At 42.2% G+C, this 64696-nt stretch overlaps 2 protein-coding genes and 1 long non-coding RNA gene across 5 annotated transcripts in view; 1 reads left to right on the top strand and 2 right to left on the bottom strand.

Moving 5' to 3' along the window:
• The window catches only part of LOC110524171 (N-acetyllactosaminide beta-1,3-N-acetylglucosaminyltransferase 3), a 5750-nt gene extending 2235 nt beyond the window's left edge, over positions 1 to 3515 (bottom strand). Inside the window, exons 1-2 of the mRNA XM_021603563.2 lie at positions 3453 to 3515; positions 1 to 371 (exon numbers count right to left, since the gene is read on the bottom strand). The exon at positions 1 to 371 is cut by the window's left edge and continues 2235 nt beyond it. Coding sequence (XP_021459238.1) covers positions 1 to 361 — 361 coding nt within the window. The 5' untranslated portion in view covers positions 362 to 371; positions 3453 to 3515. The remainder of the gene's footprint in view (positions 372 to 3452) is intronic.
• A 5752-nt stretch (positions 3516 to 9267) lies between these two features.
• LOC118964628 lies at positions 9268 to 28160 on the top strand. Its single transcript, XR_005051821.1, has 4 exons — positions 9268 to 9977; positions 10477 to 10584; positions 26925 to 27142; positions 27824 to 28160. It is a non-coding gene; the product is annotated as an uncharacterized LOC118964628 (long non-coding RNA).
• Positions 25259 to 57035, bottom strand: LOC110522980 (low-density lipoprotein receptor-related protein 8). 3 transcript variants are annotated; one of them, XM_036977973.1, is made up of 15 exons: positions 56796 to 57035; positions 55098 to 55229; positions 54547 to 54663; positions 53199 to 53570; positions 52266 to 52385; positions 51837 to 51962; positions 42966 to 43137; positions 42608 to 42823; positions 42050 to 42168; positions 34157 to 34296; positions 32783 to 32924; positions 32524 to 32652; positions 28192 to 28239; positions 26964 to 27121; positions 25259 to 26129 (listed from the first exon to the last, which is right to left on the bottom strand). In XM_036977973.1, exons 1-15 carry the CDS (start codon positions 56977 to 56979, stop codon positions 26094 to 26096), a joined length of 2211 nt encoding a protein of 736 aa, XP_036833868.1. In that variant the 5' UTR covers positions 56980 to 57035; the 3' UTR covers positions 25259 to 26093. The 3 variants fall into 3 exon arrangements, with proteins under 3 accessions (XP_036833868.1, XP_036833867.1, XP_036833869.1); XM_036977972.1 differs by having other exon boundaries at positions 28192 to 28266; positions 56796 to 57031; XM_036977974.1 differs by lacking the exon at positions 55098 to 55229 and having other exon boundaries at positions 28192 to 28266; positions 56796 to 57021.
• Positions 57036 to 64696: the final 7661 nt, after the last annotated feature.

The following is a 64696-nucleotide window of genomic DNA, read 5'->3' as shown; positions in this document are numbered from 1 at the left end:
GAAGGAAGACGTCAGCAGACTTGTGAGGGCCTCCACATTTATCAGGTACGTCCAGCAGCATTGGGAAGTGGCGGCAATGACGATAGAAGAGGAAGTTTTGGATGTGACCAGGCAGAGAGGAAAATCCTGACACATTTGCGGCAGACTCATTCCGTTGACAATGGCCCCAGTTGAAAACACCTGCGCTCTCACTGGTTGGTTTCTGAGGTCTGTTTTTGTAGGTTAATTCCTTTCTGTTTATCTGGACATGGTTAGAGGGTTCATCAGGGGGAATGTCCTCTTTAAAAAAAATGATGACCAGGCACAGAATGGCTATTACAAGTAAAGCTGTCACCTCAAGCAAACGAGAAGACCTTCTCATCCTTGTTGCTCTGTAATGAGAAAAAACAAGACTTGCTTTTAAAATGGGCCACAAATACATCTGTGTTTCTTGTCCCTGTACAAAGAACAACTATTTTAGATGACACAGTCTTAAGCTCTAATTGGTTGACATACTATAAATTGAGAAATTTGGTGACTGAATTGAACAAAAATAAGAAATTATATTATGAAACCAAGTTAAATGACATTGTAAAACTGCTTTGGAGTACCACAAACGATATCATGGGCAGAAAACACAAATCATCTCCATCATTCATTGACGTTTAATCATTTCAATTACTACTTCACTAGTAAAATGAAAAAACTTTGTTGCAGTTCTATGCCCAAAATATGTCTGCAGAATATTTTTTAACCAAATGCTTCCTACAGTATGACAAACATAAGATGACTGAGACAGTCATTACTGAGGAAAATAGTATTCAATTTGAAATAAAGAAATTGTCACACGAATGCATAAAAAAGTATATTCTATAAACATGCAGTCAGCATTAGATTCACAGAAAGACACAGGTGTTCATCCTCTGATTATGAATTTAAAAAGAGAACATTTTCAAGAAAACATTTCCAAAGAACAAACAGAATGCCTAAAGACAAAGAATGCCCTGTCTAACCGTATTTTGTGCAGTGAACCACAACAGTTTCCTATCTGAGCTTAGCGGGTGGTGGCGTGTTCCTGAGGCACTGTGGTTTACACTAGAGTGTTCAGATAAAAAGGTCAAACACAGCAGACAAGGAGTGTAAAGAATGAGAGAATCAACGGCTAAACAAAATGGACATTCATTTCCCCTTTAAAGTATAATAAATAAAAGTGATGCATAGTGACAGGTATACACGTCTACTCATTTTTTTTGGGGGGGGGGGATTATAAATCAATAATCAACTATCTATCTCTATGATGTAGAAGAGTACTATTGATTCAAATCCTTTCAACCTTTGGACAATGACGTCCTTCAGGGGTTAGGCAGGGGTGTGACAATAATGAAATACCAACTCAAATGAGATCAAGTGTAAAATCAGTATTAGGTAGTTCTTGGCATATGCATTCAATTTTCTCAATTGCATCATAGGACTGCAGTAATGGAAATGCAAGGCAATAGGGTGGCAACTGATCCAATGTTGTCATGTCTGGTGAAAATAAGTGGAACAAGCCGACAGTTCTGGACGTTCATCAAGACATGTTATGCAAAGTGGATGAGCAATTTCTCAAACAACTGGGGGAAAAAAAACAGCAAGAAAAATAGATAGCACTGTTAAGTAAAGGTTAATGCCATACAACAATTTCAGAAATGTGCTTATAGTTGGGTGTTTACTTGCGTATCAAGGCTTTCTTCCCGTTTGAGGCTAGAAAGCAGCTTTTTCAAAACACTTTTCTTTCTGTAATTGATTGTGGCGACTTATTGGATCTGCATGCAGCCTCTTCTGTGTTAAAGAGACTGTTTATCATGCATCTCCGCGTTTTTTAAATAAATTCTCACCCACCTTTGCGCCTTGTATCAAATGGTGGTTCATCCAATATAGATCAATAGAGGACTCATCTTTATGTCTGTGCTATTATAGTGTCTGTGACAGCATGGGTAGCGCCATTGAGGCTACAACCTATAAGAATCCCCACCCAGTTGACTAAATTGACTACTTTAAAATGGCGGAAGCATGGTTTGAAGCCCTCAATGGCGCTGCTCATGCTAAAATTGCCTTTTTGCCATTAGAGGTCCCTATCATTCTCAATGGTTCATCTACAAAGCCCTTCTGGGTAACGTAAACTCCCCCTCTACCTTGGTAGCCTGCTCTCCTTCACCACTAGCAGTTACTAGATGCAGTCTACTAGGTTGTTGCTACATAAAGTCCCCAGGGCCGTTACCAAGTGAGGAAAGATTGCCTTTTCCTATTGTTAACCAGAAATAGCCGACACTCGAACAGCTGATGTTTTGGTGGTGTCGGAGGTGTGTGTGTGTAATCTAACTGCGTTGGAGCTGTCAAATCGATGAGCAGCTGCTCTTTATCATGGCCACAAAAAGCCACACCCATCCCACTCACGTTAGAAGTTTAGAAAAAGAAAGTGGAGGCTATAAATAATGACGGTCAAATTGAAAATCATTCAACTAAATCATTTGGATTTCTATCAGCCTAATCAAGGTGTAGATTACATTATATCTCACATTCAAGTGTTCAAACTTGTAAACAAGGTTGAATGGGATTTCTCTTCATTTGGCAGCATGCAGCCAATGGCAATGTCCGCTTTAGGTATAGACCTAATGCCAGGAGCCGCTTGTGGATTTGACAGCTCTAACGCAGTTCAACCTTAGGCACTGTCAAAACAACCGAGACTCCCTAAAAACATGCCACTTCAATACAGCTACAACTTTTTTTCTGGTTAATAATGGGGGCCTCAAGGGAAGATATGGGCCGGTGTGTAAGAAATGCCAGAGCTGATTTCTGGTCCCAGTCCACCCCTGTTGACAACCCTATGCCCACACACACACTGTTCAAGTGCTTGTATAATTAAAATTAGAAATACATATTAAGCTACTAACCAATGTGATTGTGACAGTGTTGTAGTGTAGGTGAATTTCTTTAATTCATTGACAATAAGAGGAAAGTGGTGTCCCCCAGTCAATCGTGTGCAATCTGAAACCGTCTGCCCGTTTTAAAACTTTTTTTTAATCCAACTGTGAATTTACAGGCGAACAATTTCTTATAATAACCACATGTGCCTCTGTCACAGTAATTAAGCAAATATCCTCTATACTAGTAGGTATTTCGCTGTAATGCTTAGCCTACAATTGATAGTGGCTCATGCCTATAGTTCCTAAACTTCTCTCTGGGTAGCTTAGCCTACGGATCTGCACGACTTTATTCTAATTGTATTGGAACGTCCAAAAGCAGTTTATTTGTTTGTTCGTATCAATAAAATTGATCTGTCATTACTTTTTAGTGATTATATTCGTATAAGTTACGCCAACAAACAAACCAATATAGTAGCCTATATGTATTTGTAGTATGGTGAACTTATACAACTAATTCATTGCCATAGAAAAGCATATCTGCATATTTACAATGCACTTGTTTCTTACCTTTTCCCCCTTCCGACAGAACGTCTGGTGTTGACTTGGCTCACTCTGAAAATTATAAATACACTTACCTCTTAGCGCTGGGCGTTATTCACCAGGGGCACCGTTCAGTACGAACACATTCTAGAACGTTGCAGATAGAAATACCACAAACAGAGCCGATGTGATTACTTATTCTGCATGTCAGTGATGCATGCTTGTTTTATATAGCGTTCCAAAACGTTGTATCCTTCTGAACACTTACCTATTACATTTAATGTCCCTGAATATGCGCCTTGCGTCACCTCAACCCTTCCACGAATCACAGGCTAAGATAAATGTAATGTATTCATTAAAGGGGCAATATGCATTGGTACATCTTTTTCTTTTTTAAACTTTTAAATGAATTATACTGTATCACAAGAGGTTGGTGGCACCTTAATTGGGGAGGTTGGGCTCGTGGTAATGGCTGGAGTGGAATAGTGGAATGGTAGCAAATACATCAAACAAACACATGGTTTCCAAGTGTTTGATGCCATTCCATTTGCTCTGTTCCACCCATTATTAAGAGCCGTCTTCCACTCATCAGCCGCCACTGTACTGTATAGACTCATTGATTGGTTGCAACCTGGTCTCAGAGCATTTAGTAATATTATTTTCGGAAATCCGAGACACACCATTTAGTATGATATGTCATGTTATGTTAGGCTACAGTACATTAGGCTTCCAATTTAATAGTGGTCGTACAATATAGTACGAATTGTGGGACATGTAGTATCCTACGTCTTGATTGCACATTTGCCCCAGTATGCTTTGACCTGTTTGGTATGATAAATGACCTTACCTTAGGTTACATTACATAGGCTACCAATGGAATAGCGGTCCTAAACTCAGCAAAAAAAGAAACATCCCTTTTTCAGGACCCTGTCTTTCAAAGATAATTTGTAAAAATCCAAATAACTTCACAGATCTTCACTGTAAAGGGTTTAAACACTGTTTCCCATGCTTGTTCAATGAACCATAAACAATGTGGAACGGTCGTTAAGACACTAACAGCTTACAGACGGTAGGCAATTAAGGTCCCAGTTATAGAAACTTAGGACACTAAAAAGGCCTTTCTACTGACTCTGAAAAACACCAAAAGAAAGATGCCCAGGGTCCCTGCTCATCTGCGTGTAACAACACCTGCACAGGATCGGTACATCCGATCCTCAAACCTGCGGGACAGGTACAGGATGGCAACAACATCTACCCGAATTACACCAGGAATACACAATCCCTCCATCAGTGCTCAGACTGTCCGCAATAGGCTGAGAGAGGCTGGACTGAGGCCTTGTAGGCCTGTTGTAATGCAGCCTGTTGTCTTTGCAGGCAATCTCAACGCTATGCGTTACAGGGAAGACATCCTCCTCCCTCATGTGGTACCCTTCCTGCAGGCTCATCTTGACATGACCCTCCAGCATGACAATGCCACCAGCCATACTGCTTGTTCTGTGCATGATATACTGCAGGACAGGAATGTCAGTGTTCTGCCATGGCCAGCGAAGAGCCCGGATCTCAATCCCATTGAGCACGTCTGCGACCTGTTGGATCGGAGGGTGAGGGCTAGGGACATTCCCCCCAGAAATGTCCGGGAACGTGCAGGTGCCTTGGTGGAAGAGTGGGGTAACATCTCACAGCAGGAACTGGCAAATATGGTGCAGTCCATGAGGAAGAGATCCACTGCAGTGCTTAATGCAGATGATGGCCACACCAGATACTGACTGTTACTTTTGATTTTGATCCCCCCTTTGTTCAGGGACACATTATTCCATTTTTGTTAGTCACATGTCTGTGGAACTTGTTCAGTTTATGTCTCAGTTGTTGAATCTTGTTATGTTCATACAAATATTTACACATGTTAAGTTTACTGAAAATAAACGCAGATGACAGTGGAGGACGTTTCTTGTTTTGCTGAGTTTACATATACAGTATCAGTCAAAAGTTTGGACACACCTACTACTTCAAGGGTTTTTCTTTATTTTTACTATTTTCTACATTGTAGAATAATAGTGAAGACATCAAAACTATGAAATAACATATGTAGTAGTAACCAAAAAAGTGTTAAACAAATCAAAATATATTTTAGATTTGAGATTCTTCAAAGTAGCCACCCTTTGCCTTGATGACATCTTTGCACACTCTTGGCATTCTCTCAACCAGCTTCACCTGGAATGCTTTTCCAACAGTCTTGAAGGAGTTCCAACATATGCTGAGCACTTGTTGGCTGCTTTTCCTTCACTCTGCGGTCAAACTCATCCCAAACCATCTCAATTGGGTTGAGGTCGAGTGATTGTGGAGGCCAGGTCATCTGATGCAGCACTCTCCTTTGTCAAATATCCATACACAGCTTGGAGGTGTGTTTTGGGTCATTGTCCTGTTGAAAAACAAATGATAGTCCCACTAAGTGCAAACCAGATGGAATCACTGCAGAATGCTGTGGTAGCCATGCTGGTTATGCGTGCCTTGAATTCTAAATAAATCACAGACAGTGTCACCATCAAAGCACCTCCAAAACTCCTCCATGCTTCACGGTGGGAACCACATATGTGAAGATCATCCGTTCCACTACTCTGCATCTCACAAAGACACAGCGATTGGAACCAAAAATCGCAAATTTGGACTCATCAGACCAAAGGACAGATTTCCACCGATCTATTGTCCATTGCTCATGTTTCTTGGCGCAAGCAAGTCTCTTCTTCTTATTGGTGTCCTTTAGTAGTGGTTTCTTTGCATCAATTTGACCACAGATGCCTGATTCATGCAGTCTCCTCTGAACAGTTGATGTTGAGATGTGTCTGTTACCTGAACTCTGTAAAGCATTTATTTTGGCTTCAATCTAAGGCTGGTAACTCTAATTAACTTATCCTCTGTAGGAGAGGTAATTCTGGGTCTTCCTTTCCTGTGGCGGTCCTCATGAGAGCCAATTTCATCATAGCGCTTGATGGTTTTTGCGACTGCACTTGAAGAAACTTTAAAAGTTCTTAAAATGTTACGCATTGACTGACCTTCATGTCTTAAAGTAATGATGGACTGTCTTTTCTCTTTGCATATTTGAGATGTTCTTGCCATAATATGGACTTGGTCTTTTACCAAATAGGGCTATATTCTGTATACCATCCCTACCTTGTCACAACACAACTGATTGGCTCAAATGCATTAAGAAGGAACAAATTCCACAAATGAACTTTTAACAAGGCACACCTGTTAATTTAAATGCATTCCAGGTGACGACCTCATGAAGCTGGTTGAGAGAATGCCAAGAGTGTGCAAAGCTGTCATCAAGGCAACGGGTTGCTACTTTGAAGAATCAAAAATTATTGAAAACAAAAATGTGCTTTTTGGTCTTAATTTAAGATCAATAGGCAGTGTGGTTAAGGTCAGGGTTAAGAAGAGAAATTGTATAAATGGGCAGGGTTTAGCCATGATTACATTTCCCACTGTAATTCTGGGTCAATATGTAAAATATGTCATTTTTTATTCTGTTTTATTTGCATGTAACATTTTAATTGATTAATAAATACTACACCTTCTCTGAAATATCCTGTTGTTGAAGCATTAGTCTATTTTTTAATCTAAGTTATTTTCCTAATTCTATGTTAATAACAATTGCATTTCAACAACACAAATGACAACAACAACAGTGACAACAACAACAACAATGCAATGACAGAAATAAACATCATAATGTTAGGTAGTAACATGAAGGACAGCTTATAAAAGTGTCTTAAAAATGTTGTGCCTAATTATTGATATAGACTGCAAGTTATAAATTGCTACAGTAGACAACATTACTTGTCCATAAATTCACTGTGTTTTTCATTGTTTCTTTGCAGACTACTGTATCTGTGGATTGCTACCTTCTTTCATTCTTCATTTACTCATTCACTTTCCTTGTTCTCTACAACCAAAACAAAAAACAAAGGCTCTTTTAAGAACTATTCCTTCTTTCTCTCGCTCTCTCTCCTCTTACCCACTCTCTCTCTCCTCTTACTCACACTCTCTCTCTCTAGCTTCTCTTACTCTCTCTCTCCTCTTATCCACGCTCTCTCTCTAGCTTCTCTTACTCTCTCTCTCCTCTTACCCACTCTCTCTCTCCTCTTACTCACACTCTCTCTCTCTAGCTTCTCTTACTCTCTCTCTCCTCTTATCCACGCTCTCTCTCTAGCTTCTCTTACTCTCTCTCTCCTCTTACCCACTCTCTCTCTCCTCTTACTCACACTCTCTCTCTCTAGCTTATCTTACTCTCTCTCTCCTCTTATCCACTCTCTCTCTCTAGCTTCTCTTACTCTCTCTCTCCTCTTATCCACGCTCTCTCTCTAGCTTCTCTTACTCTCTCTCTCCTCTTACTCACACTCTCTCTCTCTAGCTTCTCTTACTCTCTCTCTCCTCTTATCCACTCTCTCTCTCTAGCTTCTCTTACTCTCTCTCTCCTCTTATCCACGCTCTCTCTCTAGCTTCTCTTACTCTCTCTCTCCTCTTACCCACTCTCTCTCTCTAGCTTCTCTTACTCTCTCTCCTCTTACCCACTCTCTCTCTCTAGCTTCTCTTACTCTCTCTCTCTCCTCTTACCCACTCTCTCTCTCTAGCTTCTCTTACTCTCTCTCTCCTCTTACCCACTCTCCCTCTCGCTCCTCTTACCCACTCTCTCTCTTCTCTTACTCCCTCTATATTCTTACCCACGCTCTCTCTCTCTCTCTCTCTCGCCTCTTACCCACTCTCTATCTTCTCTTACTCTCTCTCTCTCTCTCCTTTTCCCCACTCTCTCTATCTTCTCTTACTCTCTCTCTGTATCTCACTGGTTTTCTACACCCAACTCAAAGGCTCTTTTACAAGATGTTCTCTCTCTCTGTCTCTCTCTGTCTCTCTCCGTCTGTCTGCCTGCCTGTCTCTGTATGCACCTGTCTGTCTGCCTTAGTTGCAAGTGTGTGTGCCTGCCTGTTTTGTCTGTGTTTGCCATACTTATCTGTCAATATGTCTGTCTACTTGCCTGTCTACCTCTATCACAACAGCCACATAGAATGGCTTCATCTTTAGAGGAAGACTACGAGGATCAACTGGAAGAGCTTCTGAGACAAGGGCAAGCCCAGAACCAGTAATGTGATTAAAAGAAAAAATGAAGTTTGATGTGTAGACTTTGTCCCCTTTTGAGAAACCTTTGTCCTTTATTGTGAAATACTTGAATTAATCAGTTAACAAAAAAAGTATTTAAGGGCCCTTTTTTGTGTGTCACCCTTTGAAGAGTAGCTGCCGCATAAGCAACAGCAAATTACAATCCAAATGAATGAATGAAACTTTTTTTAGGCCAAGAAACAGAAAACAAAAAAGCAACTGTTTCCAGGGTCCCTTGGAGAGAGATGGACAGCAGAGGCACAGTAGTCACACAAACGTTCCATGCATCATCTTCTACCGGTAAGAGATTAATAGGTGTAATGTTGGCAATAGATTTTTCAAGAATTACATTATTCAATACAAAGGACTGGCCTCAGTGGGCCCCATGTGCCAGATGTGGCCCACAACATGACTTGCTTTCACTTGCTCTCGAATGTATTTATTTGGCCCACCAAGGCCAAAAGAATGAACACCCCTGCTCTAGCATGTCATACCTTTAATATCTCTGTGTATTGTTTTCTCAGCTCCAACAGCCAGCTTAGCAAGGGATAAAACACTGATGACTTATAACAGTGTTGAAGACATGGACCATGCAGAGTCATGTCTAGGTGTGTGTGTGTGTGTGTGTGTGTTCCAACGTTCCTGGAAATGGTGTCTGTGGTGGAGCCGAATTTGCGGCAGCAAACGAGGCCTCCAGGTAATCGAGCTCAAAACTTGCGGACTTCCCCCCCAACACGTTCAAGAGGGAAATACATGTGTATACCCTGTAGCTGTAGAGGGAAGTGGGCAACATATTTACAAAAGGACTGCAGAGCCTGCCGTGAGCTGGAGAACTTGCTAGAGATAAAGCCCTTCCTCTATGTGGTTCATGCCAAAGCTCGTGGAGTGTGAGGTATTATACAAGTCTTTTCAATCCCACTAGTTAGTAGTGAATTATTGTGTCATAAGTACATTGTAATCAGTGTCATAAGTACATTGTTTCTTCGTAAGAAGATCACGTTCATTCTCACCCAATACATATATCAAATGGGGAGGGGCCAACCAGGAGAGTGCAGCCTGTACACTTGGGGAGGAAGTTGAACAGGCAAACGCCTTCATCTTGAAGATATACTGTATTTGGTGCAAATAGCTGTCGCAATACATGGAACTGGTTTGCCTGGGTGTAGCTTTGTGTATGTGGCTGTCAGTGAGGTTAAAGGATACATTTTAAAGTTGAAAAAACCCTGTCCTAGCACTTGTGTCAGCTACGTAGTCTAGATTTCAATGACTGGTTTGCGTTCTGCTTTAAATGAAAACTGCACTCGTCTCTGTAAATGTGACTTCTTCAACAGAGCACTGAACCAGCGCAGTTGGCGTTTCACCCATATGAGTGCTACCCTGAGCAAATCATTCCGTGAGGTAACCTTGAAAGATAGTTTAAGCAAACAGTCGTGAATTTGCAACAAAATGTTTAACCTTTATTTAACCAGGAAAAGCCCATTGAGACCCAGAGTCTCTTTTTCAAGGAAGAACTGGCCAAGAAGGCAACAACAATCAATACATTACAGAATTAAAACATACAACAATACAACAACACGATCCAGCCTAAAAAAAAGCATTTACACTCCTCTGTAACAGAGTCTCCCATCAACATTTTAAATCCATTCAGTGGCACTAACATATCTAGATGAAGCATGGATTGTAGACTATTCCATGTCACTGGTGCACAAGACGAGAAGGCAGTCTTGCCTAATACTGTAAATGTCCTGGGGACTACTGCTTTCTAATTAGTGACATTAATGTTTCGTTAGCTTTGCAATGAGTTTAATGGTCATTTGTAAGATACTGTCTGCTAACAAGATTTACACATCATGCCACATTTCTCAGATTCTTCTTCTTAATTTGTTTGTCCTCATAGACCAAGCAAAAACTTCTGAATGAAAAGGAGAGTCTTGAAGTTCTGAAGAACCTAATGTCTGTGAATGATGGCCCGGTAAGGCAGTGAGTCACTGATGTCCAGGAGTGGGTAAGTAGTTGTGTTTTTTTACAACTCCATACAAATGTTAAATGGTGTTGCTCTCCAGAAGTATGACAATTTACTTTCATCGCTCGGCATTACTGACAGACCTTATATGGGATCAAATGGAACGTGCATGATGATTAAGCCTAGTTCTGTAGAACCTCTGTAGATTTGCCAAATGTGAGGACTTCACCTCTAATTCTGTAACGTAATTCTTCGTCCTCCTCTGACGAGGAGTATGAAATGTCGGACCAATGCGCAGCGTGGTGTGTGTTCATGATGATTTATTATACTGAACACTGAAAATACAAAATAACAACGTGAAAATAAACGAAAACCGAAACAGTCCTGTAAGGTGCGTAAAACACTAAAACAGAAAATAATCCCCCACAAAGCAAAGGTGGGAAAAGGCTCCCTAAGTATGATTCTCAATCAGAGACAACGAACGACACCTGCCTCTCTGAGAGCCATAGACTACCCACCCCAACTGATAGACTACCCACCCCAACTCATAGACTACCCACCCCAACTCACGCCCTGACCATACTAAAACAAAGACATAAAAGAACTAAGGTCAGAACGTGACAAATGCTGTCAATTTGGTCCTTTCCTTATCAGAACCAATGGAAGACAGTGAGATGAAATTACTGAAACACCAAATGGAGGAACTGTCCGAGAGGCGTAAAACAGTAAACACATCGCCTGTACAGACCAACTGGTATGATGCATTTAAAAATGATGAAATCAGACACGTAATAATTTTTTTTTTTTAAAACGGAACTATTTCTTTCAACACATCCGCATATACGCGTTTTTCTTCCTGTTCAGGTGTGGTTCAAATGACCTTCCGTGACATCTTGTTAATCATCACATTGACCACAGCAGCTGTTTAACTCCAGATCTTCCAATCGTATACAGGGATATACTTATGCCAGTTTTGCATTGCGCTTCAGTGTAACGGGCGGTCTTGGAGATTAACCGCCTTCATGGGGATCCATTTGTCACCCCCACAAGCAGGCATACGGTACAACCCACTTACACACTCCTCTGTGCTGCTCAAGACGTTGTGGGCTCTACAATTACAGTACTGCCAATGGAAAGGGCCATTTTCTCTTCAGCCTACCCCATGTTCAACCTACACCAGACACAGGTTGAGAACGACAGTGGCAACTTTCACAACTTTTTCTTGCCAACGGGCAACATTTGCCAGTATGCTTAGAAGTGTATCTGATTCATCAGAAAGGCCATTGTCTGGTTGTGATATTGTTTCCAATATCCCTCTGTACTTTCCAGTTGATGGAGGACACGTTTCATTACATCTGTTGCAATGATCACGTCGTCAGTTTGTCCTGGCACAACTAAGACTGGCACCAGCTTTCATACAGTTCATTAATTCGATATGGAGCTCATATTCACATTTGAGATCAACCTGTTGTCCTCCACATCCAATGAGGTACCACAGGCGTGGACATTTTTTGGCTTTCAGTTCAGATGTCTTTGAAGCAATGTCTGATCGGAGTCCTTTTAGTTCTACTGAGCCCTGCACGGTCACTGGTGCATAGAACAAACAATCCTTACTAGTCTCTGAGTACGTTTGATATATCACATGTGTCGCCTTGGTGTTTCTCTTTGTACGAAGACGGTTCTGTTTCAGGACTCTGTTTTTATCTGCACCTTCCCCCTCAAGGTGCAGAACTATTCATTTAAAGCTGGACCTTGATTTTGTGGCCGCTGATCGACTGGCGCCTCTCTTCAAACTTCCTGCTTTTGTGGGCCGTCTACAGTTTGACGGCCAAGACTGACATTTGAAGCACAGGCGGTCATTAATACAGTGGAGTGAGCCACATCTTTACATATGGCATATGGGAAGGGAGACAGGAGTGCAGTCCTGCGAGACCCTGTTGTGGCAGGGGGAGCAGAGTTTTGGTTTTTGAGAAACTGTTCTAGCAGTGTTGCGAGTTTTGTCATTGTCACCTGATCATTGCCACTCTGAACTCCTTGAACCACTGAGATAGGAACGGGGCACTGAGCGCTCTTCTGGTTTCCTATAATGTCAATATGTTTTGTTTCCACCTGCCACTTTGATGGCAGTCTATCAATTCCTGGACTTCATCCACTGTCCATTTCTTCCTAGGCTTGCATCCGAATGCTGTGTACAGTTCATGTTTGGGGCGACCGCAAAACCCACGTCATCCATCTGTCTGCCCTGGCTTTGTAGACATTCATTAGCTAGATCTGCTACTCGGTTAATGCACACCCAGTAGTCTAAGCTACACGCCCCCCCCCCCCCCGACAAGGTTTTGTCTCTTAAAAATCTTGAAGAGGCGTAGTGGAGGAGATGGCCTCACCAAAGTGCTGTTTCAAAATGCTGAAAATAACCTCAGGTTCTCTGCTGATGTTTACAAGGGTTGCTGCAGATTCCTATCTTGACTATGTCCTTGGCCCTCCCCATTAATCTTTCTATGATTTCATTACCTTGCTTTGGCATTTTGAAACCTTTCTTTACCAAGTAAATCTTCATAATTACCTGCCACTCCTACACAGTACATGTATCTGTGCTATCACGTCTGAAAGTGGGAGGCATGCACACTGGGACAGTGTTGGCGGCTACCTTGGATGGACTAACATTTGCTGATAGACTTGAATCAATACTCTTTCCAGTCTTTTGACACGTCTGTTTGACTAAATCAAGCATGATGCTCGGCTGAGTGTGGTATTCATCATCATTGGAGTGATTATCATCTCCATCACGCTGACCTGTTGTTTTGATCAATAGCATTCTCTTGCTCCTTTACTGCCGTTACAACAGCAGTCCTGAGCAAGCTCTGCTCTACCATTCTAATTATCTGAGCACCTCTCTGAAGAGCAGGCAGACCAACTTTCCAAATAGAGGAAGCGCACACGATACACACTAGTTGTTATTTCAAGGAAAATAATACAAAAAAGGTAAGTCTGAAGTTGGAAAACAAATTGAATTGAGAGAGGAACTGTTGGCATTCACAATGGATGTATTGCCACACCTTTTAGAATGACAGTAAATACTTGTATGTATTCGACAACACATAATGAAAGGAAACCCTATTAATCATTACACAGAAAGTCAACAGTCTGTTTTTTTTTTACATCCATTGTGAATGCCAACAGTTCCTTTCTCAATTCAAATGTTTTTCCAATACTCCCCCTCGATAACCACCAAGCCTCGATGTGAAATAGATCCCGTACTCTGATCCCATATCTCCACATAGTTTTGTCAGATAACACTGTGAAACTAATAATTATTTTTTAATTTGACCTTTATTTAACCAGGCAGGCCAGTTGAGAACAAGTTCTCATTTACAACTGCGACCTGGCCAAGATAAAGCAAAGCAGTACAACAACAAAACAACAACACAGAGTTACACATGGAATAAACAAAAGTACAGTCAATAACACAATAGAAAAATCTATATACAGAGTGTGCAAATGGAGTAAGGAGGTAAGGCAATTACAATTTAGCAAATTAACACTGAAGTGATAGATGATGATGTGCAAGTAGTAATGCTGGTTCTGCAAAAGAGCAAAAAAGTAAATAAAAACAATATGGGGTAGGTAGTTGGATGGGCTATTTACAGATATGGGCTGTGTACAGCTGCAGCGATCGGTAAGCTGCTCAGATAGCTGATGCTTAAAGTTAGTCTCCAACTTCAGCGATTTTTGCAATTCATTCCAGTCATTGGCAGCAGAGAACTGGAAGGAAAGGTGGCCAAATAAAGTGTTGGCTTTGGGGATGACCAGTGAGATATACCTGTTGGAGCGCGTGCTACGGGTGGGTGTTGTTATGGTGACCGGTGAGCTGAGATAAGGCAGAGTTTTACCTAGCAAAGACTTATAGATGACCTGGAGCCAGTGGGTCTGGTGATGAATATGTAGAGAGGCCAAGCCGACGAGAGCATACGGGTCGCAGTGGTGGGTGGTATATGGGTGTCGCGGTCGTTGTAACAAGGAGACTAAGGCGCAGTGTGAGATGAATACATTCTTCTTTCATTAAAACGAAGAACACTTAAACAAACTAACAAAATAACAAAACGAACGTGAAGCTATAAACACGAGTGCTGACATGCAACTACACATAGACAATAACCCACGAAATACCCAAGGAATATGGCTACCTAAATATGGTTCCCAATCAGAGACAACGATGAACAGCTGCCTCTGATTGAGAACCAATCTAGGCAACCATAGACATAAAAACATTTTCCACCATAATTTGCAAATAAATTCATTAAAAATCCTACAATGTGATTTTTCTGGATTTTTTTTTTCTCATTTTGTCTGTCATAGTTGAAGTGTACCTATGATGAAAATTACAGGCCTCTCTCATCTTTTTAAGTGGGAGAACCTGCACAATTGGTGGCTGACTAAATACTTTTTTTCCCCACTGTATATCACCCTCATCACACCCTGACCTAACCAAAATAATAAAGAAAACAAAGAATACTAAGGTCAGGGCGTGACAGTACCCCCCCCCCCCCCCCAAGGTGCGGTCTCCCAGCCGCAAACCTAAACATATATGGGAAGGCCTGGGTGGGCATCTAACCTTGGTGGCGGCTTAGGTTCTGGACGCCGCCCCCCTTCTTTACACTGAGGGCTGGGGACCCTCGATGGGGACCCCGGGCTGGGGACCGTCGCTGGAGACCACGGACTGTGGCCTATCACGGGAGGTTGCGACTGTGTTCCGTCGTGGGAGGTTCCGGTCTGTGGCCCGTCGTGGGAGGTTCCGGTCTGTGGCCCGTCGTGGGAGGTTCCGGTTTGTGGCCCGTCGTTGGAGGTTCCAGTCTGTGGCTTGTCGTTGGAGGTTCCGGTCTATGAACTGTCGCAGGACGCTCCGGTCTGTGAACTGTCGCAGGACGCTCCGGTCTGTGAACTGTCGCCGGACGCTCCGGTCTGTGAACTGTCGCCGGACGCTCCGGTCTGTGAACTGTCGCCAGACGCGCTGGACTGGGTACGGTCGCCGGACGCGCTGGAGGCGCACAAGAGGCCTGGTGCGTGGTGCCGGAACTGTTGGTACCAGGCTGGGGACACGCACCTCAGGGCGAGTGCGGGGAAGAGGAACAGGGTGTACTGGACTCTGGAGGCGCACGGGAAGCCTGGTGCATGGTGTTGGCACTGGTGGTACTGGGCTGGAATATGGCTACCTAAATATGGTCCCCAATCAGAGACAACGATAAACAGCTGCCTCTGATTGAGAACCAATCTAGGCAACCATAGACATAAAAACACAACCCCATGAACACACAATAACCCTAGACAGGACAAAACACATACACTGGGGAGAACAAGTATTTGATAGACTGCCGATTTTGCAGGTTTTCTTACTTACAAAGCATGTAGAGGTCTGTAATTTTTATCATAGGTACACTTCAACTGTGAGAGACGGAATCTAAAACAAAAATCCAGAAAATCACATTGTATGATTTTTAAGGAGGGAGCTGAAAAATCAGGTTCAGGTCTGGAGACTGGCTAGGCCACTCCAGGCACTTGAGATGCTTCTTACGGAGCCACTCCTTAGTTGCCCATGCTGTGTGTTTCGGGTCGTTGTCATGCCACGACCCATCTTCAATGCTCTTACTGAGGGAAGGAGGTTGTTGGCCAAGATCTCACGATACATGGCCCCATCCATCCTCCCCTCAATACGGTGCAGTCGTCCTGTCCCCTTTGCAGAAAAGCATCCCCAAAGAATGATGTTTCCACCTCCTTGCTTCACGGTTGGGATGGTATTCTTGGGGTTGTACTCATCCTTCTTCTTCCTCCAAACACGGCGAGTGGAGTTTAGACCAAAAAGCTATATTTTTGTTTCATCAGACCATATGACCTTCTCCCATTCCTCCTCTGGATCATCCAGATGGTCATTGGCAAACTTCAGACGGGCCTGGACATGCGCTGGCTTGAGCATGAGGACCTTGCGTGCTCTGCAGGATTTTAATCCATGACGGCGTAGTGTGTTACTAATGGTTTTCTTTGAGACTGTGGTCCCAGCTCTCTTCAGGTCATTGACCAGGTCCTGCCGTGTAGTTCTGGGCTGATCCTTCACCTTCCTCATGATCATTGATGCCCCACGAGGTGAGATCTTGCATGGAGCCCCAGACCAAGGGTGATTGACCGTCATCTTGAACTTCTTCCATTTTCTAATAATTGCGCCAACAGTTGTTGCCTTCTCACCAAACTGCTTGTCTATTGTCCTGTAGCCCACCCCAGCCTTGTGCAGGTCAACAATTTTAACCCTGATGTCCTTACACAGCTCTCTAGTCTTGGCCATTGTGGAGAGGTTAGAGTCTGTGATTGAGTGTGTGGACAGGTGTATTTTATACAGGTAACGAGTTCAAACAGGTGCAGTTAAGACAGGTAATGAGTGGAGAACAGGAGGGATTCTTAAAGAAAGTAAGTAGGAAAACCTGCCAAATCGGCAGTGTATCAAATACTTGTTCTCCCCACTGTATATCACCCTCGTCACACCCTGACCTAACCAAAAAAAATAAAGAAAACAAAGAATACTAAGGTCAGGGCGTGACAATGGGGCTTTGGTGACAAAACAGATGGCACTGTGATAGACTGCATCCAGTTTGCTGAGTAGAGTGTTGGAGGCTATTTTGTAAAGGACATTGCCGAAGTCAAGGATCGGTAGGATAGTCAGTTTTACAAGGGTATGTTTGGCAGCGTGAGTGAAGGAGGCTTTTTTTGCTAAATAGGAAGCCGATTCTAGATTTAATTTTGGATTAGAGATGCTTAATATGAGTCTGGAAGGAGAGTTTACAGTCTAGCCAGACACGTAGGTATTTCAAATCAAATCAAATTTTATTTGTCACATACACATGGTTAGCAGATGTTAATGCGAGTGTAGCGAAATGCTTGTGCTTCTAGTTCCGACAATGCAGTAATAACAAGTAATCTAACTAACAATTCCAAAACTACTGTCTTGTACACAGTGTAAGGGGATAAAGAATATGTACATAAGGATATATGAATGAGTGATGGTACAGAGCAGCATAGGCAAGATACAGTAGATGGTATCGAGTACAGTATGTACAAATGAGATGAGTATGTAAACAAAGTGGCATAGTTTAAAGTGGCTAGTGATACATGTATTACATAAGGATACAGTCGATGATATAGAGTACAGTATATACGTATGCATATGAGATGAATAATGTAGGGTAAGTAACATTATATAAGGTAGCATTGTTTAAAGTGCTAGTGATATATTTACATAATTTCCCATCAATTCCCATTATTAAAGTGGCTGGAGTTGAGTCAGTGTCAGTGTGTTGGCAGCAGCCACTCAGTGTTAGTGGTGGCTGTTTAACAGTCTGATGGCCTTGAGATAGAAGCTGTTTTTCAGTCTCTCGGTCCCAGCTTTGATGCACCTGTACTGACCTCGCCTTCTGGATGATAGCGGGGTGAACAGGCAGTGGCTCGGGTGGTTGATGTCCTTGATGATCTTTATGGCCTTCCTGTGACATCGGGTGGTGTAGGTGTCCTGGAGGGCAGGTAGTTTGCCCCCGGTGATGCGTTGTGCAGACCTCACTACCCTCTGGAGAGCCTTACGGTTGAGGGCGGTGCAGTTGCCATACCAGGCGGTGATACAGCCCGCCAGGATGCTCTCGATTGTGCATCTGTAGAAGTTTGTGAGTGCTTTTGGTGACAAGCCGAATTTCTTCAGCCTCCTGAGGTTGAAGAGGTGCTGCTGCGCCTTCTTCACGATGCTGTCTGTGTGAGTGGACCAATTCAGTTTGTCTGTGATGTGTATGCCGAGGAACTTAAAACTTGCTACCCTCTCCACTACTGTTCCATCGATGTGGATAGGGGGGTGTTCCCTCTGCTGTTTCCTGAAGTCCACAATCATCTCCTTAGTTTTGTTGACGTTGAGTGTGAGGTTATTTTCCTGACACCACACTCCGAGGGCCCTCACCTCCTCCCTGTAGGCCGTCTCGTCGTTGTTGGTAATCAAGTTGTTGGTAATTTGTAGTTGTCCACATATTCTAAGCCAGAACCGCCCAGAGTAGTGATGCTAGTAGGGCGGGCGGGTGAGGGCAGCGATTGGTTGAAGAGCATGCATTTAGTTTTACTAGCGTTTAAGAGCAATTGGAGGCCACAGAAGGAGTGTTGTATGGCATTGAAGCTCATTTGGAGGTTTGTTAACACAGTGTCCAAAGAAGGGCCAGATGTATACAGAATGGTGTCGTCTGTGTAGAGGTGGATCAAGGAATCACCCGCAGCAAGAGTGACATCATTGATGTATGCAGAGAAAAGAGTCGGCCCAAGAATTGTACCCTGTGGTACCTCCATAGAGACAGCTGTAGCTAGAAATCTAGAGGAAACTCGGGCTGAATTACTTAAAAATTAAAAATTATACTCTCCAAATGGACATTAGCTGTGTGGGCCAAAATGGCTACTGGTACTATTCACTAGACAAATTGTTCTGACCCACAATTCCCGAGCATTAAACGGCACAGGGGATGTTCAGTGTGCTGCTTGGCTATATTGACGAAAAATAGATTGATGGGCTTTTGCACAGATGGTGCTCCATTTATCACGGGACGGCGGGCAGTCCTCTGCATTCTAGTTATGAAATTGTCTCCCTCTGACATATGGATGCATTGTAGGATACACCCACTGAGCTATAATGGATACACAGAGACCAACTTGCAGCAAAAGAGCTGAAAAGGAACTGAATGCATGCAGGGGAAATACCCCCCAAAAATCGACAGATGAGTGAATTTGACTGATCAGTTGGTATGCCAGTAAGTGAAATCGGACAGCTGATCGAGCTGCCATGTGACCGAATGCTGCAGAGAATGCATTCATAGGTCACTATGGAGGAGTGTTTGTTCCAGACTCAAAGGGAATAATGTGCTGTCTCCCTCGGAGCATTACAACACATGGTGCACTGATTCAGTGCTCTCTGCATTAAAAACAAATCGATCCAGGTTGGATGTAACACAAGAGATGAGATAAGCAAACAGCTGGAGGCAGGGCTTTCTCCTATAGAGCTCCATTTTTATGGAACGGTCTGCCAGCCCATGTCAGAGACGCAAACTCGGTCTCAACCTTTAAGTCTTAACTGAAGACTCATCTCTTCAGTGGGTCATATGATTGAGTGTAGTCTGGCCCAGGAGTGGGAAGGTGAACGGAAAGGCTCTGGAGCAACGAACCGCCCTTGCTGTCTCTGCCTGGCCGGTTCCCCTCTTTCCATTGGGATTCTCGGCCTCTAACCCTATTACAGGGGCTGTGTCACTGGCTTACTGGGGCTCTCTCATGCCGTCCCTGGAGGGGGTGCGTCACCTGAGTGGGTTGATTCACTGATTACTTACTCCAACTGAGAAAAATCGGTTTGGTCATCCAACTTGGAATTACAAGTCAGAAACTTTGGCAGTTGCCAATGCACCAAAAGTAGTACGTTTCGGGCCTTGGCATACTGCATACGTTTAGCTAAACAGTTAAGTGCTAAATAGTACATAGTACAATTAGTACACAGTATGCCGTTGAAGTAAGTAGTAAGCAAGCCAGATTTCGGACACGGCCAGTGCCTAGTATTGGGACTAGGGTTTGTGTCTGAGCAGGGCCACAGTCAGATCCCATATCTCTCACTCACTGCATTGTTGTTTCATCTCGTGACAACTTTCCACATCCTGAACCAGTTAACTTTCATCTTCCTCAGTCAATGGCAGAGATTTTTTTTATTCAGACTTGAATTATGGAAATGGTACAGTTGTATAATAAACCTCTTCAAATTCAATTTTAACTGGGAACACTGTAGTTGAGTTTCAGTTTGTGGCAAGAGAGGGGCAGAATGCAGCCATAGACAGTTAAGAGTCATTGGTGCCACTGACAATCTTTCAGTAACTGAATCATTCAGTAATCCCTACCACCTTAAACCACTCTACTGGACCTGATTTTGCGTCATCAGCAACCTACTTAATGGGTAGGTAACATAAACGTTACCACATGTAACATATGGATTTGCAGTAGTATAGGTGAACACATCAAAAGTCCTGATACAAAGTTACACCTCACTTTTATTACATTCTTTATTTATTAAAACCAGTTTATTCCAACCGTTTTGTTACGAACAGAACCACTATTTTCATTTGTGTCGTTCCACTGTTACATCAGAAAAATAAAGTTCGAACCCCAAAAAACGACGGGTTAATATCATTCCTTTCTGTTCCCTTTTTAACCCGTGAAATCAAACTTGTTTTACATTTAGCTCATTAAATGACTTCACCAATCAGTGAGGATAGAGCAGGCATGCTAGTAGTTTACATGCGTGTTGGACAGACAAGTGCAGCCTATGGCGCAAGATGTGACTGCACTTTTACGGCTGGGGAGAGAGCTACGTTTGAGGAGGAGACTTTGTGCCCTGGGCATCTTGTCATGACAGACATCTTCTAAATAATGCTTGCCTAGACACGTACAAGCAAATATTTGAAGCTTGCAGTCAGACTGGAATATGTTTCTGAGTGACAGAGGGGGGGCTTTGTATAGGCACTTTGTTGCATTTTGTTGTGGGACTAGAAACAATGCCTGGAATGTAAAATAACTATTAACCAGTTTCCTTGCTTTTGAAATAATTTTCTTTCCAGGTTCCATTTATGTTCCTTGAAAAATGTCAAAAGTCATGCCTGGAAAAACATTTTTTTTTGCAGGGTTTGACATCATATGGAGCACCTGGCAAGCCAGCATATTCCCTATAATGTAAACGCCAACAGAAATCACTTTAAATGTAGAACTTCAAATGAAACCAAATCGTTTGCACTCTTAACTACTGGTTTCAATGACATTTTCTGTCAATTTACAAGCAAATACTTTATGAATGTATTATTACACATCAGCATGCAAGGTTTCTAGACAACTAGCCCGCTTATATTAGCCCTACTAAACTGCTAAGGTTAGCCCTACCAACAGATGCATATTTATATTTGCAATTGGCTCATTCATCCCCCTCCTCTCCCCTGTAACTATTCCCCAGGTCGTTGCTGTAAATGAGAACGTGTTCTCAGTCAACATACCTGGTAAAATAATGGATACATTTAAAATAAAAAAATATACCCAGTCATGTGAAATCCATAGATCAGGGCCTAATGAATTTCTTTCAATTGACTGATTTCCTTATAGGAACTGTAACTCAGTAAAATCCTCTAAAATATTGCATGTTGCGTTTATATTTTTCATTGATCTACAAGTCATTTTGAATGCTGAACAACCCTAGGGAATATCAGTAGTTTGATGGACATTTTCTTGTCGGTTGACTGCACAAAGAATTCAACCACACTATGACTTATAAGTAATTTGGCAGTACGCCCAGAACATTGCTCTGGGAACTAGAAGGAGTGATACAATATCTCAGTTTCAAGGTAAGAAGCCTTGTGTGGTATAAATCAGTCACATACAGGAACCAACCATGTTTCTATGACTTGTTTGTGTAGTCGTATAAAAGGACTGAAAGGGAACCTCCCTTTTTGAGTATCATCAGGCTTGTATTGAGTTTGAACCTCTACGCGCGTTAATAAAAATTGCATCATTTACTTTAACTTTGAGTCGTCCACGACAGTAGCAGCCCTAGGGAATATCACTAGTCAAACTGCACACTGTGCCCAGCTTCGTAGGCGGTTTGTTCCTGATCTTGCACATCTGAGTGGCACCTTAAGCATAAGACACATTGACATTGTAATTTATTGTGTTCAGTTCATTTATAAGGATTTACCACAATAAAGTGCAATTATCTCCAATAAGCAGTGAAATAAGATATACTTGCAATCATGTAGTTAGCATTTATTGAGAACATTCTTCCTTCAAATAGTATCAAGTGAGGCATAATGCTTCAACTGTTTGCACTAACAGCACAGATAACATTGAGACAACTTGCCCCATACTGTGTGACAACATACCTTGCTACTGGGCCAGCTGTCATAACTGCCCAGTGTATTCTATCAGTAATAAATTAATTTAGCAAAAAGGAAAAGTGTATTTTTTTTAATCTATTAATTGAATCTATTCATCAATATTTAAAATAGGTCTTAATAGATATATCAATGCTGAAAAATCTACATGTAAGTGAAAGTGTGACATAAGGGAAGTTCAGAATAGGGGGAACAAAGAATGTGTGCATAATGGCAACTATTAACGAGTTTATCCATGATGCTTTATTTACTCCTTTTTCTCCCCAATTGGTAGTTACAGTCTTGTCCCATCGCTGCAACTCCAGTACGGACTTCGGAGAGGCGAAGGTTCGAGAGCCATGCGCCCTCCGAAGCACGACCCTACCAAGCCGGAACTGCTTCTTGATACACTGCCTACTTCACCAATGTCCTCCATTCAGCGTGTATGCGCCCGGCCCGCCACAAGGAGGCGCTAGAGCGCGATGGGATAAGGACATCCCGGCCAAACCCTCCCCTTACGACGCTGGGCCAATTGTGCGCCGCCTCATGGGTCTCCCGGTTACGGCCAAATGCGACACAGCCTGGAATCGAACCCGGGTCTGTAGTGACGCTTCTAGCACTGCGATGCAGTGCCTTTGACCGCTGCCCCACTCAGGAAGCCATGGTGCTTTATTAAGAGTAGCATTTTCCCCTCATGGCAACGATACTTCCAACGACTATAGGCTAGTAGCCTACTTGAGCGTCCAATGAAACAAATTATCTTGGGATCCTGGAGACCGGGGGCTATGCGTGTGTACAGTATGTGTCCCATGTCCAGCTGCTCTCCAAATTCGCTGCAACACCGATATTTTGAAGGCCATTATAAACCTATAGCGGACCACTAGATAGAGTACCCTAACCTGTAGGCTAATAGTACATTACAGTGGGCAAGTTAAAGTATAGGCCTATCCAACAACGGCTGCGGGCGGAATGAAACAGGTATTTTATGCAAACGTGTCTATGTTAGGAGAGGCAAAGCAAGGACCCCTCCTGCATGTGCAAAGCAGCTCGTCTTAAAAAGCACTGTGTGAATATATTCATGGATGGATTCTCCCTTTTTTTTTTTGTGAAATAATAATTGATCTAAATATAGGCCTATAAGATCAATGATCATAGGAAATAATAAAGAAATAACCACTGATCTGACATGGTTGGTAGCGTAGCGTAAAATCTCATTTCACTATCGGTCATGTCTTCAAGGATGGGAGGAATGAAGGAAGCAAGAGTTATCCCAAAACTATTTTACCCAACTACACCGCTAACGTAAGCTACCACTTGCTCACCTTAGAGGCTACTAGTAGTGGCTGGAGCTGTTAAGTCATAATAATGGACCGTAGAATTGCTGTAAACCAACCCACCCACTATAGCCATTAGAATGGTATTGCTTTGGGGATACCGCGTGTGTGTGTGTGTGTGTGTGTGCGCGCGCGCGAGCGAGCGAGCGTGTGCAGCTTTATCGAAATATTGCCACTTTATTCACGAAATGTAATTTAGTCTTTATTCTCAACAATCCATTCAGACTTTACTCTAAGTGTTTCAAGAGAAGGTACTCTGCGTACATTAAAACAATTCTAATTACCACCATCACCGTTTTATGATTTTTTCTCTTCACTTGGACCTAATACTCTTCCGTAGTTTTAAGGTTCCACGGATTTAAAACTATATTTATAGAATTTAAATCAGCAAAATAGATTTCAGACATACTGTGCTTTTTATTGTGGCAATGACATGTTTTGCCTGACACCTCAAATAACAAAAAGCCTAATAATAAACTATTTGAAAGGACAGCAAATAATTTACAATAATCAAACAAAAAGGCATAACATTGTCAAGGAAGACATAGCAACTGACCTAAACCAGGCAGATCAGCGTGAATGACTCGATTACAGCATTGAGTGAGTGCTGTACTTCAACCTTAGACCCTTAGGCCACGTTACAGTAAAACACATCTCAACTACAGTTGATTCCAGAACACCAGATAAGAGTAGAGAGTGCATGTAACTAGGAGCAGAACGTAAAACCCATGTCTCTTGAAATCTCCTCATTATGTGATGAATCAATGACAAGACATTCTACACGCCACAAACTGTTAGCCTGGTTCATAGTTTTGCATAATACTGTAACAAATGGAGAGTGATTAATCGTGTGTGTGAATCAATTATGTACAGTGCATTCAGAAAGTATTCAGACCCCTTGACTTTTTCCACATTTTGTTAAGTTACAGCCTTATTCTAAAATTGATTAAAGAAAAGAAAATCCACATCAATCTACACACAATATCCCAGGTTTAAAAAAGTTTTTGCAAATGTATTACAAAATAAAAAAAAACTGAAGTACCTGATTTACATAAGCATTCAGACCCTTTGCTATGAGACTCGAGCTCAAGTGCATCCTGTTTCCATTGAACATCTTTGAGATATTACTGAGTAAACAGTCTGAATACTTATATAAATGTGATTTCAGATTTTTTATATATACATTTGCAAAAATATCTAAAAACCTGTTTTTGCTTTGTCATTATGTGGTATTGTGTGTAGATTGATGTAAAAAAAAACAACAATTTAATCAATTTTAGAATAAGGCTGTAACGTAACAAAATGTGGAGAATACTTTCTGAATGCACTGCATATAAACATATACACTGAGTGTACAAAACATTGGGAGCACCTGCTCTTTCCATGCCATAGACTGATCCCATATTGATGTCACTTGTTAAATCTACTTCCATCTGTGTAGATGAATGAGAGGAGACAGGTTAAAGAATCATTTTCAAGTCTTGAGACATGGATTGTGTTTGTGTGCCCTTCAGAGGATGAAAGGGCAAGACAAAATACTTAAGTCCCTTTGAACGGGATATGGTAGTAGGTGCAAGGCGCGCCGATTTGAGTGTCAAGAAATGCAACGCTGCTGGGTTTTTCACACAACAGTTTCCAGTGTGTATCAAGAATTGTCCATCACCCAAATTATATCCAGCCAACTTGCAACAACTGTGGGAAGCATTGGTGTCAACATGGGCCAGCATCACCGTGAAATGCTGATGACACCTTGTAGAGTCCATGCCCTGACGAAATATGGGGATTAGTTTGAACATATAGACTAGCCAACCGATTGCAAAAAAACATTCAGATGTTGTCACAATTCAAGTGTATGCATGAGAGGTACAGTATCTCATAGGCTGGACATCTGTAGCTAATCACTGACATGCTCCAGGACCCCCAAGGCTGGGGTCAATTCCAATAAAACTCCAGTCAAGTTAGAAAACGCAAAGTTGCTCAAGTAATTTTCAAGTCAATTGTTTAAGTACATTTTTAGCCTTCACTGAAACCGAGGTGTACTTGATCCAGGCTTTAAATGAGCCACAACTCAAATGAAATCAACATTGAGGTTGAATGAGGCCCTGGGAGGACCACTGGTCATCAAGGGGAAGTGCTGTAAGATGCCTCCTCTCTTCTTCTCACTCCCTTTGGCCAGATAACCTGATGAGACTCCAGGGACTGCTGGCACTGGGAGGGGTGGGAGCACAGCTGGACACCGGTGACTCTTACACGTGACTTAAGACACTCAGTAATGGTCCAAGTCCAGCTTAAGCAAAGTGTCCTGAGGAGAAGATGGCAGCTTAATAAGCATAGTGATCACATTCACCAAATCAAAGTTTATTTGTCACGTGCGCCGAATACAACCTTACAGTGAAATTTGTGCCACTTAAGCATTTTAACAGAGGGCAGTTTGTCAGGTGAGGCACGGTATAAGACACCAGGGTCCTTGGAGTCAATTATTGTGAATAGTCCGATTCATATAATAGTTTGATTTAAACGTTTAAATGCTTTGCAAGAAGAACGATTTCCCTCATAATCCTGTTTACATGGACAAGTCTGAAATCAGGCTACCTGATGGGACTTTGATAAATGCAGAAAATGGCCAATCAAAATAAGCGTTCCGCCACACAGACCATGTTATTTTTGTGAGGCATATTTGATTCTTAGTTTGGACATATAACGTTTGTATGTGAAAACTCTAAGATGCATACTTTCAGTTTTTCTGAACTCACTCGCGCAAAAGAAGGAAGCTCACGCTGCTCGTTCTTGCACATGTGCAGATCAAATACACCGCAATAACTCTGATTAAGGTTTTTACATGTCCTAATAATTAGAAAGATTGCTCAGAAAACCAGGTGTTTTAATCGCCGTATGCTTACACCGATTAAGATGAAAGTGTTTACATGACTAATGCCATAACCGGCATAATCAGTTAATATCAAATGATTTGTTTCCATGTAAACACACTCAATTACATTAAAGGAATTCATCCTTTACTTATTAAAGGAAATCCAACTTTATAAAGGAATTCATTTATCTTTCATTCTTATTGAGATCTATTATCTGTTTTACCTAGGAATCCCACGGACTCGTCTTGTTCATTGGCAGGGCTTACCTTGACAGGACAAACCTCCATGCCTCTGGCTGGTGCCTGGATGAGGGGGTCCTGGGACTCCTTCAGGGAGAAGTCTTGGAGGTCGAGTGTCCTGGAGGGCCTGCACTCCTCCCTCCACCACCACAACACCACCCCTGCCAATAGCACACTCAGGACAACTGGGCAGAAAATATAGACTGGTTAGTTTAGCATTTTTATTTTAAAAAGGTACACATACTTTATAGTTTCTAAGCATGTGTATAAGTAAGGTAATAAGTCATATCTATGTCTTATTAGCCATATATTAGGCGTAATTAAGTGTATTCTTATTCAAAGTCGTGTTAAAAGGCCAGTCCTTAATAACCTAATTGTTAGTCATAATAAAATACACTATTTAAAGGCCCAGTGCAGTCAAAAACGTGATTTTCCTGTGTTTTACATACATCTCCACATGGAGTTTGGAATAATACTGTCAAATTGTGAATTTATGATAATGCCCTTTTAGTGTAAGAGCTGTTTGAAAAGATGGCCTGAAATTTTTGCCTGTTTTGGTGGGATGGGCCAGTTGTTAGCATCCTCGTTGGTCTCTCGGTCGCGGCCGGCTGCGATCGAACCTAGGTCTGTAGTGACGCCTCAAGCACCGCCATGCATTGCTTTAGACCGCTGTGCCCCTCAGGAGGCCCCTTTTTGACCATTTTAACTTAAATCAATCACAGTAAGGTACTTCATTGTTACCCAGAAATAATTTGATATTGAGATAAAAATGGCTGCACTGGACCTTTAAGAGCAAGTTAAACAAAAAACAGACTCTTAGTATGCTGAGGCATAGTGCTTTAAGATGTGTTCCCTATACTAAAATGTTGCCTTATTCTTACTTGCAGAAATATTGTCCAGAAAGGACCACATTGGACAGAAAGGGGCACACCTTATTGGACTAATAAGACATAATAAAGGCCTTAATGGCTACTTATATAGACACGTATAAACTACAAATGAGTGGTTATTATGTATACCTGAAAATAAAGTGTTACCGCTTTTTTTTTGCATATAAACCATAAGCTGCTATTTCTATAAACTCTAAGTACTGACACTTATACCCATATTTACATAAAATTGTCATTATTTGAATCTTTCTTTACACCTGAGCAATATCATCTCTCCAGTACAGTTCCATAGATGGCATGATATAAACAGACCGTAAGGGATCTAAATGTAATGGATTCATTGCTAAATATACTACAAAACCTACCTATGAGCGAAAGGATTCCAGCAGAGGTTGTATCAGACAGCGCTGGGCCTGGAAGAGTGTGAGAAACGACTGTATCTAAAAAAGGAAAATAATAATTCCGCAATCAAGTAATCACAAAGAATAACAAATGGAAAATGTTTCACCAACTTTAATTTTCAAAAGGTTATGGGACATCAGTTTTCAAGGATGAGAATAGCTTTTGTATTGTTAATGTTTTTGCTATTGTTGCTAACCTTGCGTACGAGAGCCAATCGCAATACAGGAAGTTGTGCACACAACAACTGGCCGCACCAGTTGTGCTAAAAAGCTACTTTGCATTTTTCCCCCCTTATTTTCTAATCTTTCGGACAGCTTAGTCTCCCATTCAGAGGACCCACACTTTTGTTAGTGTCTTATTGGTCAAGGTTACGCCAAATACTTACCACCACATCTCGTTCAGCCTATCAGTGACCTTGATTCCCGGGACGTTAGTTGCAGTTAGTCTATGACCCCAGCATGCTGTGTGGTCAGAAACGTGCTTTCCCCATCCTGATGAGCACTTCCAGTTTTCCCTCCTGCTGAACTTTTCCTACTGTGGACTGAATCCCTGTATGTCTGATGTTTAATTGTGCGTGCATCTAAACGACCACATAGTTAATGTCAGTTATTACTGGACAAGATTCTCAGTTATCTGAACCATCAGTGGTCAGGTGTGTGTGTGTGTGTGTGTGTGTGTGTGTGTGTGTGTGTGTGTGTGTGTGTGTGTGAGATGTGTGCATCTTCTTCCATTAAACTCCCCTTAACCTGGACATGCGCCTCCTTGTTCTGACCGGACATTCTGTAGTGGTTGCTACCGGCCTTAAGCCAGCTCCTAAGGTTTCTTATTATATTCATGGTCCTTTGATTCTCTAAAACCCTACCCCTATTTTTTAATAGGGATTTAACACCAGTAGACCAGGAGCTTAAGATCTCCTGATGAAACTCCTTCCTTATTCCTCCCAAAAAAGACAGTATCTAGGGAACAATAATGTACAATTTTTTATGAAAAAATACATTTAAACTATCTGACTTCACTTTCACATTAGAACAGCGATTACAACAATACCAGCCCACCTATTTATGCTACTAAACAGAACGTCAAGTTCCCATTAGAAAACGTCACTTTCATGGCGTATAACTTGCATTGTTGACTATCTTTTAACCTCGTCCCCTGGCTATTGCACACAGCGCATATACGCCTGGGATTTCAAACACTCAAAGTTGGCCTTAGGTGGTCTGGCCATAGAATTCTATGGGAGTGACCAACTGAGTAAAGTATTTGTCATCATTACATTTTTGTGAATCACACGACTGTGAGGCTCTGTGCTTGTGGTGCAAGGGTTCTCAAACTTTTTAGGGCCGAGGACCCTTTTTGTGATAGCAAATTCATCAGGGAACCCCCATAATCAGAACACAACTTCAGTGAGATAACAACAAAAAAATAGCATATAAAGGAGTTTTACTATGACTTCGGCAGTGCATGGCCGGACAAACCAAGTCTTGGGCCCTGGGAAATAACATTTTAAAGGCCCATCTATTGCCATCAAAGAAAAGATTTTGCAGTATGCAAGCTAATTTCCTGCAATTCGTTTTGTCATGGGGCAGAGAAATGTTTTCATTGTTGCAGCTTTAAAGCCAATATCCTGCAATTATACACATTTTGCCATGAGGCGGAGAGAAATCTTTGCACATTTAAAGCTTAAATTACAGTGCATTTGAAATAATATACAGTGCATTTGGAAAGTATTCAGACCCCTTGATTTTTTTCCATTTTGTTACGTTACAGCCTTATTCTAAAACGGATTAAATAAAACATTTTTCTCAATCTACACACAATACCCCACAATGACAAAGCGAAAACAGGGTTTTAGGAAAACAGATACCTTATTTACATAAGTATTCAAACCATTTGCTATGAGACACAAAATTGAGTTCAGGTGCATCCTGTTTCAATTGATATTCCTTGAGATGTTTCTACAACTTGATTGGAGTCTATCTGTGGTAAATTCAATAGATTGGACATTATTTTTAAAAGGCACACACATCTGTCTATAAGGTCCCAGAGTTGAGAAAAAAAAAACAAGCCATGAGGTCGAAGGAATTTTCCCTAGAGCTCTGACACAGGATTGTGTTGAGGCACAGATTTGAGGAAGGATACCAAAACATTTCTGCAGCAAGAACATTCCCCAAGAACAAAGTGGCCTCCATCATTCTTAAATGGAAGAAGTTTGGAACCACCAAGATTCTTCCTAGAGCTGGCCGCCCGGCAAAACTGAGCAATCAAGGGAGAAGATGAACCTTCCAGAAGGACAACCATCTCAGCAGCACTCCACCAATCAGGCCTTCATGGTAGAGTGGCCAGATGGAAGCCCTGCTTTGAGTTTGCCAAAAGGCACCTAAAGACTCTCAAGACCATGAGAAACAAGATTCTCTGGTCTGATGAAACCAAGATTGTCACGGCTGGAGGAAACCTGGCACCATCCCTATGGTGAAGCATGGTGGTGGCAGCATCATGCTGTGAGGATGTTTTTCACTGGGAGATTAGTCAGGATCGAAGGAAAAACTAACAGAGCAAAGTGCAGAGAGATCCTTGATGAAAACCAGCTCCAGAGCACTCAAGAACTCAGACTGGGGTGAAGGCTCACCATCCAACACTACAACAACCCTAAGCACACAGCCAAGAGAAGGCAGGCGTGGCTTCGGGACAAGTCTTTAAATGTCTGAGTACCCAGCTAGAGTCCGGATTTGAACCCGATCAAACACCTCTGGAGAGACCTGAAAATAGCTGAGCAGCAACGCTCCCCATCCAACCTGACAGAGCTTGAGAGGATCTGCAGAGAAGAATGGGAAACTCCCCAAATACAGGTGTGCCAAGCTTGTAGAGTCATACCCAAGAAGAATCGAGGATGTAATCGCTGCCAAGGGTGCTTCAACAAAGTACTGAGTAAAGGGTCTGAATACTTATGTAAATGCGATATTATGTTTAGAATTTTTTATACATTTGCAAACATTTCTAAAAACCTGTTTTTGCTTTGTCATTATGGAGTATTGTGTGTAGATTTATGAGGGAAAAACACCCATTTAATCCATTTTAGAATAAGGCTGTAACGTAACAAAATGTGGAAACATTCAAGGGGTCTGAATACCTTCCGAATGCACTGTACATATCAGTGGAGTCTGCTGAGGGGAAGGCGGTTCATAATAATGGCTGGAACGGAGAAAATTGAATGGTGTTTGATACCATTCCGCTCCAGCCATTACCACAAAGTGCTTCCAACCTCCTGTGATATATATATTTTTTAGGAATAAAATAAGTATTGGAGTCAAAAAATGTATAGTTAGTGAAGTACTGTGGATACCAATATCCCTGTGAGCCTCCCAGGCCCATTTTTCCCAGGGTTAACAACATAAATTGTAGATGGAAAATATGACATTGTGTTGTATTACACACTTTAAAGTTATTCCACAGATCCCTTGGCCAAAATGTTTGACTCACAGGGAATTGATCAACAACGGCACTATCCATGGTGCTGAATCTCATGGTGCTATAGCCCATATTTGCTTATAGGTTTGTTTAGCGCAGCATCGGATACAGTATGTACCCTCTGGAAAAATCACCACAATAACTGGGTTATCATAAAGTAAAAATCAGCCACAACCTTCCCAAATTCAACTGATAGCCAGGTGCAATGGAAGAGCAAAGGGCCCTCCCGCTGGCTGACATCAGTCAATAGTAGGCTAAATACAATTTCATTTCCAGGCTGTAATTCTGTAATGTAATATATATATATATATATATATATATATAAATAAATGTATTTAACTAGGCAAGTCAGTTAAGAACAAATTCTTATTTACAATGACGGCCTACACCGGCCAAACCGGACGACGCTGGGCCAATTGTGCGCCACTCTGTGGGACTCCTAATCACGGCCGGTTGTGATACAGCCTGGAATCAAACCAGGGTGTCTGTAGTGATGCCTCAACCACTAAGATGCAGTGCCTTAGACCGCTGCGCCACTCGGGAGCCCTTAAAACTAGGCTACATCAATGAAATAGCGTGGTGACTTTGCAACAAAAAAACACTTAGATTCCTCTGTATATTTCTCAACTTACAGTGGTATAATTATGTCCGATTTTTTTCACTGGTATTATATGCTTTTAAATAGCATCTCCAGTTTGAAAGGGAATCTCGGGATGCCTGGGAAGGGCTTGCAATTTTCCCAGGAAGAAATATTTGTAGGTTTTCCAGAAAATATGAATCCCTACTGTGTAATAACCACTCACCAACTCATTTCACTTTCACATACTCACCATCAACATCATCACCGCTACTCCCTTTTGGAGGAATGCAGGTGAAGCTGGGAGAGCTTGTTCCAGAGAAAAGGTCTGGCTCACACTCATATAGACAAACTCCGCCGTTATTTCCACACACAGCAGGGCCTGGGAACATCAGTAAGATAACATCAGTCAGATAACATTAGACTAATTGACACAAACTAAGGTTGAATCCAAACCTTTGTGTCTTGAGCACAGTTATCAACGTTTACTCGATGGGCTGACAGATGCATACCTTTTGGTTGAAGAACCGGGTGAATGAGAACCAAGCCGCCTGGGGAAGCGATATTGGGCAGGATGACTCTAAAGAGGCTGCCATTGTGCTTGTCAGCACTACATATGGAGTGGGTGTCCTGTTCACTCCAGTATACATGTCCCTGAGAGACATAAGAGAGTAGTGAACATATGGCGACATCCAGAATACCACACTTTAGAGTGTATGAAACAATGGAATAATTCATGAGGGCTGGAATCCAAACCAGAAACAGTCTGCCCTGGATACCATTTTATAATAATGGCGAGTATGTAAGGTGTACCATTTCCCCCCACTTCAGTCTTCTGTGAAGACTTTGTGAACTTGTTCCAGAGAATAGAATCAACAATGCAATATTAGTTCAATGACACAAAATAGGATTTGAATACCAACCATTGTATATTTAAAAAAATGTGTTTTTCAATATAGCTTATTTAACCTTTATTTAACTAGGCAAGTCAGTCACCAATTCTTATTTACAATGACGGCCTACCCCGTCCAAACTCGGACGACGCTGGGCCAATTGTGCGGCACCCTATGGGACTCGCAATCATGGCCAGATGTGATACAGCCTGGATTTGAACTAGGGACTGTAGTGATGCCTCTAACACTGGGGCGGCAGGGTAGCCTAGTGGTTAGAGCGTTGAACGAGTAACCGGAAGGTTGCAAGTTCAAACCCCCGAGCTGACAAGGTACAAATCTGTCGTTCTGCCCCTGAACAGGCAGTTAACTGTTCCTAGGCCGTCATTGTAAATAAGAATTTGTTCTTAACTGACTTGCCTAGTTAAATAAAGGTAAAAAAAAAAATGCAGCACCTTATACCACTGTGCCACCTGGGAGCATATACTGGGTGAACCTTGGTGAACCTGTTCCAGACAATAGGCTCAACAATGCAATATCAGTCAGGTCACAATGATTAAATTACACTAGGATTTGGATTTGCATCCCAAACATTGTACTTTGGGCACCAAGCCGAGCCGATATTGGGCAGAATGACTAAAGAGGCTGCCACTGTGCTTCTCAGCAATATACACGTGTCCTGTTAGCTGTAGTAAACACATAGAGAGAAGAGAGAAGTGAGAGAACAGGGCGCAGCAGAGTGTATGCTTCTATACATAGAGAGAAGAGAGGGAACAGGGCGTAGCAGAGTGTATGCTTCTATCAAACTTTTGTGTTTGTAACTTTACAGGGCTGGATTCTAAACCAGAATCATGCTCTATTGCAGTAAGCAATGTGTACTATTTCCCCCCACTTCAGTCTTTCCAGATCTGTGATCATGAGTTTTCAAAGACTAAAGGAAGGGAAACAGGGGAAGGTCTACAGAATAAGACCTTAGTGTCATTTGGATGTCCATACCTCAAACACTGCCAATCCGAAGGGCCTGTCCAGGTATCCATTGGACTCCACCACGGTCTTGCGATGCTGCCCGTCGAACCCGACCCTCGAGATGGTGCGCATCCCTGAGTCAACCCAGTACAGGAGTCGTCGAGGCATGTCTGTAGGAAAAACACACGCTATTCAACTCTGACTTTTTAGTGGTACTATCAATTACATCAGTGTTTTGTCAATCAAAAACAGTTCAATTACTTTCTTTCAATTACTCGTTTCGATATCTCACAGCAGGATTCACCAGAATCTCTAGAAGCTCAAAGAACCAATCAGACGTCTGTCGGAAGACAGAAAGGTCGAGCCTCTACCCTCATTATAAGGACACAAGGTCTCCACAGCAAGACATGATTCCTGTTTCCTGCTTAAGGGTTCACAGGTTTGCCACTTAGGTTACGCGGCCGAGAGCAGGATTTAGAGTTCTCCTCCTCTGTGTTTCGGGTAATATACTGAAAGGAACGTTTTTCACACTTTTTCTACCCTTTGTCTTCTGTTATGGCTAGTGTCACACGGCTAGCTACTGAGACTTGGCTAGCTTCCACTGGCTAGCATTGTGCTACCTAGCTAAGCTCCTAGCCCACGAGCAATGCTCCCTCAAAACATTTTCAGGACTGAGAACATTTCTGGTCTTCAGAGTGCAAACTTGAATGTTGTGAAAATTCTGTGCAAAACTGAGGCTGTACCCACTTTGAGTTACAGTTTTAAACTTTCGCTACTGTGGCTATTTGATCCTAATGTAGACCTACCAGAGTGGCCTACCATCAAAAACAATGGAGAAAATGCATTCCATAACATTTTAACATGGAAATAGCTGTTCTATCATTCAGCCTACAGTAGCAGCCAGTGTGTGGTGTTCAATGTAGGCCTACATTCCATGAGACTTTTGAAAAGAAAACATGCAGGGCTTGACATTGAAAATGTTGTTGTGTTGTTTGATGCAAGAAACCACTTTACAATATAAAAATGCATTATTATTCCCATACCATTATTACAGAGAATCAATCAAATTATGCTACCCTCTGCCCATTGGCTACATAGCTTATTCAAGCCGGTCTCAGAGTGCTGGGTTCAGTAGTATCCCTTAACCTACTGAGAATGAGAGACCTCCAACGTTGGGTGTCTGCCCAAAGACTTTGTATACGACCTCACCTCAATCGAAAGATAAGGGTGACCTCAACATTTCTCTCGGCTCTGCGTCACTGGAAGAACCCCTTGATCTTCGTTTATGGCACTCCCCTAAGGGTGGTGTGAACGAGGAAGGTGGTGACTGACCCTCCTGAATTGCCCAGACGAACAATACGACTGTGATAGCATACATCAAGCCCAAGGGTGGCCCTTGCTCTTTGCGCTTACACAGCGTTATTCTGTGAAGAACACACCTACTCTCACTACACACGGCTCATCCCTACATCTTGGTAGCCCCTCGATGGCCATGGAAGCTCCGGTTTGCGGAGATCACACCCCTGCTTTACGGCGAGCTTTGGCAATTGCTGTTACGCAGAGATCGTTAAATCTGGATCCAACAGGCCTGCCTCTCAGAGTCAGAGACTATCCAGAGTGCCAGGGCCCCTTCTACATGCTCACTGTATGGAAACAAGTGTTCGTATAATTTAATTATGCCAATGTGCTTTCTTCAATTGAAAGCCCTTAAATCTATTTTATGAGAATTTGTAAGATTCCTTGTTTGCATAAAATAGAAGCAGACCAGTCTTTCAATAATAGGTAATAGAATTTATTCTCGGAGCGCGCTCTCACTCAAACACATGCATCAGTTTATATACAGATCATGATGTCATTACACTGCCTTAACCGAATCCCCTCCTCTCGACCGGGACAAAGTAAGGTGAAAAGTTCATTGTAACTTACTAACACACTCCCAGATAACTTTTGACCCCTCTACATTATCGATCACCACTGAACTGACAGTTTTAATTAACAGAAACCCTAGGAATGCACTCACTGCCTAATCTTAAAACCTAAGAGCTAAGTTTCAGTTGGGTCAACCATAGGCTAACGACCTTATGTGTTTACACAGTCCACAACCCATTTGTTCCTGCCCAGTTGGAATGGTGTTCTTTAACCTTTTATTACTCCTTTCTCCTGTCACACAATTTCTTCTTATGAACTCATATTGTCTATTAACCATACAGAGTATAAGTTTACCTAGATACAATTCTATTTAAAATGGGGATATTGTTTATTCATTTATCCATAATAAATCCAAAATAAATTCAACAACAAGTGGTGTGACAAAAAACAGATAATTCCTTACCAATGCTCTGTATTCAAGGTTTTATGGTTTTTGCTGGACCTTTTTGGACAGAGGAAAGGATTTCTCCACTGTTAAGGTCTATCTAGCCGCTATCTAGCTCTGTCATATAGGCTTCGACAATAAGACAGTGGGGAAAAACTCCTTGTGTCGTTTCATGAAGGGAGCGTGTCGCTTACGTCAAGTTTCCAAGCCTTTAGCCCCGTCTTGGGATCTGTCTATTGTGCTTGAGGCTATTTCACAGCAGCCTTTCGAGCCCCTGGAAAGCGTGGAGATGAAGGATCTCTCCTTAAAGAAGCTTTACTGGTCGCCTGAGCTCCACGCACTGTCAATTCACCATTCGAGCCTACAGTTTGCCCCGGGTTTTTCCAAGGTTTCCTTGGTCCCTCCACCTTCATGCCTAAGGTCAGCGACAATTACAATTGTCTCGCCTTGAAGCTTGTGGCTTTCCACCCAGCGCCCTTCACGTCTACGGAGGAAGAGCATATCCACCGTCTATGTCCAGTACACTCGTTGCACATCTACTTGAATAGAACGAGAGCTTTGTGCAAGTGCGACCAACACTGTCATTGGCAGGATTGAAGGATTTTTATCAATAATGACTAAATAATGCATACATTTGGCATAGAATTATAACTAACAGAAGTTATATGCTGTCTGATAAAGAATGGTTCTACATAGGCAAAGAGGAAGTGTTAATAGCTTATTTTCCATCCAATTTTTTTTCAGCACTTAGTTCCATGTCTGATCAAACTCGTTTTCTCATGGCTCTCTTGTCCCTCTGTAGCAGACATATAGTGAGAAATATGTTTGGACAATGGAATCGCAATAAAATAACAGTATAGAATCGCAATCCATATAGAATTGTGAGAATCGCAATACACATCATAACGGCACTTAAGTATCATAATAATATCGTATCGTGAGGTCCCTGGAAATTCACAGCCCTAGTGAAAAGGGGACTAAATTGAGCTTAACGAAGCTACTGATATGTAGACTCTCACCGAGTCACCTAACGCGTAACTAAGTACCTATGGAACAGTCTTAAATTAACATGGACTGTCAATGGCAACAAGTTGTTTTCTTACGAGTTCACATGTCAAACGACATGTTCGTTCACACGTATGTTGACGTTCAGATGCGTTTCTTTACGCGTGAACTTTTACATACGTGTAAATGCGGGAATAAATAACAACATATTTCTGCTAGAATTGCCCCTGCCTTGTGTTTTTCACGTCCCAGTTATCAGGGGTTGATCATAGACAAATTAAAATCAAATCAAAAGAAAGTTTATTAGTCACGTACACATATTTGCAGATATTATCACAGGTGAAGTAAAATGCTGGTGTTTCTAGCTCCAACAGTGCTGTAATAATACCTAGTAATACAAAACAATACGCACATAATCTAGAAAGTTTAAAGAAATTAAGAAAATGCAGATGTCCAGATCAGAATCCGGAATATATACCCTACCAGTCAAAAGTTTGGACACATCTACTCATTCAATGGTTTTTATTTATTTGTACTATTTTGGAATCATGTAGTAACCAAAAAAGTGTTAAACAAATCAAAAATATATTTTAGATTCTTCAAAGTTGCCACCCTTTGCCTTGATGACAGCTTTGCACACTCTTGGCATATTCTCTCAACCAGCTTCACGAGGAATGAGGAAATCAAGCTTTGATTATTTGAATCAGCTGTGTAGTGCTAGTGCAGCAACCAAAACGTGCACCCCTTGGGGTCCCCAGGACTGATTTTGGAAAACCCTGGGCTATATGATCATGCATTGTTAGATAGGCCTATAGGGGATTGATGCATGTGGCATTTAATTACTATTGGAGTGCATAATTGCCATGGTGTTTACATCAAATGCAACAGCGCCAAAAAAAACTAAACAAAATGTGGAATATAGGCAGTGTTAGACTTGGACTGGAATAGGTGCCGGTACTGTTTATATTTAGGTGCAGGAGCTCCAAAAAAACATTTCAGCTAATATTCTATAAGAGGTGCAGGAACTCAAGCAGCATAACATTTGAGGTGTCAGTAAACAGCTCTGGTAAGCTCCTGCCCAAGTCAAGCACTGAATATAGGCTACAGTTGCCAGCAGTACCATGTAAGAGGAAGACACGCTTCTTTTGAACCTAATGTAAAGAAAATCTAAATTGTATGAGTAGACCCTCCCGTAATTGAGAGGCTGACCGTATTATAATAGCCTGCAGATGAACATTATACTGTAGCTCATTGCTATTTTTTAAGACACAGGCGTCACGCAGATGTTTGTCAGGCGATGGTATCACGACATGTCAGTCAGACACCTGCGGTGTGTGCGTGAGTGCATGTGTGTTAAGGTGTGGTGAATCAGAGCAGGTGGTCAGTCCAGTTCAAGTGTTCAACAGTCTGATGGATTGTAGATAGAAACGGTCTCTGAACATGTTGGTATCAGACCTCATGCTCCGATACATCTAACCGACGGTAAGGGAGAGAACAACTTGTGGCTGGGGTGTGTGGGGCCCTTGAAGATGCTGCGGCCTTCCTTAGGCACCGCTTCGGGTAATGTCCTGGATGAGTGGGAGCACAGTCCCAGTGATATGCAAATATAATGCTGGATTTGCATTTGTAGTCTGTGATAGTCTATAGTCCTTTGCCACCTCGCGAGTCAGTTGTCGAACATCAATTAAATTTTGAGTCTGTATTGTCTTTTTCCGTCCCTAATGGATTTACGGAGCTTATACTTTCGTAACCCAGGTTCTCTGATATTATGAGTGAGATATCCCCTGCTTGCAAGAGAGCAAGGAATAAGAGGCATGCTCGAGAATGACCAGAGGGCAGGGGAGTGGCTCCTTATGAGGGGAGGAGCTCTCCTCATTCGCCACTGGACTTGTCTGTCTCCGACAGATGTGTGTTTGGTTCTTCAAACTTTGATAGATTCTGATGAATCCCACTGTGAGATATCTCACTCATAATTACAGATAACCTGGATTATGAAAATAACCTAGAGCCGTTGTAAATCCGAAATTAAAACTACATTTGGCCAACTAGTAAGCCAAAGATGGCGTAGCAGTGAAGACGTGTTTTGTTCGTCCTCTCGTGTACTTTTGTATTTTTCGTATTTTTTGTAATATATATTTCAATTTTATTTTCAATCTCTTTTCGATTTTTAATTCGATTATACCTTCTGGTAACCTGCCTCACCCAATGTGATGCGGAATCGCTATTATTTTAAATTTTAGAACACATTCAAGAACCTCCAGAAGCTAACCAGCTAATTAGCTACAAGCTATTTAGTCATTGTTAGCGGCTTTTACCTTCTGCACAGATACCAGCCCTGTTTTTAGCCTGGATAATACTCGCTAGTCTACCAGTATCGGACTGTCTCTACACAACAACGCCGGATTCCTGCCGTAATACCCTGGACCACTACTTCTGATCTTCACAGCTAGCTTGCAGCTAGCTAGCTCGCAACTAGCTCGCAGCTAGGTAGCTTGCAGTTAGCTCACAGCTAGCTCACAGCTGCATGTCCCCAGGCACCCTCATTTGTTGACTTCTGTGAGAGATAGCCTGCAAAGTAATGTCATACTTTCCAGGTCCATACCCAGACAGTTCAAACTTCTAATTTTAAAAATGTATCTTTCCAGAAATAAGTCTCTCACTGTTGCCGCCTGCCACCGACCCCCCTCAGCTCCCAGCTGTGCCCTGGACACCATCTGTGAATTGATCGCCCCCCATCTAGCTTCAGAGTTTGTTCTGTTAGGTGACCTAAACTGGGATATGCTTAACACCCCGGTAGTCCTACAATCTAAGCTAGATGCCCTCAATCTCACCCAAATCATCAAGGAACCCACCAGGTACAACCCTAAATCTGTAAACATGGGCACCCTCATAGACGTTATCCTGACCAATTGGCCCTCCAAATACACCTCTGCTGTCTTCAATCAGGATCTCAGCGATCACTGCCTCATTGCCTGTATCAGCTACGGGTCCGCTGTCAAACGACCACCCCTCATCACTGTCAAACGCTCCCTAAAACACTTCTGCAAGCAGGCCTTTCTAATCGACCTGGCCCGGGAATTGACCTCCTCTTGTCAGTTGAGGATGCCTGGTCATTCTTTAAAAGTAACTTCCTCACCATCTTAGATAAGCATGCTCCTTCAAAAAATGCAGAACTAAGAATAGATAGAACAGACCTGACTGCCCTCGACCAGCACAAAAACATCCTGTGGCGGACTGCAATAGCATCGAATAGTCCCCGCGATATGAAACTGTTCAGGGAAGTCAGGAACCAATACACGCAGTCAGTCAGGAAAGCAAAGGCCAGCTTTTTCAAGCAGAAATTTGCATCCTGTAGCTCTAACTCCAAAAGGTTCTGGGACACTGTAAAGTCCATGGAGAACAAGAGCACCTCCTCCAAGCTGCCTACTGTACTGAGAATAGGTAACACGGTCACCACCGATAAATCCATGATAATCGAAAACTTCAACAAGCATTTCTGGCTATGCCTTCCTCCTGGCTACTCCAACATCGGCCAACAGCCCCCCCCCCCCCCCCCCCCGCTAGACTGTAAACTCTCCTTCCAGACTCATATCAAACATCTCCAATCTAAAATCAAATCTAGAGTCGGCTTTCTATTTCGCAACAAAGCCTCCTTCACTCACGCCGCCAAACTTACCCTAGTAAAACTGACTATCCTACCGATCCTCGACATCGGCGATGTCATCTACAAAATAGCTTCCAATACTCTACTCGGCAAACTGTATGCAGTTTATCACAGTGCCATCCGTTGTGTTACTAAAACACCCTATACCACCCACCACTGCGACCTGTACGCTCTAGTCGGCTGGCCCTCGCTACATATTCGTCGCCAGACCCACTGGCTCCAGGTCATCTACAAGTCCATGCTAGGTAAAGCTCTGCCTTATTTCAGTTCACTGGTCACGATGGCAACACCCACCCGTAGCACGCGCTCCAGCAGGTGTATCTCACTGATCATCCCTAAAGCAAACACCTCATTTGGCAGCCTTTCCTTCCAGTTCTCTGCTGCCTGTGACTGGAACGAATTGCAAAAATCACTGAAGTTGGAGACTTATCTCCCTCACCAACTTTAAACATCTGCTATCTGAGCAGCTAACCGATCGCTGCAGCTGTACATAGTCCATCGGTAAATAGCCCACCCAATTTACCTACCTCATCCCCATACTGTTTTTATTTATTTACTTTTATGCTCTTTTGCACACCAGTATCTCTACCTGCACATGACCATCTGATCATTTATCACTCCAGTGTTAATCTGCTAAATTGTAATTATTCGCCTACCTCCTCATGCCTTTTGCACACAATGTATATACTCTTTTTTTTCCTTTTTTTCTACTGTGTTATTGACTTGTTTATTGTTTACTCCATGTGTAACTCTGTGTTGTTGTCTGTTCACACTTCTATGCTTTATCTTGGCCAGGTCGCAGTTGTAAATGAGAACCTGTTCTCAACTAGCCTACCTGGTTAAATAAAGGTGAAATAAAAAAATAAAAAACACTTACACTCCAAGAAATATAAAACCAGTTTGGTGTAATACACATGTATAGAAGAACAGCCAAACATACCCAGAGAGATGGCGACTGGGTTCCATATGGCTGAGGTGATTAGTGGCAGCCTGCCTTCTCCATCCAGGCCAGCACGCTCGATCCTGGGGGAGCTGCCACCTTCTGCCCAGAACAAAAACCTGGGGAAACAGGAGCTCTCAATGACTACATTGGATCCGGCTTTGACATCCACATCTCTCCTGGGGGCATTCAAGACAGACTTTGAACCATCTAAATTAGTATTGATCTAAACCCTATGAAACTCTGTGCAAGCTGGAGACTGAGCGCAAATTACAAAGGCCTACTAATTTACATTTTGGGTACAGTGAACTGATAAGATTTCATTTTTTATTATAATTTTTTTAATAGGAGGCCATGTTTGAGATTGAAAACCCTTATTGAAATTGAGAATACATCTTAAAAAAACATTTCTTCATTGTAAAAACAAATATATATATCTAATATTTAGAATTTGATTATGTAGTTGAGTTTTTTAAATATTTTTTATTAAAGAACAATGACCTGGGTGCATACAATAGGTCTCCACGACTAATATTGAGAACTTCCAATCCAGCCTACCCCAACAAGGGTTCCACAGCCACTCCAGTGGGCATGGCCAGCCCTCCTATCAGGAGGCGTTGTGCAGAGACGTCCAGACGGGCCACATCGATGGAGTGAGTATCAGCGTTGGTCCAGTAGAGAAGCTCATGGATCCAGTCCACAGCCAGACCCAGGACAGCACCATGGCCTTTCAACAGCAGGACAGGCTCCAGGGGCTTCCCATCCATGGAGATCCTAAAGGGCACGCAGGACAGATCAAATGTATGGGAACTAACATCTAGTACCATTTCACAGAGCAAAAGAACTGTGGTCAACATTCATATTGATATTAACAAGGGCCAGATTCAGAAAGTGTTTAACTCTCTGAGATGTGTACCTGTAGATGGACCCTTGTCCTGGCCTTGCCCAGTAGACAGTGCGGTTTGCAGTCAGGGCAGCCATTGGCCCTGGTCCCAGTAAGTGAGCAGCCATCTCCCTGTACTCCATACCGGCAGTGTTGACCCGGCGCACCCCCTCAGAACTGCTCAACACCAGCTGAGCCACGTCTCCTGCGAGTACACTCAAATCAGTCCCAGACTCTCAGGACTAACAAAAATACATCAACAAGCACAATGACGGAAAGGGCAATAGTAAACAGATATGCACATCAAACGAAAAAATGTATCCTGCCCTTTCCAATATCACTTTTGTTTATTAGCTTAATCATTTTGAATTTCCAATGTCACACCTTCAGTAATGCAGGGCCTAGGTTAGGATACTCTACATGCAACAGACTGAAGACTGAACGCACACTGGCATCATTAGCGAAGAGAAAGAGGGGTGTAATCATTAGCCCAAACCAAATTATTTGCAACAATATTTATATTGGACAAATTCAGATAGGTCCCTCCCTGTTTCGTTTGCTTCTGTTTAAAAAGCACCGAACAGTGACCCAAGTATGAAAAATGACTGTAGCTGGTACATTGACAAAGTTGATCATAAAGTTACTGGTCCCCTCACCCTAGTCAAATGTTTGGTTTCAGGAGGCAGGCATTATTTCTAGCTTTATGCAACGTCAGGTAAAGCTGGAAATGTTAGACACCAATCGTAGCATCATTGAATCTTAACTCATTTAAATAAGTAACGCCTTAAAACAGTGCATCATATGGCTTTGTTTACAACCTGGAGAAAGGTGCAACTGCAGCCCGCAATTTGTGGTGTTCCTGCATGTGGGCATTCTGGCATCTGCAGGAACCCCTCTTTATACTTCTGTTGGTACATTTTAAAGCTATGACTCCAGTCCATAGGCAGGAGGCAGGGGTGCTCCAATACAGTATATGGCAGTAATGCACCATAATGTTGGATGCCAACTGCTGATTTTATTTTATTTAACTAGGCAAGTCAGTTAAGAACAAATTCTTATTTAAAATGACAGCCTAGACCGGCCAAACCCGGACGACGTTGGGCCAATTGTGAGCCGCCCTATGGGACTCCCAATCATGGCCGGATGTGATACCCTTGTTTGAATTCAGGCTGTGTCTGTAGTGATGCCTCAAGCACTGAGCTGTAGTGCCTTAGACCGGTGCGCCACTCAAGAGCGATAAACCCTTCCGGTATACAGCAGGTGGGAGGAGAGGCGACATCGGTTTCGCTAACTAGCGACAGTGACCATCTGGTTCTTCGTCACCTCCCTGACCAAGGCCCTTCTCACCCGATTGCTCACTTTGGCCGGGCGGCCAAGTCACTTTGGCCATTTAAGAATGATGGAGGCCATTGTGTTCTTGGGGACCTTCAGTGCTGTATAATCTTTTTTGTACCCTTCCCCCAGATCTGTGCCTCGACACAATCCTGTCTCGAAGCTCTACGGACAATTCCTTCGACCTCATTGTTTAGTTTTTGTTTTGCTGTCACTGCTCTCATTCTACATAAAATAGTGTTAAATTAACACAATGTTAAATTCACACAATTGCATCCAGTAACAACAGTGTTCTTTTTCTACACAGATGAAAAGGGGTTAGTTGCCAGTATTGTTCTACCACATTCTGCTTGAGCTTGTCTTAAGGTTTGCCAATAGTGTGCAACTGCAGCCTGTAATTCGGGGACTTCCTACATGTGGGCACGTCCACGTCCCCGTCCTGTGAAGTCATCTTTGCTAGCTACCGGTAGACAGTGTCCTTCGCTCCCGCCTGCCGAACAACTGCCCTCACCATTGTTAACAGCACTGCGGGAAAACCGTGCCCGACAGGTGGGGGCGAAGCACACTGTCTACAGGTCGTTCCTGCTGCTACAGCAGGCGGAGGGCTGGAGCAACACTGTGTGCTAACTAGCTGGTTACCTCGCTCTAACCACTACGCTACCCTGCCGCCCATTTAAATGTTCACACTAGTAAACAGGTTGAAAATGGCAGATATGAGCACTGATAAACACCTAAATTGGAACTCAGTGGTTGTACAGTAACATGATGCACTGTACATGACATCAGAGCACATCCATCCAACTTGACACAACTGTGGGACACATTGGAGTCAAAATGAACCAGTATCCCTGTGGAACGCTTGACACCTTGTAGAGTCCATGCTCCGATGAATTGAGGCTGTTCTGAGGGCAAGGGGGGGGGCAGAATCAGAAACCTTTAGGTAACATTTATAAATAAGATGTTTTATTAATTTTTCATATGTAAACGTATCTTTTAAACCATGTGAAGGGATGATTGAGGGGGAACCAATGTCTGTGTGCCAGTCACTCCCTACTTTTCCCATTGGGGAGAGGTTAGGCTTGTCTTCTTATGGGAATGTGTCTAACTATTTTCATGTCCCCTCTGAGGTTGCCCTTATCTTGATTTAGTATATGGCCTAGGAGGCTCACTGTCTCTCTGTGATCTTGTCCAGGAGGGGGTGTATTTGATATATGCCATTGGATGAGGTAATGTTTTTGGTCCTAAGTGGTACCAAGAGCGAGGTAAGAACTTAGTTTAGGAGACCAAACTGAACGATAATTTATAGCCAATGCTGTCTGGCTATGTGTGTCTTTGCTAAGCACTCTCAGAGAATTCATTTATAGACACCGAATTGATCTGAGAGTCACAGGGTTGTGATGGAGCTCATATAATTAAAGATGGACTTTATGATAACTCTGACTTATGTGTGGTTTGCTCTCTCGAGATTTGGTGATACAGGATTTCAACGACAGGGGGGGGGGGGGGGGGGGGGGGTGCAACTCAATATTAGGAAGGTGTTCTTAATGTTTTATATTTTCAGTGTACAGTTCTAACGTTTATGATCACTGTTTGATATAATTACAAGATGATATGGCATCATAGCCTGGGCTGTTCTGAACAGACTTGCATGGTCTGGTGTTGGAAAACAACAATACATTTGGTTTTTAATACTGGCTGATGTAATTAACCCCCAGGGGTATGCGCAATGCCACCGGGGGTACGCCATATAAAAATGTGATTAGCATTTTTTTATATATAAAACATTTTTTACATTTTTTTTTCCTTTACATTTTCAAACAGGCCATTTATATTTTCCAACGAGGCCTCATTTCCCTGCCAAAAATAAAATAAAATAATCTAGTGTTCAGCGAAATAACAACAAAATGTCAAATACAGGTAGCCTAGTCAAATAATTAACATTCAATCACATTAACCGTTACTCTCTCGTGGGAAGATGGTGCCGAAGAACATGGCTGACGTTTTACATTCTCCCAACCAGTTGTGCTATTTTGTTATTTTTTTGCATTTTGTGTAACTTATTTATTTATTGCGTACATAATATTGCTGCTACCGTCTCTTATGACCGAAAATTATTTCTGGACATCAGAAAAGCGATTACTCACCACGGACTGGAAGAACATTTTTCCTTTAACGAGTCTGACGAGAAGGATATCCTGCTTTCACTGGAACAGGCCCAGATCCACGCTTTTTGCACGAAAAAAAGACGCCGGAAATGGGGCCTCAGATCGGGCATCCTTCTGAGAATCCGGAGGCGAGAGAGTAAACTCCCACTGCCTTCCATCTTCTTGCTAACGTGCAATCATTGGAAAATAAAATTGATGACCTACCAATAAGATTATCCTTGCAACAGGACATTAAAAACTGTAACATCTTATGTTTCACCGAGACGTGGCTGAACGACAATACAGACAATATAGAGCTAGCGGGACTTTCCATGCACCGGCAGAACAGAGACTACCTCTGGTAAGCTGAGGCGTGGGGGTGTGTGTCTTTTTGTCAATAACAGCTGGTGCGCGATGTCTAATTTTAAAGAAGTCTCGAGGTATTGCTCGCCTAAGGTAGTGTACCTTATGATAAGCTGTAGACCACACTATCTACCAAGAGAGTTCTCATCTCTATTATTTGTAGCCATCTATTTACCACCACAAAACAAAGCTGGCACTAAGACTGTTCTTAACCAACTCTACAAGGCCATATGCAAAGAAGAAAATGCTCACCAAGAAGCGGCGCTCCTAGTGGCCGGGGACATTAATGCAGGCAAACTTAAATCAGTTTTACAAAATGTTTACCAGCATGTCACAACCAGGGTAAAAAAATAAATAAATCCTAGACCACCTTTACACCACACACAGAGGTGCATACAAAGCTCTCCCCCACCCTCCATTTGGCAAATCTAAACATAATTCTATCCTCCTGATTCTTGCTTACAAGCAAAAACCAAAGCAGGAAGTACCAGTGACTCGCCCAATACGGAAGTGGTCAGATGACGCGGATGCTACACTACAGGACTGTTTTGATAGCACAGACTGGAATATGTTCCCGGGATTCATTCAACGGCATCGAGGAATACACCACCTTAGTCATCGGCTTCATCAATAAGTGCATCGATGACGTCGTCCCCACAGTGACTGTACGTACATATCCCAACCAGAAGCAATGGATAACAGGAAACATCCGCATCGAGCTAAAGGCTTGAGCTGCCGCTTTCAAGGATTGAGAGACTAATCCAGACACTTATAAGAAATCCCGCTATCCCGCTATGCCCGAAACATCAAACAAGCAAAGTGTCAATACAGGATTAAGATTGAATCCTACTACACCGGCTCTGACGCTCAACGGATGTGGCAGGGCTTGAAAACTAGCGAGCTGCCCAGTGAGGCGAGCCTACCAGATGAGCTAAATGCCTTTTATGCTTGTTTCGAGGCAAGCAACACTGAAGCATGCACGAGAGCAACAGCTGTTCTGGATGACTGTGTGACAACGCTCTCGGTAGCCGATGTGAACAAAACCACTGGGCCAGACGGATTACCAGGACGTGTACTCAAAGCATGCACGGACCAACTGTCAAGTGTTTTCACTGACATTTTCAACCTCTCCCTGACCGAGTCTGTAATACCTACATGTTTCAAGCAGACCACCATAGTCCCTGTGCCCAGGGAAGTGAAGGTAACCTGCCGAAATTATTACCGCCCCGTGGCACTCACATTGGTAGCCAAGAAGTGCTTTGAAAGGCTGGTCATGGCTCACATCAACAGCATCCTCCAGGACACCCTTAGACCCACTCCAATTCGCATAACGCCCCAACAGATCCAATCTCAATTCGCACTCCATACTGCCCTTTCCCACCTGGACAAAAGAAACACCTATGTGAGAATGCTGTTCATTGACTACAGCTCAGCATTCAACACCATAGTGCCCACAAAGCTCATCACTAAGCTAAGGACTCTGGGACTAAACACTTCCCTCTGCAACAGGATTCTGGACTTCCTGACGGGCTGCCCCCAGGTGGTAAGAGTAGGCAACAACATGTCTGCCACGCTGATCCTTAACACTGGAACCCCTCAGAGGTGTGTACTTAGTCCCTTCCTGTATTCCCTGTTCACCCACGACTGCGTGGCCAAACACGACTCCAACACCATCATTAAGTTTGCTGACAACACAACAGTGGTAGGCCGACAACGATGAAACAGCCCATAGGGAGGAGGTCAGAGAACTGGCAGTGTGGTGTCAGGACAACAACCTCTCCCACAATGTGAGCAAGACAAAGGAGCCGATCGTGAACGACGGGAAAAAGCAGGCCGAACAAGCCCCCATTAACATTGACTGGGCTGTAGTGGAGCAGGTCGAGAGTTAAGTTCCTTGGTGTCCACATCACCAACGAACTATCATGGTCCAAACAAACCAAGACAGTCGTGAAGAGGGCACGACAAAACCTTTTCCCCCTCAGGAGACTGAAAAGATTTGGAATGGATCCCCAGATCCTCAAAAGGTTCTACAGCTGCACAATGGAAAGCATCCTGACCGGTTGCATCACCACCTGGTAAGGCAACTGCTCGGCATCTGACTGTAATGCGCTACAGAGGGAAGTGCGAACGGCCCAGTACATCACTGGGGCCAAGCTTCCTGCCATCCAGGACCTATATAATAGGCAGTGTCAGAGGAAAGCCCATAACATTTTCAGAGACTCCAGTCACCCAGGTTATAGACTGTTTTCTCTGCTACCGCACGGCAAGTGGTGCCGGAGCACCAAGTCTAGGACAAAAAGGCTTCTCGACAGCTTCTACCCCTAAGCTATAAGACTGCTAAACAATTCATAAAATCGCCACCGGATAATTTACATTGACCCCCCCCCCCCCCCCCTCCCTTTTGTACACTGCTGCTACTCGCTGTTTGTTTGTTACCTATGGATAGTCACTTCACCCACACCTACAGATTACCTCAAACAGCCTGTACCCCCGCACACTGACTCAGTACCGGTGCCCCCTGTATATAGCCTCGTTATTGTTATTGTGTTACTTTTTATTACTACTTTTTATTTTAGTCTACTTGGTAAATATTTTCTTATTCTTGAACTGCACTGTTGGTTAAGGGCTTGTATGTAAGCATTTCGAGGTAAAGTCTACACTTGTTGTATTCGGCGCATGTGACGAATAAAGTTTGATTTGATTTGAATTCCACTAATGGTCCGTATGTGGCCAAACGTAGCTGCTGCTCATGTTGGTATCTGTACTGATGGTGCAAAAGCCATGACAGGGAGAGAGTGGAGTAGTAACGCGCGTCCAAGCAGCTCTTGCTGCCAAGGGAATGCCTGACAGCTTGAAAGACGTTTTGGACACTACAGTGAAAATGTTTAACTTTGTTAAAGCAAGGCCCCTGAACACTCAAGTATTTCTGCACTCTGCAATGATATGGGCAGTGACCATGTAACGCTTTTAAAACATACAGAAGTGTGCTGGTTATCAAGGGGCAAAGTATTGAGACTTTTTTTTAATTGAGAGACGAGCTTAAAGTTCTTTACTGACCATCATTTTCACTTGCCTGACCGCTTGCATGATGACGAGTTTCTCACACGACTGGCCTATCTGGGTGATGTTTTCCTCGCCTGAATGATCTGAATCTAGGATTACAGGGACTCTCCGCAACTATATTCACTTTACAGTACAAAATTTAGGCTAGGATTAAGAAGTTGGAGCTCTTCTCTGTCTGCATTAACAAGGACAACACACAGGTTTTTCCATCATTGTATGATTTTTTTGTGTGCAAATGAACTTAAGCTTACGGACAATGTCAAATGTGATATAGTGAAGCACCTGAGTTGGGTGCGCAATTACACAGGTACTTTCCCAAAACAAATGACACAAACAACTGGATTCATTATCCCTTTCCTGCCCTGCCTCCAGTCCACTTACCGATATCTGAACAAGAGAGCCTCATCGGAATTGCAACAAGCGGTTCAGTGAAAATGTAATTTAATCAGAAGCCACTGCCAAATTTCTGGATTGGGCTGCGCTCAGAGTATCCTGCCTTGGCAAACCGTGCTGTTAAGACATTGCTGTTAAGACAAATTATTTAAGACAGACTCTCTCCAATACAACCCAACGTTGCAGAGTTATGTGCATCCTTTCAAGCACACCCTTCTCATTAACCTCTGGTGAGTTATTCACAATTTTCGATGACCAAATAATGTTTTATATGTAAAATAACTAAATAAAGAGGACAATTATAGATTATTATTATTTGTGCCCTGGTCCTATAAGAGCTCTTTGTTACTTCCCACGAGCCGGGTTGTGACAAAAACTCACACTCATTCTTATGTTTAACACATGTAGCGTATAGTGTGTGTGTGGCAGGCTTACAATGATGGCAAAAAACAACATTTGAGAGTGCGCTGGCCCTGGTGCTAGAGGGGGTACGCAGCTGGAGGTTGAACGTTTGAAGGGGTACGGGACTATAAAAGTTTGGGAACCACTGCACTAGAGCAATGAAAAGCTCCATCATGAATTACTCTGATGATCACAACAACAAAAAAGCTGTTTGCTCAAGCCCTCTGTCCCGAACACATTCAGCAGGTCAGGTATGTGTTGAGATACTTGTAAGTCATTGACATTCATATAAAATCCTGTATAGAAACTGTCAAGTGGTGCAAATTCCACACATCGGGCAGTAGGGATGGCGACATTGTTATCTGTCTAAAGTAAATTTGACGACATCATAATGATGATGACAAAGTTGCTTCCTACAAATGATCTGCCTACTTTAGCAACATCATCGGATTACCAAGACACTATAGTGTAATTTACACAAAGCAATCAGCAGCCCCCGTTATGACTGGGCACGACTTTCGGGAGTCACTATGGCTGAGATGTCTTTAGAACGTTCATAACAGTGGCGTGATGCGGCCGAGTGACGGAGGTGCAACCTTCCCATGAATACATTTGGATTCGAATACTGGCTGTAAATATGTAATTATTCTTCCTATTCACTAGATTAGAGCAACTGAAAGCTCTATCATTAATTAATTAATTACTCTGATGATCATAAAAATAAAATGCTGTTCGCTCAAAAAAAAAAACTTGTTCAAGCCTCTATCCCGCACACATTTAGAAGGTAGGGTTTGTGTTGAGATACTTGTAGTAAATCATTGACATTCATAGAAAAACCTGTCAGGTAAAGCCAGCTGTCAAGTGGTGCAAATTCCCCCACCTTGGGCGGGTGGGTTGATAAAGAATTGCGCTGGCTTACATTGTGACAGGAAATTATTCAAACATTTAATGTACCTAAATCCTGGTGAAAAAAAAGTATACCATTGTGTGTGTGTATGTGTGGGTGTACTCTGTTATTCATATTCTTACAATACATTTTCCAACAAAAACAGTGCCATTTTGTCAAAAATGTTATCTGCCCTACGCATTTGACGTTTCAACTATCTCAGAACTTAAAGTAGTCACGTCAATCATATCAGTGTGAACAAAATTCCAAACGTTGTGAGCAAACATATGCTATCAGTAACTTGCTGTATTTTGCCCTCACCTTTAGCCTTACACTCCCCTGTCCTTGGGCTCATCAGGTAGCCCTCATGGCAGTCGCAGGAGAAAGTCCCGTTGACATGTACACATAGCTGATTGCAGACGTCAGAGTCGAGACACATGTCAATTTCTGAGAAGAAAAAAAAAAAACGGTATTTCAAGAGGATATTTCTGACTGGAAAACATTCACTTTTCACTCTCATTGCGTTTCATTGGTGTTCTGTCACATACTCTGAATTGGAATCTACCAGAAATGTAATTTGAGTCATCAAATCAACCAATTATCACAGATTCATTGTAGTGTGCTGGTGTGACCAAAGACTTGGGCTATTAGTTTTCCTAACCACATGACCTGGGACCGACTGTTGGTCTCGCATGACACGGTCCATAAAAATCTTGGCCCTATCAATGTCTCTCAAAAGAGGCCACTCACCCTCACACTGGGAGTCATGCACCAGCCTCATACCAGCAGGGCAGTCACAGAGGAAGCCCATCGGCTGGTCCACACACAGGTGAGAACAGCCACCATTGTTCACCAGACACTCATTCTGATCTACACAGAGAGAGATACAGGGTCAGTGACAGGGAAGAGTGAATACAGGACCAAGACAGTTCAATGGAACATTGCATAATCATTCTGTAGCATAGTCGGAAACAAGTTGGAGAACATTTGCCCATTGTCATTTCTTACGTAAAGTGCCTGCATCATTCAAATAAGTCAACCAATACTGGGTGCCTTTAAAATGTCAATATTTTAGCCAAACATGGTGTACCATGCCAAACAAAACAGAAGGCATAGACACAAAGATATCATTGTGATAAGGGACATTACCTATCCAAACAATGTGACACTATATAGGCTATCAGGGAATCAATTACAGGATACGAGACAAAGCTAGTTTAAGTGCACAGATCCAAAATATATTATATAAAATTCCAGAATGTTTTGCCAGTTTCTTGGAGCAACATTAAGCCTACTCCTGGACTAAAAAGCATGTTCAGTAGAAAATTGAAAGTGCTTTTCAGTCGAGTGCTAGACTTAGTCTGTGTCCGGAACATAGGCCCTTAGTTATAGAATATCAATAGCATTACATTCTTAGGGCCAATACCTTTTTCAATATAGTTGAATTCTGTTTGGATTCCGTGATTCTGTCCGCATCACAGAGTTTATAGGGCCCTAAAGTAGGCTACAACTTGAGAGGTTAAGCCATTTTGCCCTCTGCTCGTCAATAAAGATGAGAACAGCCGTGCATGGTTGTGTTCAAATTAGACAAGTCCAAGTGGTCTGCGTTTCAGTCCATACTCTTCCATTTTTTGCCTAAAGATCTACATGTAATGTTAAAAAGTGACAAACGTTCTCTCTCACCACAGTCATCCTCATCCCTCGCGTCAGCACAGTCAGGCGAGTGGTCACATCTCCAGGAGTGAGGCATACACTGGCCGTCCCCACAACTGAACTCAGAGATTGAGCAGGTGTGAGGGGCAGGGTGCTGGCCGGAGGGACAAGCGTCAGCGCCCTCGTCCTGCCCGTCAGGGCAATCGGGCCGACCGTCGCACAGCTTGGCCCTGGCAACGCAGCTCCCTGTCCTCTCACAGAGGAAGAAGTCGGCTGTACAGTTCTGACAGGAGGCTTCGTCACTGCCGTCGCCACAGTCGTCAGTGCCATCACAACGGAAGCGGAGGGATACACATCGGCTACTGCTGCAGGCAAACTCATCCTTCTTACAGTGGCGCAAACCTGGGAAAGATGAGAGCCCATAGAGAGGAATTAGTGGTCATGTACTTTCAATAAAGGGGTATAATTCCTAAGCTTTTAAATGCAAAGTTTGCACCTATTATTATTATTATTATTATTATTATTATTATTATTATTATTATTATTATTATAGTAAACTAGGATAGAATGAACCTTAAAAATGTCCTAAAGGGGGAAATTGTCTAAGAAAAAAAAGACTGTACATTACACACTCAATAACATAATGCATACATTGTACATTACCTGTGTCATACATATTCTACACGTCTCGTACGACCACATACATATTGCACACTGCCCTTACACATTCGGTCATTGGTGTACTAACACAGCTCAGCTTTACTTATTGCTGTTTAGGTCTTTTTATTCTGTAAACCTGGATTTGCTGGTTACTGTGATGCTTTAATCCCTCTGGAATTTAAAGGGGCAATCTGCAGTTGCTTCATCCATTGTTGGACTACTGAATTAAAGAAATGTACCCATTGGTTATTGAAGAATATAACTTAAATGCCTCCTGAGCTTTGTTCAACTGTCTTACCCCAAAATATAAGCTAGATTCACTCCAATGTTTGTAAACAAAGTAGATGTAAACAAACCCTATATAGCCTCAAAACATGGTTAAAATTATATATTTTAAATCCTGAATGGTCAGTCCTTGCATCCATAGAATCTGAAAGTGGTTACATTTCTCCAGCCCTATCCCTCAACTTTTTACAGAAACGGGTGGGGAGTTAAATTTGTTATTGCTTCAACTGCTGATTGCCGCTTTAAGCAAAGTTTGCATTTGTGCAAAGGCTTAGTGAATGTGGCCCATTGTGTTTAGGATTATGAGAGGCTGTGAGGAAATCGGATGGATAAAGAAATGTGCACTTCACACACTGACGTTCAGAGCAATTTGTTCCATGTGTTACTTGAGCCCAACCCACATGGCAGGTATCATCTTTCCCATAGCTCTTACCACAGGTATCTTCTAACTCGTCAGAGCCATCACGGCAGTCCGGAGTGTTGTCACAGAGAGCACTCTGGGCAACGCAGCCTCCATCTTTACACAGAAACCCTGGGCAGGTCTGCTCCCCTGAAACACAGCCAAAATGAAATTCTCTTTTCACAAATGACAAAATTGTTATATGCAATTAATCCCTTATATCAATACATTTTACGTACATGTGATCTGGATCATATTCATAGTGCACTGTAGCAAAAACAGCATTTCTTATTGGACATGTTTAAGCAGTCGCTCCCCGTTTGATACTTTTCTTATATTTGGTGTCTAGTGAACACAACCCAGAGTACACAGATGTACATACTACAGTATGGTCAAACAGATCCAATTTCACAACTGATATGGCCAAGTATGAAAATCAGCAAACTCAAAGACTTTGGACTCTGACATCCCTGCTACTGGATACTCTCAAGTTAGTACAGGTGCATCCCTCTGTACTGGGGAATTCAGCCTCTCTATGATCTACTGGACTTTGACCAGGGAAAACACCCTCCACTGTCACTCACTGCAGAGGAGTTCATCACTGCCATCCTCACAGTCTCTGTCTCTGTCACACACCCAGAGGCCGGGAATGCACTTCCCGTTTCTGCACTTGAACTGGGACTGTTCACAGGTCGGCAGGGTGTTCCCTATAATGCCTACAAATGGAGAGATGCATTTGGAATTTTCTTATAAACTACCCAAGCCCATTCATAGACGATAACTACCTTTAGCGATTATTGATTAAGGTATCTTCTTTCTGGAGACTTTGGTTAAGAGTCCCAACGCTTGCTCTAAATGTTAACATGCATCGCTTGCGATACGGTTTTGGAAACATAAGGGATCTTTGATATCAGCAATAAATCATTTTCAAAAAAACTAAATGTTAAACTACTACACACCTTTATAGGGTTAGGATTAGTGTTCTCACACGGCCATTTTACAGTGCTCGTTTACGGAAAACAGAAGCGACCACCTGTGCTAATTAGCATGCTCCAATTCCCTGTATTTAAGCGTCGCTGGAGAGGAAGTGTAGTTCGCAGACTGGATGCACACACTGCATAATGGATCTGTGCAAATCTGCTACATTAAAGTATAGATTTTTTATTTTAAATATTATTCCTCGCTGACATGAAAGATATGGGCCATGTTTTGAAAACAGTTTTGCATACGATGATTATTGACGTTTCTAAACGTTAAAACACTTAAACTTCTTCAGGATTGGTGGGTCCACTGCGGGACGGTTGAGCTAACATAGGCTAATGTGATTAGCATGAGGTTGTAAGTAACAAGAACATTTCCTAGGACATAGACATATATGATATTGGCAGAAAGCTTAAATTCTTGTTAATCTAACCGCACTGTCCAATTTACAGTAGCTATTACAGTGAAAGAACACCATGCTTTTGTATGAGGAGAGTGCACAGTTTTGAACATGAAAAGTTATTAATAAACAAATTAGGCACATTTGGGCAGTCTTGATACAACATTTGGAACAGAAATGCAATGGTTCATTGGATCAGACTAAAACATTGCACATACACTGCTGTCATCTAGTGGCCAATATCTAAATTGCATGTTGGCTAGAATAATGCATTACGGACATTCTCTTGCATTTCAAAGATGGTACAAAAAAAACGGTTGGTTTTATCTTTCTATTATCTTTTACCAGATCGAATGTGTTATATTCTCCTACATTGCTTTGACATTTCCACAAACGTCAGTGTTTCCTTTCAAATGGTACAAAGAAAATGCATATCCTTGCTTCAGGGCCTGAGCTACAGGCAGTTAGATTTGGGTGTGTTATTTTAGACGAAGATGTACATTTAAAAATTCACACGGAGCCAGCCTTGGGCGAAGCTAACTGCTGAAAACCCTGCATAGAGAAGGTTTTTCGAGAGCTTTGGCTATACCCACTCTTACAGCAAGAGAGATGTGAAAAGTGTCTACAGAAACTTTGAATTAATTACTTCGATTTGGGGTAGTCCCAAAGGTGCAGTAGCAACTCAATAAACATTTTAAAGCAAGTATTTTCATAACATGCGCTATCAAGTGCAGATATGTAAGAAATGTGGGCTACACGTCATAAAACAGCTGCGAATCAGGCGATGGAAATATTGTGCATCTCTTTACACAAGCCGAGGAAACGTTACACGCGCCCCCAACGCAAAATGATAAATATCAATAAAACACGTGCAAATATGTAACTGGCAAGTTTATCTTACCCCAAATATGATGTAAGGTTAGCAACTGAGTAAGAAGAAGTATTCTACTAAGATATCCCATGCTCTGTCCTTCGTTGTCTTCAGGCAGAGGCGCATGCGAATGACGTAATGTTGCGGGAGATAATAAGACGAGCAGCGTTAAAAACGGTTGTGTTGCGATGTGTTCGAAATCTGAACTGAACATGTCTGTGAAGCTGAAACCCTTTCTTGGTGTTGAGTCGCATGCAGTAACGTAAATAGCTTTCCACTGCCACGCATTGCCGAACGTAGCCAGCCAAGATATAATGGTCAGTGAAGGAGCAAGGACCTGCTTCAGGGGGAATAACGCAGTTTATGAAACTGTCCTTGACATAAATCTGTGAATTTCCTCCCAAAATTATTTTTTATGTTTTCCCACGTTATGTTCTCGGTTTCATTTTCCCTGGTTTTAAAATAGTTGTTAATAGAGAAACAACGAAATTGGAGGTTCTGAGTCCATGTCAATGCTTAAATCATATCAGAAGAAAAACATGTTTAGGTCTGGAAGAAAACAAACACATTTTGACCTGAGTGTTATTCCCCTTTAATTGCGCATTTGCCACTTTAAATGCGGATCTAGTGAGTCGGGATAGTGCAGGTTATGTGCAGATCACTCAATCTGTTGAAATACGGCGTTACGAGCGTTTATTTCAGAGAGCGCTCCGTAAACCACGCCCCAGTGAGCAGAGGTGGGCATGTTGCACTGGGTGGGACACGTTTATTATGAAGAAAAAGCCTCTCAATTTACCTTGGGTCCACCGTGGTTCTTTGTAGGCTAGTTATGCTAATATATTTCAGGCTTTGTATTGCAATTAATTTCGTCTTTGACCTAATAAGTAAAATAATAATAATAATAATTGTCAGTAGGTTAACAACGAGTCCCATGCAGTTCGCAATAGAACATACCAGAAGGGTGAATAATTTACTAGGCTACCTAAATTATTGGGATCATGGGATCATGGTTGCAAACTCGTGTTTGGAATACATTGAGTTCGTTGACAAAACAGACCTGTCGTTCCTGTTTTGAGCCCCACCTGTTAAGCAACAACAAAAATATATGTATATACAGTACCAGTCAAAAGTTTGGACACACCTACTTATTCAAGGGTTTTTCTTTATTTTTACTATTTTCTACATTGTATAATAATAGTGAAGACATCAAAACTATGAAATAACACTTGGAATCATGTCATAACCAAAAAAGTGTTAAACAAATCAAAATATATTTTATATTCTTCAAAGTAGCCACCCTTTGCTTTGATGACAGCTTTGCACACTCTTGGCATTCTCTCAACCAGCTTCACCTGGAATGCTTTTCCAACACTCTTGAAGGAGTTCCCACATATGTTTCTGCATCACATGGTGCTCTTTACCTGATTTGTTAGGATTTTCAGTAACATTTAATTTAAAGGGGTCCTTATTACAGTGTAATTAACTAACAAGTAGTTAGATGTAATAACTCAGTTACAGTGTAATAACATGTAACTGGTGGTAATTGCAGTCTTAGAGGTGTAACAAATGGGCAAGTTTCCACTAAATTTACCTCCCTGACTGGGGTTTACCATATGGGTGTCATCCGAGATTAATTTAAAAAATACTTGTTACCCATTGACAACCTTAACCTCATTGCCATCCAAGTGAGAGAATAATCCCACAGAGTACATGTAATATCTGCACAAGTACAATGTAATTACTAGGTATTACACAGGATTTACCTATTTAAAATGAAGTGTAACTTGGTGTACTTACTTGTGTATCTACAAAGTACATTACCTATTCTGACAATCTAATCGTCAGCTTCCGAACGTGCCATCCAAGTGAGAAAATAAAGACAGTGATACTCCACAGAGTACATATCTGTAATATCTGCATAAATACAAGGTTGTCGCTAGTTGTTACACAGGATTTAGCTACAGTATTTAAAGTGGCGTGTAACTTTAGTTATTACCTATGAGCAATTTCTATATAAATACGTATTACTCATTACCAAGTGAAAATACCTAGAAACAAAATATGAGGTTACACTTTAATCAATTTTATTTCAACCTTACATTTGACAAAATAATAAAGATTTTTAATGTTGGGTTAATAATTTTATGAATTACATTAAACATAGATGGGCAACTCACTAACAAACATAACTTCTTTTGGTGACTCCAAAAAATAGTATGGTGAGTTGTCTAAAATAGCTAGCTAATTTTGAAAAATAGGATAGTCTTTTTCTTCCCTTTTTAACAATGGAAAATGACAACTCTGTCTCCATCAGTTTCTTTCTGGTATGCATTTTCACATCCTGGAGTCAGACCTTGTGGGAATCTGGAGGAGAAGAATGTATTACAATTTAGCATAAACACTCTACATTAACCCTAGTTATCATAATTTCTATAGTTTAGACATATAGCTAGTTAGGCCTACTGTAGCTAACTACCTAGCTAGTTATTGTCTTATCCAGCTAGAATTGATAGTGCTTGTTTACACAAGTACACTATATATACACAAAAGTATGGACACCCCTTCAAATTAGTGGATTGGGCTATTTCAGCCACACCCTTTGTGTATAAAATCGAGCACACCGCCATGCAATCTCCATAGACAAACATTGGCAGTAAAATGACCGTACTGAAGAGCTCAGTGACTTTCAACGTGGCACCGTCAAAAGAAGCCACCTTTCCAACAAATCAGTTCATCAAATGTCTGCCCTGCTAGAGAACGCTACCTGCCCAAATGCACAGTGACAACTGTAAAGTTTGGCGGAGGAGGAATACTGGTCTGGGGCTGTTTTTCATGGTTTGAACTTGGCCCCTTAGTTCCACTGAAGGAAAATCTTAACGTTACAGCATACGATGACATTTAGATGATTCTGTGCTTCCAACTTTGTTTCAACAGTTTGGGGAAGCCCTTTGCTTTTTCAGCATGACAATGCCACCGTGCGCAAAGCGAAGTCTATACAGAAATGGTTAGTAGAGATCGGTGTGGAAGAACTTGACTGGCTTGCACAAAGCCCCATCAAACACCTTTGGGATGAATTGGAATGCCAACTGCGAGCCAGGTCTGATTATCCAACATCAGTGCCCAACCTCACTAAAACTCTTGTGGCTGAATGGAAGCAAGTCCCTGCAGTAATGTTCAAACATCTAGTGGAAAGCTTTCCCAGAAGAATGGAGGCTGTTATGTCAGCAAAGGGAGGACCAACTCCATATTCATGCCCATGCTTTTGGAATGAGATGTTCGACGAGCAGGTGTCCACATCCTTTTGGTCATGTAGTGTAGCTAGCGATAACCTCCTTGGGGTATGGATAACCTGAAAACAAGGTTCAGCGAGTAGACATAGCATATTTCAAATCAAATTTTATTTGTCACATTTCACCTTACAGTGAAATGCTTATTTACAAGTCCTTAACCAACAATTTTTTAAGGAGTTAAGAAAATAACAAAAAATAAGTGTTAGGTAAATATTAGCTAAGTAAAAAATGTAAAATAAAAGTAAGAAATAATTAAACAGCAGCAGTAAAATAATAAGCAAGGCTATATACAGGGGGTACCGGTACAGAGTCAATGTGCAGGGGCAATATATTATGTACATGTCGGTAGAGTTAAAGTGACTATGCATAGATCATCAACAGAGAGTAGTAGCAGCGTAAAATAGGGGTCTGGGTAGCCCTTTGATTAGCTGTTCAGGAGTCTTATGGCTTTGGGGTAGAAGCTGTTAAGAAGCCTTTTGGAGCTCGACTTGGCACTCCGGTACCACTTGCCGTGCGGTAGCAGAGAGAACAGTCTATGACTAGGGTGGCTGGAGTCTTTGACAGTTTTTAGGGTATTCCTCTGACACCGCCTGGTACAGAGCTCCTGGATGGCAGGAAGCTTGGCCCCAGTGATGTACTGGGCCATACGCACTACCCTCTGTAGTGACTTGCGGTCGGAGGCCGAGCCATACCAGGCAGTGATGCTCTCGATGGGGCAGCTGTAGAACCTTTTGAGGATCTGAGAACCCATGCCAAATCTTTTCAGTCTCCTGAGGGGGAATTGGTTTTGTCGTGCCCTCTTCACGACTGTCTTAGTGTGTTTGGACCAATCCAAAATTAAATGTAGAATCGGCTTCCTATTTCGCAACAAAGCATCCTTCACTCACGCTGCCAAACATACCCTCGTAAAACCGACTATCCTACAAATCCTTGACTTCGGCGATGTCATCAGTGAAGCTGGAAACTCATATCTCCCTCACTAACTTTAAGCATCAGCTATCAGAGCAGCTTACAGATTATTGCACCTGTACATAGCCCATCCAACTACCTCATCCCAATATTGTTATTTATTTTATTTATATATTTTTTCTCCTTTGCACCCCAGTATCTCTACTTGCACATTCATCTTCTGCACATCTATCACTCCAGTGTTTATTTGCTAAATTGTAATTATTTTGCCACTACGGCCTATTTATTGCCTTACCTCCCTAATCTTAATTCATTTGCACACACTGTATATAGACTTTATTGTGTTATTGACTCTGTGTTGTTGTTTGTGTCGCACTGCTTTGCTTTATCTTGGCCAGGTCGCAGTTATAAATGAGAACTTGTTCTCAACTGGCTTACCTGGTTAAATAAAGGTGAAATAAAATAAAACATTATAGTTTGTTGGTCATGTGGACACCAAGGAACTTGAAGCTCTCAACCTGTTCCACTACTGCCCCGTCGATGAGAATGGAGGCATGCTCGGTCCTCCTTTCCCTGTAGTCCACAATCATCTATTTTGTCTTGATCACGTTGAGCGAGAGGTTGCTGTCCTGGCACCACACGACCAGGACTCTGACCTCCTCCCTATAGGCTAGCTCATCATTTGCCAGCTTTAGGTAGCTAGCTAGCTAGTTACGGTTAGACAAATAGCTAGCTAGCGTGCTAACTATTCCCCAAAAACTCACATTGCATGGAAAGCATATTTTGTAGATATTAACTAGCTAGGTAGCTAGCCTAGTTGGTAGGGCCAACAAAAACACCAGCTAACGTTTGCTAGCTAGCTACAGCTAACTAGCTAACCAACACTAGGCTAGTTAACTACCTATGCTAAATCGTCCAGCAGAATTCATGATTCCAAAAAAGAAAAACAATTGTATGTAAATCGTACTTTCTCTATCCTATGCTGACCTCTTTGACCTACAACACTTTGTTTCTTTCAAGGCAATCTTTTATGGATTTTGCACATCGTGGTTATTTCGATCGTATTGTGTAGATGGGGAGATCTTGACATGATGCCTTAATTCCCTGGATGAATAAATAATTGCACCAAAGCATCCCATCCAAAAGTGAGAATGTTCCTCAACAGTGAAACCCTTGCAAGGTTAGATGATGGAAGAGTTTGTTTTATGACCATTTAAAGTGCATTTATCAACCATTATTCACCCAAGCTTAATAGGCTTACAATTTCACAAGCACGAATGACTCACAATTTTGACTATAATTGCTTATTAATGTGTATAAACATGTTTCATTGATGGTTAAAGTAATTGACCCATTGTCAAATGCATTGTTTAAAAAATACTTTAAATTGTTCAATCATTTATGTGAACTGTTTGTGCCATTGGGCCTGGGCATCAGACTCCAGATATTTATTGCAGATGTGTCAATGAGATGGTCGGTTTTCAATTGGCTAACACCTATTACGTGGTTTGTGCAGGCTGAAATATCATGTGTTGTGATGCTGACACTAACTTGTAACACGCATGGTAACACGCATTCGTTATTACACCCCTGGTTCAGCGGGGTTGGGTTTATTGCGGAAGACACATTTCAGTTGAATACATTCAGTTGGACAACTGACATTTAAATAAATGGTGTTTCTTTGAAAAGTTGGGCATTGTTGACATTAAAAATGCTTTTAAGGGGAAAGGATCCACAGACACTGATGATCTACAATGCTGGCTGCCATGGTTAACACAAACACAGGACATTGGATGCTAACTGAATTGACTCAGAAAGTAACAAATAGGCCTACAGTATCACAGCAAGGTCAAACAGGTGTGTGTGTGTGTGTGTTAGATTATCCAGTGTCCACAGCAACACTGTTGATTATTCTCTACCCCAGTGCATGTGGTGTTCTAAGGTTATTGTAATCCATTTTGAATATTCGATGACGGTTGTTGACGTCAATAGCTGTATTCAATGGAGAGAGATGCTATGCTACTAGCCTAATGGCGTGAATATGCATAGACATTTCGGGACAACTCCGATTCAAAAACTGTTTTCTCAAAGTTGCCGGGATGTCATGTGTCCTAATTATATCAGTACACTCGTAACAACGTAAGCATTACGAAACTTCTATTAAATCAAATAAACCTCAAATAGTAAATAAGTATTTTATTATTTTGTTGAACAAATTCGACACTCTCATTGACCTCCATACAAAAACGCCATGCTTGGTGCGCAAAATAAAAACAAAAAAACGCCACCTTCTGGGGGGAGACAGATATTCGCGCCGCGTTGGGCATATTTTCTCTGTCTAAAGGGTCCGCATACTTCCCAGCCTAAACAGTTTGACAGAGTTTGTGCATACATTGTATATTACGACATTTTTTTTTTCGTTTAAGACTTCGGTGAGGGTTTTTCCGGCTGGTTGGGCACACATTTGTTTTTGTGAGGCAAGCCGAAATTCGGAACAGAAGTCTATGCCCCTTCGTTGGTGATTGGTCGGTCAACAGTAGGGATTCTTCAATTAAGTATTAGAACATCATATTTAGTATGGTTTTTTTCTGCCGCCCATCAATGGAACACTAGAAGCTTAATAGCTATCAGGCAGGAGTTTAAGAATTTTGTATATGACATGGATGTAGTGCCAGATGTAGTGTGCGTCTAAGAGTCATGGCTCAAACCTCAACTGGAGCTGATTCCAGGTTTCAGTTCGGTACGGTGTGATAGAATGGAGGGTTTGGGGTGGTGATTGTGCTATGTTCGTTAAAGATGGAATAGGGTACAGAGTATTGGAGATACAGGAATTGGAATGTGTGGGAATAGAAATATGTAGGAACAGGGGTAACATTGTTTTAGTTCATTTCTATAACCCCTGCAAATCTTGATAGAACGTGTAGGGGTAAGAAGGTAATATTGTGTGGTGGTTTTAATGCCCATAATGAAATCTGGGGAGGTACTGGGCCCTGACAATCAAATATGTGATGAGTGTTGTGTATTTTGACATTGAGAAAGCTTACTATACCACATGGAGAGAAGATTTGTTGATCAAGTTGAGTGCATTGCGGGATGTCTGTATATCTGGATCATCTCCTTCTTGTTAGATCAGAATTATCAAAGCAGTTTGAAGTGGACAATGCTACTCCTCAGGGAAGTAGGGTTAGTCCGTATTGTTCACCCTGATGATATACAGTATTTAAGGAGGTGGGACAGGGAGTGGGTGTGGCCTTGTATGATGATGATGAGGCTGTATGGAAGAGAGGTGGGAATGTGAAATATGCGATGAGGAAGATTCAGGAAGCTGTGGGAGTTGTGGAAGATTGGTCTCTAACATGGGGGTTTAGGATGTCTGGGGCCAAGTCCTGCTTCATGGTGTTTTCTAGGAGGAAGGTTAAAGATGTTAGGCTTCCAATACTGCCAGGATATAGGTAGTGAGTTTAAATATTTAGTGAGTTCATGACTTTAAATATTATTTGTATTTATTTAAGTCATTCAAGAACAAAAAAAGGTATGTGGTTTGATGAGAGGCTTATGTGGAAGAGACATGTTGAGTATATTGAAATTAAGTGTAGGGAGGTGCTGACCCTCATGAGGGTAGTGGCAGGATATGATTGGGGTCAGATAGACAAACGTTGTATGCTGTATGTACCAGGCATTGATCAGGTCATTTTTGGATTATGGGTGCTTTATATATGGATTGGCAGCCAA

Source organism: Oncorhynchus mykiss, chromosome 5 (assembly GCF_013265735.2).
Source record: "Oncorhynchus mykiss isolate Arlee chromosome 5, USDA_OmykA_1.1, whole genome shotgun sequence".
Classification (NCBI taxonomy): domain Eukaryota; kingdom Metazoa; phylum Chordata; class Actinopteri; order Salmoniformes; family Salmonidae; genus Oncorhynchus; species Oncorhynchus mykiss.
The sequence above is the reverse complement of the archived record's forward strand: the minus strand, read 5'-3'. Positions and strand labels throughout refer to the sequence as shown.

Bases quoted from the DNA above. Each gene is read 5' to 3' on its own strand.
- LOC110522980 (XM_036977972.1), bottom strand. From the start codon at position 56,979: ATGTTCAGTTCAGATTTCGAACACATCGCAACACAACCGTTTTTAACG. The intron at 53,571-54,546 runs GTAAGAGCTATG...CATCTTTCCCAG, and splicing joins CGAGTTAGAAGATACCTGTG to GTTTGCGCCACTGTAAGAAG. The intron at 51,963-52,265 runs GTGAGTGGCCTC...TTTTCTTCTCAG, and splicing joins GCATGACTCCCAGTGTGAGG to AAATTGACATGTGTCTCGAC.